Below are 72,089 nucleotides of genomic sequence, written 5' to 3'. Positions count from 1 at the left end.
GCTGCGAGTGAATCGAGGAGCAATAATTCTTCCTTGTCACAAAGTCGACAGCCGATCATGCGGGTCGATATTGCGTGTGGCGTCAAAATGACGTCACGTTTGCAGGAACTGTTGTAAAAAGAGCCTTCCCCATGAGTCTACTCCGGGGAAGCGGAACGTTATTTTCATAGTCAGTTGCGTATTCTAAGGTCCCAGTCGTGATTTTTATGCAGGGATGTTAATGTCTCAGGGGATTTTTATCTTAGACCCATAAAAGTGGTAGTCTGCCAGAAAAAACTTCCATCTTCAAATTGTAGCTCGGATTATAAGCCTTATTCCAAACTTATTGAAAAAGGAAGCCACTACAAACGCAGAGGGATTCTTAAATAAAAATTATTAGTCATTTCTGTAGAAAAAAAAACTGTAAATGACCAGTACGTAGCCACATTAATATTTTTTTTCAAAGTTGTAAATTATTCCAAAAGGTGTTACCTTCGGTTCATGTCGGGACCGAAGCAGGCTGGTCCATTCCAGGAATGTTATTATCCACAAACCATTGCCTCACAGATGTTGCTTTACGACAGGATGCATTGTCGTGGCGGCACCTCTAGTGTACACAGAGCACAATGCTGTAAAATTTGTTCACATTCTACCACACTTAGCGTTTTCTTCAGTGCAATGAGGGAAACAAGTCTCTACCATAATATTACCTTCTTCATGCTTCACTGTTGGCACTCCAAACAATGGCAAGCAAAGTTCTCCAGGTATTCTCCTAACTCCAACTGTTCCATCGGATTTTCACAGTATACAGGGTGGTCCATTGATCGTGACCGGGCCAAATATCTCACGAAATAAGCGTCAAACGAAAAAACTACAAAGAACGAAACATGTCTACCTAGAAGGGGGAAACCAGATGGCGCTATGGTTGGCCCGCTAGATGGCGCTGCCATAGGTCAAACGGATATCAACTGTTTTTTTTTTTTTAAACAGGAACCCCCATTTTTATCACATATTCGTGTAGTACCTAAAGAAATATGAATGTTTTCGTTGGACCACTTTTTTCGCTTTGTGACAGATGGCGCTTTAATAGTCACAAGCATATGGCTCTCAATTTTAGACGAACAGTTGGTGACAATAAGGTTTTTAAATCAAAATACAGAACGTAGGTACGTTTGAACATTTTATTTCGGTTGTTCCAATGTGATACATGTACCTTTGTGAACTTATCACTTCTGAGAACGCATGCTGTTACAGCGTGATTACCTGTAAATACCACATTAATGCAATAAATGCTCAAAATGACGTACGTCAACCTCAATGCATTTGGCAATACGTGTAACGACATTCCTCTCAACAGCGAGTAGTTCGCCTTCCGTAATGTTCGCACATGCTTTGACAATGCGCTGACACATGTTGTCAGGCGTTGTTGGTGGATCACGATAGCAAATATCCTTCAACTTTCCCCACAGAAAGAATTCCGTGGACGTCAGAACCGGTGAACGTGCGGGTCATGGTATGGTGCTTTGACGACCAATCCACCTGTCATGAAATATGCTATTCAATACCGCTTCAACTGCACGCAAACTATGTGCCGGACATCTGTCATGTTGGAAGTACATCGCCATTCTGTCATGCAGTGAAACATCTTGTAGTAACATCGGTAGAACATTATGTAGGAAATCAGCATACATTGCACCATTTAGATTGCTATCGATAAAATGGGGGCCAATTATCCTTCCTCCCATAATGCCGCACCATACATTAACCCGCCAAGGTCGCTGTTGGTGAATGACGCTTCGTCGCTAAATAGAACGCGTGCAAAAAATCTGTCATCGTCCCGTAATTTCTCTTGTGCCCAGTGGCAGAACTGTACACGACGTTCAAAGTCGTCGCCATGCAATTCCTGGTGCACAGAAATGTGGTACGGGTGCAATCGATGTTGATGTAGCATTCTCAACACTGAGATTCCCGATTCTCGCGCAATTTGTCTGGTACAGCAGCTAAAATACATACTTGGGCATCATTATTTGTTGCAGGTCGTGGCTTGAACACTTCCTGTTTCGTTAAATAACGTAACTATCCGGCGAACGGTCCGGACACTTGAATGATGTCGTCCAGGATACCGAGCAGCATACATAGCACACGTCCATTGTGCATTTTGATCACATAGCCATACATCAACACGATATCGACCTTTTTCGCAATTGGTAAACGGTCCATTTTAACATGGGTAATGTATCACGAAGCAAATACCGTCCGCACTGGCGGAATGTTACGTGATACCACGTACTTATACGTTTGTGACTATTACAGCGCCATCTATCATAAAGCGAAACAAGTGGTCCAACTAAAACATTCATATTTCTTTACGTACTACACGAATATGTAATAAAAAATGGGGGTTCCTATTTAAAAAAAAAACGCAGTTGATATCCGTTTGAGCTATGGCAGCGCCATCTAGCGGGCCACCCATTGCGCCATCTGGTTTCCCCCTTCAAGCTAGACGAGTTTCGGTCTTTGTAGTTTTTTCGTTTGATGGTTATTTCGTGAGATATTTGGCCCGGTCACTATCAATGGACCACCCTGTATAATGTGATTCATCCTTCCAAATCACTCGTTTCCAGTCATCCAGTTTCTAGTGGTGGAGCTCTTTATACCACCTCAAGCGTTGCTTAGGACTGGCTAGAGAAATGTTGACTTACAAACAGTTGCTCTACCGTTGCCACCCAATCTTCCTTTCTATGAACAGTCATTGTACCATCCGCACTGCAGTTAGCACGTATGTGACGTACAGTATGACTGGTAAGCATTTCCACCCGGAATTTGCGAGTGTAAGTCGGACCTTCCTTGATCCGCCTTGGTGGGTCGTGTCGTCGGATTTCCTCCTACCTGTGCGCGGTGCAGCTCTCGTAAATGTCGTCCCGTGCCGATTCTTCATTGGCGCATTGGATGTCTTTTCCAGATTTCATGTGATTTTTTTACAACCACCCTCCTCAATGTTCAACGGTCCCTGTGCTTCACTACATGAGGTCTGTTGGACTCGGTTTAGCTGTGGCTGTTCCTTTGCGTTTCCACTTCATAATGATGTCACCAACACTCGACTTCAGCAGCTTTTCAAGAGTTGAAATATACTTGGATTTGTTACTCACGTAAGATCCAATGAGTAGTCACTGAGCTCTGCTGACCAACCCAACTGCTTCTCCGTTGGTTATGTGTCTCATAGAAGCACTACTTGCCTTTGCCAGCCACACTTCTAGCATGGATGAATGATAATTGAAAATGACGTTTTTTTTGTTTATCTGGATGATTGTTTGCATGTATGACTGTGCCTGTAATCTGTTATGCCTTAAATTGTCTGGTTAGCATGGAGATCGGTCTTTTCTTTGAAGTGCCTGGGTATCTTGTGCCTAACTGATGAATAAGATCTTCTGATTTCTTTTTGATGCACGAGGTGTGATTGGAAAGTTTTAAGAATGGATCCGCTACTGCTTACTGGTTTGGTGGGCAGGTACACGGAGGGCGGGGGGGGGGGGGGGGTGTGAGTCGTTGCCTTGTCCTTGAACGCCCTCTGACAGGAAATTGCGTTTCCTTTATCCAGTTTGTTGTGGCAGCTGGTCGAGTGCAGGTCTGTTAGGGCTTGTTGCCGGATTCTGTCTGCGTGAAAATGGACATAAAAACGAAGCAACGAGTTTGTGTGAAAAGTTGTTTTAAAACCGGGAAATCAGCGTCTGAGACTTACGAGATAATTGTATGAGCCAGTCAAATTTTTTTGTCTGTTTCAGCAGATTTAAAAATGGCTGCTAATCATTTGAAGATGAACCACAGTCCGGCTTGCAAGATCCCCTCGCTTCTAAACTGATGCTGTTATTACTCAGCTTAGCCGCGAGTCCGTAGGGGTGGTGTATGTGACGTACAGTATGACTGGTAAGCATTTCCACCCGGAATTTGCGAGTGTAAGTCGGACCTTCCTTGATCCGCCTTGGTGGGTCGTGTCGTCGGATTTCCTCCTACCTGTGCGCGGTGCAGCTCTCGTAAATGTCGTCCCGTGCAGATTCTTCATTGGCGCATTGGATGTCTCTGTCGGTGGAAACTAATTATCTGAAATTGCTGTCGATCAACTCTGGGGTATCTATTTACTCGAAATTAACATTCAGAATGCCGTAATATCACTTAAATTCCTATTAGATCAATAATGAAACACTCATGTCACCAACTACTCGTAACCGAGGGCTTGGCTACCATCGAACAAGACAGGAAGAGCTCTTAACGCCGACTACCGACTTTGGCGCACAGTCCGTATCTCTTACTAGTTTCGTCACAGTTCGTGGATTTCCGATCAAGTTCGTACTTACTAAGATATGCATTTGTTAATGAACGGGTGTGAATTTTAACGAGGCAAAATTACGATAAATAGTTTTACACATCCAGAGGATCTTCTTAGTATTCATGTTGTCATAAATGACTTTAATTATTAAATATAAATAAACAAAATCGGTGACTTTGGCGCCAAGATGGCGGTACTTCCCGTCATGTATATTTCCCAGGCTGACGCTTGTTACTACGGTGCAGTGCCGAGCCCCACCCCACTACGCTTCGTCACCTAGCCAGCCTGCGCGGGAAATGCTCTCCGATTCATGGCCGGCTACGGACTACAGCGCTTCCTAACTATCGTGAATACGTTAATGAGAGACAATAATTTATTAAAACTGGTAAAAATGTCTTCCTCGCGTAAGAGGCACCTTACAAGCTGTCCTTCCACCTCAAAAATGTATGAAAATGTTGCGAAAGTTTGCGACTTAGTGCACCCTGATCGTAGACTTACAATTAGGGAGATGGCTGATGAACTTAATTTAAGATTCTATGCAGTTCAGTCAGTTTTAACTGAAGATTTGAACATGCGTCGAGTGTGCACAAAATTCATTCCAAAGTGTTGTCGAGTGACCAGAGACAGTACCGACTTGAAGTGTGTCAAGATCTGATTAATCGGACTAAAAATGATCCAGATTTGTTAAATAGGGTAATTACAGGTGACGAATCGTGGGCATATGGATATGATCATGAAACCAAAGTGCAGTCTTCACAGTGGAAGACGCCAGGTTCACCAAAACCGAAAAAAGCATGCCAAAGTCGGTCGAAGGTGAAAACAATGATCGTGATTTTTTTCGAATCTACCGTTATTGTGCATCATGAATTTACTTCTGAAGGACAGACAATTAACTAGGAATACTACAAATGTGTCCTTGAGCGTTTGCGCGAAAAGGTGCGGAAGAAAAGGCCGGCATTGTGGAAAGACAGGAGTTGGCTGCTACACCATGACACTGCTCTGGCTCATCATGCCTTCTCCATAATTGAATTTTTGACCTAATTTAAAATTCCTGTGTTTCCACAACCGCCATATTCCCCTGATTTGGCCCCTGTGGACTTCTACCTGTTTCCTAAACGGAAATTTCACTGAAAGAGAAGTGATTTGACTCGATTGAAGACATCCAGGCAAATATGGCGAGCGTCCTTAACACACTTCTGGAAAAAAATTTCCAGGAATGTTTCCAAAAATGGAAACACTGTTGGAGTCGGTGTGTTCAGTCAGAAGGGGACTATTTTGAAGGAGATGCATCAGAGTAGCATGTAAGTACCACCGTTGTACAATTACAAGCCAATTCTTAAAACTTTTCAATCACACTTCGTATGTGAGAACTGATGGACCGCCTAAAACGTTCTTAATATGTGCGTTGGATGAGTCCCGGTCTGCGTCGGCCATGATGCGGAGTACCCAGCTGTTTATTGTTAGTTCAGGTGACAGTCTGCTGTCGTGGACTATACCTCGGATCCATATAGTAGACTGTTCACCAGGTGCAAGTCTTTCGATTTGACGCCACTTCGGCGACTTGCGCGTCGATGAAGATGAAATGATGATGATTAGGACAACACAACATTCAGTCCCGGAGCGGAGAAAATCTCCGACCCAGCCGGGAATCTAACCTGGGCTCTTAGGATTGACATTCTGTCGCGCTGACCACACAGCTACCGGGGTCGGACATCCATATAGCATCGTCGCAAGGTTAACTGTTTTGTACAGTCATATCCTGGCTTCTATCGACAGTCCACCATCCTTGAGGAGTCGGTAAAGTTGGTTTTTGCCCTTGTGTTTGGGTTGAAACCACTAGCGTCCATTCAAAACCACTCGACGAAATTGGAACCTGATTCGAAACTTGGTGCCAATGTGAGATTATTAACCAACTTTAAACGTCACCTGAACTTCTGAGCTGTGGCCTTTTTTTTTTTTTTTGTGCATGCTTCAATATGTTGCTGTCTGAAGTGCTGTCGGGTCCGAGGGTGATGTTGCGTAGATCCATGCTTTTGCATCGTTACAGAGGGAACCTGTAGGCACCTTTGACCCAAAATTTTGGAGCCAGGTTATCTTTATGGCAACACCTTTCAAACTATAATTATTGGTGGTCACTGTTAGAGGAGATTCTTGGTTTGAAGAAGGACGACAGAGGCGCAGGGATGCATTTCTTGGAGGTAGTTGACGGTTCGAATCAGCCAGGTAATGGCAACCTAACAAATGTGGTGAGTTCCTTGCGAATGCTCGAAAGACAGACATAACTTTCTGTAGGAACGGCCGTTAAGGGTGGCAAAAGAAAACGAAGGTCCGACTGCTGTTTTCCTGCTGGGATCGAGTTTTTAAATAGGGCCCAGCAAGGTCACCCAGCCACGCCGTTGTCGGTGTCTTGGAGCGGTCAACACGCTGCGCCCGTGTCCACCACTGAAGACCTCTCTGGCAACCGACAGCTGCCGTCGGCACAAAACGGCGAGATGCTACGGCCTACAGACTAGGAACCGCACCACCGTTGTCCAGTCCCAAGAAAAAAAAATTAATAATTGCTTAATATAAGCAATACTTGTCAGCTGAAATGATCGGAGAACAATTGTCAAAAAAAAAAAAATGGTTCAAATGGCTCTGAGCACTATGGGACTTAACATCTATGGTCATCAGTCCCCTAGAACTTAGAACTACTTAAACCTTAGTAACCTAAGGACATCACACAACACCCAGTCATCACGAGGCGGAGAAAATCCCTGACCCCGCCGGGAATCGAACCCGGGTGCGGGAAGCGATAACGCTACCGCACGACCACAAGCTGCGGACAACAATCGTCACTTCAAGAAGTTAGGGGCCTCAGAGTTTAAGCACTGAGAAACCCTAGTGGAGGATATTTGTGAAGGGGAGAGAGATAAGATGCATACGATCAAAACACGCACATTAAGACATTATTTGAACCACAGTCGGACGACAACAGAAGTTTTACATATGTTATGTAAAGTAGGGACCTCCAGAAGCCCGTCAGATCATGGACTAAATACGTGATGGAACTATTGGAGACTGCATGAAGGGATACAAGCCCTGACGTCAACAGAAGCTTTCCAGTATACGTAAGTGGTAACATCGAGCGGAAATCTCTAGGAAAAATCCGAAAGTATTTACGTGTCAAGGGAGCTAGCTAATGGAAATATCCCGAAAGGCTATTATCGAGGGTCAGCCGCAACTTAGACGGTATATAAGCAAGAGGTAAAATGAGAAGAGTCAGTCTGACGGAGAAGTGTGATGCAGAATTCTGATGGAGTAGTCTGACGAAGGAGTCCAAGAGCAGTAATGCGCCAGTCCTCCGCAACCTGAGTATGCAGAAGTAATGTTCGCAGCGATAAGTCGGTGATGAGAACTGGAGACACACACAGCAACTGCAAAATAAGTAATCATTATTCTGGGGAATAGCTTTGAACAGAGACGATCTGTCTTTGTCTCAAGGAGCAGCTAGCACTTGTAGCTTCGTACTTCACAAGAACAATTTACGGAATAGTAATTGTCTCTTGTAAGCTTAGGCGAGTGGCCTGCTGATAAGAGTAAATTGAGTCTGACAAGTAGTACAGAAAGGGGCTACGAACTGGCACCTCTTTTATTATAAGTTATCAAAGAGAGTAAAGATATTACTTAAATAAATACTGAATTCTTCAGCATACCCATCCTGCCATTAATCCTAAAAGATTGCCACTGCAACCAATAACCACCCAGTTCTACCTCGGAGAGCTTTCTCCCTCTCATCTCCGACAATAAAGGTGGTCACTCAAACAACCCTCACATTGCCGTCAATGTTCCGATCGCTCTACACAACTGTGCTGAGACGCGATACCGTGCTCCAAGATTGCTTCTCACTGCTCTCTCTCTCTCTCGTCTTCTCAACATTATAGAGGTTTCGTTGATTACATTTTCGTAACTGTTAGTTTATCTGAAGCTCGATAACCTGTGAACTTGGTGTTGAACGCTAGTGCATTCTTTCCTTCCATTTCAGTCCTTAATATTCGTTCTGTGTTCCTTTATAAATACTGAATGCAGAATACACTTTAACACTAAGAAAACCAAGAAGCACCACGAACGAATTATGCGAATGCCAAAAAATGGTTCAAACGGCTCTGAGCACTATGGGACTTAACATCTGAGGTCATCAGTCCCCTAGAACTTAGAACTACTTAAACCTGACTAAGGACATCACACACATCCATGCCCGAGGCAGGATTCGAACCTGCGGCCGTAGCGGTCACGCGGTTCCAGACTGAGCGCCTAGAACCGCTCGGCCTCATCGGCCGGCTATCCGAATGCCACGGAAATTGGTACATGTTTTGAACATGTACAGACTAACATATGATTACAGTTTCAGAAAAATTGGATGATTTATTCAAGAGAAAGTGCTTCACAAACTGAGCAAATCAATAACTTGTTGGTCCACCTCTGGTCCTTACGCAAGCAATTACTCAGCCGTGTGCGGGAGGGCATTATATTGCTGAAATGTAAGCCCAGGATAGCTTGCCATGAAGGACAACAAAACGGGACGTAGAATAACATCGACGTACCGCTGTGCTGTAAGGGTGCCGTGAATAACAACGAAAGGGATCCTGTTGTGAAAAGAAATGGCACCACACACCATCACTGCTGGTTGTCGGGCAGTATGGCGGTTGACAGTCAGGTTGGCATGCAACCGTTGTCGGGGGGACTGTTACAGACCTATCTTCGCTAGTAATCGGGATTCATTCCGAAGTGGGACTCATCAGTGAAGTCAGTCAATGAGATTCCGCTCCGAATACCTATCTGGAGACGCTCCAGACAGCAGAGGGATACCAGCTAGACTGTCGCCCGTTAGATGGCCCTTACAACCAGGAGTGATGTTCTGGGGCCACGTTTCTGTTCATAGCAGAACCTCTTTGGTTGTCATTTGCTGAACCCTTAGATCACAACGGTAGTTGACGATATTCTACGCCCCGTTTCTGTTGCCCTTCGTGGCAAACCATACTGGGATTACATTCCAAGAAGATAATGCCCTTCATAACATGGTGAGAGTTTCTACTGCTTCTCTTTCTGCTTGCCAAACCGTACCTTGGCCAGCAAGGTCGCTGGATATTTCCCCAATTAAGAGAGTTTGGAGCATTATGGGTGGGGCCCTCCAACCATCTCTGGATTTAGACGATCTAATGCGCCAATTGGACAGTATCCCTCAGGAGGACATCCAGAAAATATGTCAAACAGTACCAACTCGAATAACTGCTTCCATAAGAGCCAGAGGTGGACCAACACGTTGCTGACTTGCTCAATTAGTGAAGCTCGTTCTCTTGAATAAATCATCCAATTTACTAAAACCGAAATAATTTGTTTGTCTGTGCTTGTACGAGGGCTGGAACTTAAATAGTGGCAACCATTTATTGACAACCGATACAAAAGAGTTTCATGTTTGCACCTGTTACTGTCCTTTAAAGTAGTCACCAGCGTTGTGTAGAATCCGTTGCCAGCGATGTGGAAGGCGTATTATACCTTTAGCAGAGCCTGTTCTGTTGATGGTGCTAATGGAGCGGTCTAAAGTTATGGTGATTCTCGTGTACGACTGTGATGGTGTTATAAAACAAAATGTTCAAATGTGTGTGAAATCTTATGGGACTTAACTGCTAAGGTCATCAGTCCCTAACCTTACACACTACTTAACCTAAATTATCCTAAGGACAAACACACACACCCATGCCCGAGGGAGGACTCGAACTTCCGCCGGGATCAGCCGCACAGGATGGTGGTGGTGGTTAGTGTTTTAACGTCCCGTCGACAACGAGGTCATTAGAGACGGAGCGCAAGCTCGGGTTAGGGAAGGATTGGGAAGGAAATCGGCCGTGCCCTTTCAAAGGAACCATCCCGGCATTTGCCTGAGACGATTTAGGGAAATCACGGAAAACCTAAATCAGGATGGCCGGAGACGGGATTGAACCGTCGTCCTCCCGAATGCGAGTCCAGTGTGCTAACCACTGCGCCACCTCGCTCGGTGCACAGGATGGTGTTATCCTAACGTATTACGTTCCTCCACGGCAGACAGTCAGTGCACAGTATTACTGTTCATTTTTGGAGCATCACCTGCGACCAGCTTTGTGAAAGAAGCGACGACACTTTCTGCGCAACGCACCCTTCATTTTTCACGACAATGCCCGGGCCCATATATTCGCAAGCTGTGGCTGCTCTGTTCGGTCGATGGGACTGGGAAGTACTGTACCATCCACCATACTCCTCGGACTTAAGTCCTTGTGACTGATTTGATTTCGAAGATGAAGGAACCACTTCATGGCATTCTCTTCAGAACTGTTCCAGGGATTCGACAGGCACTAGACCGCTCCATTCGCACCTTCAACAGAACAGGCTCTGCAAACGGTATACTACGCCTTCCACATCGCTGACTATGGGTTCTACACAACGCTGCTGAATGCTTTGAAGGACAGTAACAGGTGCGAACATGTAACTCTTTTGTATCGGGTGTGAATAAATAGTTTGTAAGAGGTCCGAGCAGATGTAATACAGATGTAATTTTATGTAAGAGGTCCGAGCAGATGTAATTTCGATGTATTGCTCATGCGCTGCCTGCGATATGCAAGGTATAAGAGAATCGCTGACCAGAGAGCAGTGTTGACTGTACGAACTGTGTAGCAGTAGCAGTAAGCTGTCGCTAGTCTGCGCTAGTCTTCGCTAGTGTGTGTCTGGTCTGGAGTCTAGTCTAGTCTGGTGTATCATGTTGGCTGGGCCGGTCGCGGTGCAGCGATGCCGGAGCCTGAGTATTATTGTATAAGGTAAAAAAAAAAGCAGCCTCGCGCATATCTAGTAATATTATGTAAACTCCCATGTATATCTTTTAAAAATGTCCTAATAATAACAAGCATTCATTTCAATTTAAAAAAAAATTCTTACCTCAATAAAAACGCCGAATATATCTGCTCTTACCTAAAATCTTTTCGGCACAGCACTGTGCAATTCTGGCCTATACATTTGTTATTTATGAAAGGAAGTGAATGATTTTTCTTTTGCAACAATCGGAATGATCATGCATTGAAAAAAAATTAAATTCTTTAAATTGAAATGAATGCTTGTTATTATTAGGACATTTTTAAAAGATATATATGGGAGTTTACATAATATTATTAGATATGCGCGAGGCTGCTTTTTTTTACCTTATACAATAATACTCAGGCTCCGGCATCGCATACGCAGAAAAATTAATGAATAATGAATGTGATTCTAATTCAGTGTAACTTCACAACAAAACTGTAACGTCAGAACAAAACTGTAATCTCAGAACAAAACTGTAACCTCAGAACAAAACTGGTTCCCATTTAATGTACCCACAAAATTCTTTTCTCATTTAATGTAAGCGCGAAACGGAAAAATTCCTAGACCCCGAAATAAAAAAAATAACTTCAGTAACCTGGTAAATTTTAAGACGACAGCAGTGCTGCGTCATGGCCCTGTAAGATCATTCTGAATAAAAAAAAAAAAATTCTTACCTCAATAAAAACGGCGAATATATCTGCTCTTACCTAAAATCTTTTCGGCACAGCCGGCCGGAGTGGCGGAGCGGTTAAAGGCGCTACAGTCTGGAACCGCACGCCCGCTACGGTCGCAGGTTCGAATCCTGCCTCGGGCATGGATGTGTGTGATGTCCTTAGGTTAGTTAGGTTTAAGTAGTTCTAAGTTCTAGGGGACTTATGACCACAGCAGTTGAGTCCCATAGTGCTCAGAGCCATTTTTTTTTTTTTTTCGGCACAGCACTGTGCAATGCTGGCCTATACATTTGTTATTTATGAAAGGAAGTGAATGATTTTTCTTTTGCAACAATCGGAATGATCATGCGTTGAAAAAAAATTAAATTCTTTAAATTGAAATGAATGCTTGTTATTATTAGGACATTTTTAAAAGATATACATGGGAGTTTACATAATATTACTAGATATGCGCGAGGCTGCTTTTTTTTACCTTATAAAATAATACTCAGGCTCCGGCATCGCTGCACCGCGACCGGCCCAGCCAACATGATACACCAGACTAGACTAGACTCCAGACCAGACACACACTAGCGAAGACTAGCGCAGACTAGCGACAACTTACTGCTACTGCTACACAGTTCGTACAGTCAACACTGCTCTCTGGTCAGCGATTCTCTTATACCTTGCATATCGCAGGCAGCGCATGAGCAATACATCGAAATTACATCTGCTCGGACCTCTTACATAAAATTACATCTGTATTACATCTGCTCGGACCTCTTACAAGTTGCCACTATTTAAGTTCCAAACCTCATACATCACATCTTCCGATTTCCATCTCGTTCTTATAATTCCTTCGTGCTGCATCGTTCTCTGTTTTCTTTTTTTAGAGAGTGTATCACAACTAAGGAGTCGAATTAGGATTCTCCCATTATTATGATTGTGGTATTGCCCTTCTTGTTCACATACATTCCGACGGTTAGCTTCCCTTAATCGATGTTAAAAATTAACTGCCTGATTCACACCAGTAGCGTATCTACTGAAACATGACAACATGGATTTGCATACACAGTGACAAGTTTAACTGCTCTCAAATGAGGTATGTTGTTGTTGTTGTGGTCTTCAGTCCTGAGACTGGTTTGATGCAGCTCTCCATGCTACTCTATCCAGTGCAACCTTCTTCATCTCCCAGTACCTACTGTAGCCTACATCCTTCTGAATCTGCTTAGTGTATTCATCTCTTGGTCTCCCTCTACGATTTTTACCCTCCACGCTGCCCTCCAGTACTAAAGTGATGATCCCTTGATGCCTCAGAACATGTCCTACCAACCGGTCCCTTCTTCTAGTCAAGTTGTGCCACAAACTCCTCCCCAATCCTATTCGATACCTCCTCATTAGTTGTGTGATCTACCCTTCTAATCTTCAGCATTCTTCTGTAGCACCACATTTCGAAAGCTTCTATTCTCTTCTTGTCCAAACTATTTATCGTCCATGTTTCACTTCCATACATGGCTACACTCCATACAAATACTTTCAGAAACGACTTCCTGACACTTAAATCTATACTCGATGTTAACAAATTTCTCTTGTTCAGAAATGCTTTCCTTGGCATTGTCAGTCTACATTTTATATCCTCTCTACTTCGAACATTATCAGTTATTTTGCTCCCCAAATAGCAAACCTCCTTTACTGCTTTAAGTGTCTCATTTCCTAATCTAATTCCCTCAGCATCACCCGACGTAATTTGACTACATTCCATTATCCTCGTTTTGCTTTTGTTGATGTTCATCTTATATACTCCCTTCAAGACACTGTCCATTCCGTTCAACTGCTCTTCCAAGTCCTTTGCTGTCTCTGACAGAATTACAATGTCATCGGCGAACCTCAAAGTTTTTACTTCTTCTCCATGGATTTTAATACCTACTCCAATTTTTTCTTTTGTTTCCTTTACTGCTTGCTCAATATACAGATTGAATAACATCGGGGAGAGGCTACAACCCTGTCTCACTCACTTCCAAACCACTGCTTCCCTTTCAAGTCCCTCGACTCTTATAACTGCAATCTGGTTTCTGTACAAATTGTAAATAGCCTTTCGCTCCCGGTATTTTACCCCTGCCACCTTCAGAATTTGAAAGAGAGTATTCTAGTCAACATTGTCAAAAGCTTTCTCCAAGTCTACAAATGCTACAAACGTAGGTTTGCCTTTTCTTAATCTATTTTCTAAGATAAGTCGTAGGGTCAGTATTGCCTCACGTGTTCGAACATTTGTACGGAATCCAAACTGATCTTCCTCGAGTTCGGCTTCTTCTTGGTATTACTGTCAGAGAGGGCAGTTTAAGTGCTACCGTCTTGTATGTTGGGAACAACGTCTGTAAACGTTTAGTATATCTTACGCTTACGGAGGAAGAATGATAATTAACAGCGAAAATCTGGCGTAAGTGAAAGCATAGAGCACAAAGAAAAAAGAAAAAAAGCGTTTCAAGTAAACATGCGTCGGTAAAAAGGTGGGATGACTGTGGACTCTTGGTTCAGAGTCAACACCGACTTAAAGACTGCGCAATTTGCGCACGCCCGGCGGCAGCTTTCAAACGAGAGAGCTGACGAAACAGCTGCAGCTTAGATTCTGTGAGATAATCATGCCACTACGCTGCGCAGCTGACACGCAGTAACCCAGCCTGTCACGCTCTAAAGAATGTTGTGTGGTGTCCAGAATTACCCATCCGATTTGATCATTGCTTAAATTGGCAATATGTAGAAAAGTTTTCCGAATGATTTGTTGCGTGGTTTAGTAACGCTCATTTGTTTATCGTAATAAACAATCACGCTATGAACGTAGGATGATTACATAATGTGTTCAAGGTCATTTCCCTCGCCCCCCTGATTTTTTCTACGTGATAGTTAAGAAAGTTAAGAACATTTGGACGAACAACATTTTGACGAGGTGTACCAGTTAAGAACTCACAACTGCGGGGACTGGCAATTGACCAACGACATAAATGTAACGTATTGCGAATAGATAGACAAAAATATCCTTTACTGCATGATTACACGACTGCAGAACAATCACTGGAAGCGGTTACTTCCATCGAATACTTAGGAAGATAACCAAAGGTCGAAATTGGCCAATCGTATAGATAATAAAAAATAATGCAACCTACCTGGACCATATTTTGATTCATAAAACACTTTGAGGCTTTGGACCCCCACAAAAATAAAAATAAAAATTTGGTTACGTAGGAGTGTGCGTGAGGAGTGATTTGAAATGGAACAACCACGGTTAATTAATAGTGAGTAAGTCTTGATGCTAGTCTGAGACTCATTCGAAGAACACTCAGGAAATGTAGTATATCAGCAAAGGAAATAGCTTACGTAACAGTCGATCCACGAATCTATCTTGCAGATAGAACTCAACACGTCGCTCTTATGGAACAAAATTGACAGATGTAAAGGTAATATCCGCAGTACCACAGCGAAGTGTGATAGGACTGTTGCTGTTTACAATATATATAAATGATCTAGTAGAAAGCGTCGGATGTTCTTTAAGGCTATTTGCAGATGATGTAGTTGTCTACACCGAAGTGGTAACGACAGAAGATAGAATTTGCAGAACGACCTGCACAAAATTGATGAATGGTGTAGGCTCTGGCAGCTGACCTGAACGTAAATAAATGCAGCATATTGCGCATTGATAGGAAAAGAAATCCACTACACTATTGATGACAAACAGCTGGAGACATCGTCTGCCGTAAAATATCTAGGCGTAACTATCCAGAGCGACCTTAAGTGGAAAGACCACATGAAACAGATAGTGGAAAAAAGCAGATACCAGACTCAAAATGGTTCAAATGGCTCTGAGCACTATGGGACTTAACTGCTGAGGTCATCAGTCCCCTAGAACTTAGAACTAATTAAACCTAACTAACCTAAGGACATCACACACATCCATGCCCGAGGCAGGATTCGAACGTGCGACCGTAGCGGTCGCGCGGTTCCAGACTGTAGCGCTTAGAACCTCTCGGCCACTCCAGCCGGCAGATACCAGACTCAGATTCATCGGAAGAATCTTAAGGAAATGTAACTCACCCATGAAAGAAGTGGCTTATAGGGCGCTTGTTCGCCCGATTCTTGAGTATTGTTCATCTATGTGGGATACCTATCAAGTAGGTCTGATTGAGGAGATAGAAAACATCCAACGAAGAGCGGCGCGTTTCGTCACGGAATCGTTTAGCTGGCGAGAGAGCGTTACGGAGGTGCTAAACAAACTCCACTGGCAAACGTTACAAAAGAGGCGTTGTGAATCACGGAGAGATTTACTATTGAAATTTCGGGACAGCACTTTTCAGGAGGAGTCGGACAATATATTACTCCCTCCCCCCTCCCCCCTCTCCTCCCCCACATACATCTCGCGTATTGACCACAAGGAGAAAATTCGAGAAATTAGAGCCAATACAGAGGCTTACTGAAATCGCTCTTTCCATGCACTATTCGCGAGTGGAACAGGGTTGGAGGGATCAGATAGTGGTGCCGAAGGTATCCTCAGCCGCACACCATTAGGTGGCTGGTGGAGTATGATGTAGATGTAGACCAATACTTGGATATTGCTCGTCAGTATGGGATCCGTACCACACCGAGAGAGGAAACAGGGACGATCCGAAGAAGGATTTCGTTACAGGTTGATTTAGTAAGAACCAAAGCGTCAAAAGCGTCACAGAGTACCTCAACCAAATCCAGTGACAGACGGTGGGACCACGTCATCACTGGCGACGGCAGTTTATTCTCTCTCTAGTTGAAAAGCGAAACGTAGTTAGTTCGAGAAAGTAGTTCTCAAGTGAACACGTGCAAAGATTTCAATAGTGATCAGAGGAGTGAAAAATAATTTCGTAAGAATCTCAAATTCTACGAATACTGAATATATTATTCAGAAAATGATTACGAGAGCTCATACAAGTGCTCTTTAACAGACAGCACGACCATACATACAAAAATTCACTAAAATCAGATAAGTTGGTATTAACGCCCATTATATTATTTACTGAGTGGAAAAGCAACGAGTTAATCAATTTGCAAGCCCGGATGACTGAATAGCCCACCCTGACGTTACCACGCGGATGTGCAGTTCGTGTTCGCAGTAGAAAGTGTGCGTCGTTTTGTTCACTGGCCACCCAAGCCGCCATCGATAACCAGCTCCCCCCGCCAAGCAATTTTGTAGGCCTGCTCATCTCAGATTTTAGGCCACTTGCTTAAGGCCGGCATTACAAAATCAGATTTCTTTGACAAATAAATTTGATCAAATAGCCATCATATTTCTTTGACAAACATCTTTGGCGTGGTTCAAAAAGGGATATCACACTGTCATCAAAAATTTCGTTATAGTTCCTTCAGAATGGCTGGCATGTAGAAACAGAAGAACCGCATGGTATCAACTGTGAAATTACTATTTTTATGCTGTTACTTTGATGGTTCCCAGTCACTAAGTGAGGCAGTGATTTTTCCAAGACGAATACGAAATGTAATTAATCTAATGTACCTCCTCCTGTTAATGTTAAACGTATAGTAAGAAACCCTGAGTGCAGTGTAATATATACACTTCACAATAGCCGAGTCGTAATTGTATCATCGAAAATGCTTTAATATGACAAATGACTTGTGACCTGATGTGTTAAAGTTGAAAACGAACTGATTATGAGTATATCAAAGTGCTCGCCAAGTAATTCCTGATGCTTTGCGCCGATTATAGTCCGTTTCGCGAATTTCTTTACGGATTTCAGACCCACTTTAATACATTCAAAACTAGGCACAATTTTTACGTTCTGGTACATTAGCTACTACTTATTCTTATAAAAGACCTATTGGCCTTGTACTTGCTTCTATGCCTTGAATGCTGCTATCAAGTTTCGCTGTTCTGGCTGCAATATTTAGTCCTCTAACATGTCTGACTGTGACGCTTTCTTTTTTTGCGTGCATATCTTAACCTACAGCTAAAACATGTCACATTTCATTTAGCACAAAACTAAATTCTATTCAATTTCAGGTACCACTGCTGCATCCTCAGTGAATCCTGTTGTGCTAATTTACTGTTCTTTAATTCCCTTTTCAAAGATCAAAAAACATTAGTGCTGACATTGAACTTTCCTTTCATTTTTCCTGATTTTGACGTCTTATGCAAATCTGTCAGTGCAGGTTATTCTAATTCGCTTTGAAGAAAGAGAGTGGATTTCCATTTCACTGCCTAAAAAAGGAAAAAGATTTTATTTCATCCCAGATTACAAAATACCTTTCCATATTTATAGCGCCACGGTAAGCTCCTCTTTGCATTTTGAGTGTGCTTCCCCACTCCAAATATACAACACATAATGGTTTCACGGGATATTTGTACATACCAACCGCTTGCACTAAACAGAAGACGATCACTTTCTTTGATCAAATATTAGGCGAGGCGCTACACTTGATCAAATAAATTTGAGCAAAGGCAATATTTGACAAAAGTTCAAATATATTTGACACCACGACAAACCTTGCAGTTCCTAGCACTCTTAACAGATGGATAGAGATCTCTATACTGCAAACGGTTTAATGACTGTAGCTTCTTTGAGACAGACAAGTGCTTATCGTTGCGCTCATGAATACGTTGCATAAAAGTGTGAGCAGCAGTCTACTTCCGAGAGTTACTATTGTTTTCCAATATTTATGTTTTTGGTATTTCTGAATGTGGTGTCCCATACTGTGTATAAAATTTCTTATATGTGGCGTGATTAACACAGCGTAAAATTATCATAATGGAATTTTAAGCTCTGCTCCCATGCATGCAGTAAGTAATAATGAACTGAAGAGGATTCACCATTTTGCAACAACACAATTTTGTTTTGTTTATTAAAACGATACTATCTCCCGTTCATTGTTGTCTCCTGGATATTATTACACTACTGGCCATTAAAATCGCTACACCAAGAAGAAATGCAGATGATAAACAGGTATTAATTAGACAAATATATTATACTAGAACTGACATGTGATTACATTTTCACGCAATTTGGGTGCATAGATCCTGAGAAATCAGTACCGGGAACAACCGCCTCTGGCCGTAATAACCGCCTTAATACGCCTGGGCATTGAGTCAAACAGAGCTTGGATGGCGTGTACAGGTTCAGCTGCCCACGCAGCTTCAACACGATACCACAGTTCGTCAAGAGTAGTGGCTGGCGTATTGTGACGAGCCAGTTGCTCGGTCACCATTGACCACACGTTTTCAATTGGTGAGAGATCTGCAGAATGTGCTGGCCAGGGCAGCAGTCGAACATTTTCTGTATCCATAAAGGCCTACCACATGCGGTCGTGTATCATTCTGCTGAAATGTAGGGTTTCGCAGGGATCGAATGAAGGGTAAAGCCACGGGTCGTAACACATCTGAAATGTAACGTCCACTGTTCAAAGTGCCGTCAGCGCGAACAAGAGGTGACCGAGACGTGTAACCAATGGCACCCCATACCATCACGCCGGGTGATACTCCAGTATGGTGATGACGAATACACGCTTCGAATGTGCGTTCACAGCGATGTCGCCAAACACGGATGCAACCATCATGATGCTGTACACAGAACCTGGATTCATCCCAAAAAATGACGTTTTGCCATTCGTGCATCCAGGTTCGCCGTTCAGTACACCATCGCAGGCGCTCCTGTCTGTGAAGCAGCGTCAAGGGTAGCCGCAGCCATGGCTCCGAGCTGATAGTCCATGTTGCTGCAAACGTCGTCGAACTGTTCGTGCAGAAAGTTGTTGTCTTGCAAACGTCCTCATCTGTTGACTCAGGGATCGAGACGTGGCCGCACGATCCGTTAGAGCCATGCGGATAAGATGCCTGTCATCTCGACTGCTAGTGATACGAGGCCGTTGGGATCCAGCACGGCGTTCCGTATTACCCTCCTGAAACCACCGATTGCATATTCTGCTAACAGTCATTGGATCTCGACCAACGCGAGCAGCAATGTCGCGATACGATAAACCGCAATCGCGATAGGCTACAATCCGACCTTTATCAAAGCCGGAAACCTGATGGTACGCATTTCTCCTCCTTACACGAGGCATCACAACAACGTTTCACCGGGCAACGCCGGTCAACTGTTTGTGTATGAGAAATCGGTTGGAAACTTTCCTCTTGTCAGCACGTTGTAGGTGTCGCCACCGGCGCCAACCTTGTGTGAATGCTCTGAAAAGCTAATCATTTGCATATCACAGCATCTTCTTCCTGTCGGTGAAATTTCGCCTCTGTAGCACGTCATCTTCGTGGTGCAGCAATTTTAATGGCCAGTAGTGTATGTTGCTGTGGCTGAGACACATGTTTCGCTACACAGTTTACTTTTCAGACGCTGACAGTCGTCTCCTCACACAACACTTCATGCACTCGTGACAAGGTTATCAGTGACGTGTGTGTCCTGCTACTTCGTCTTGCTGAGAATGTGTCATTCAGCTTCTGTGAATTGATCCACATGTGAATTGAACAGTTTCTGGACTCACCAGTTAGCTTTACCGGTTTGGTGAAAGAATCGCGTTACTCTGCGGACACCAGACATTGCACGCCAAACACCACCAGTCTTCAGATTATGCAACGGTTCTTCAAAGTGCTGACGGGGATTTCTTGGAGGATAATGGCGCCTTTTCCGTGAGTTCACATACCGTGACAGGCTGAACCAGCCGTCATCTGAAGAAATGAAAAACTAAGGATCCAAAAGCCCTGATTCTACTTGACTCGCAAACCGCCATCAGAACCCTAAACGTGGAAGCTCGTCTGGACACTTTAACTCAAGCAGAACACTAACTTTGTAAAGGATACAGAGGCAGATCCTTCTTGTTAATGTTTCAGCACGACCATCTATGAATTTCCACTTGCACAGAAAACCGCATTGAGATTCCGCCGAACTTTGTTCCAGGCTTTTCGTCATTCGAGCAAAGATTTTCTGGTGTTCGAGCTCTTTTCGGCTGGTTACGTTTTTTATTTGTTATAGAGCCGCTTGGCGTCATTTTGCTACTAAGGTCTGCACTGCCGACTTTGCTGGACGTTTTACCGTAACACTTCCAGTCTTTAGCTCTTGCGCAAGCAATTCCGCACACATTAACCACGAACTGTGTTTCGCACAACTCTCGTCAATGAGTACACGCTGTTTTATCGTGAGCACCATTCTGTGTCGCTTTCAACTGGTCACTAAACGTGTCTGCTCCTCTCACACAATCAAACGTAATGTCACAGCCAAGTGTTCGGGACAGAGCACTGCAGGAAATGTGCACATGCAAACATGTGATAGCACTGAAATCATTGTCTCCAGCATTTTGTGTGATGGGCAGTTGTTCTATTAACTAACCCTAACGATACGTATTTTTCATAATGCGCATTACAAAGGGTGGATAGGGGGTAGGTACCTTACGGCCCGCCCTAAAGAAAATTAAAACAATAAAATTCGTTAGTTGTTGTTAACTTAAATTAACATCACATTTTTTTTCAAGAGGTACTGATATATAAATAGGAACCAGAACCTGAAATATCTTGTAGCACCGTTTTAGCAATATCAGTGCATTTTCAATAACGTGTACTTGGTAATCAACGGGTCCTTTATGATCCCACAAAAAAATTGAAAAAATGCAAATCTGATAAATTGTTGTTGACTTTTACTCACAACCTCCTTTTTAAAGAGATATTGATGTGTAAGTAGTCTTGAACGTGAAAATATTGAATATCCCGAAACTGAAAATATTGAATATGACAGTCATTCTGGGAAGTGACACCTACCACTAACAGTTAAATTTTTCGGATAAGTTTAACTGAAAAATTTAAAACATTTGTGGAATCTGGCAGAAGGATTCATTATAAACAGTAAATATTTTTTCAGAACTTTAAAATGTTAAGTTTTTTTTACATTTTAAAATTCTCAAAAAATATTTACTATATATAATGAATCCTTCTACCAGAAAGATGAAAATTGTGAAGTCTTATACAAAGAGGGAAAGAAAATTAAGAAAGTCAATACTTTCTGTTATTTGGGATCCATTTTAGAGTTGCAGGGAAAGTCAGAGGTAAAAATTTAGAAAAGAATTAGCAGTGGAAGGAAGGTCATTGGGATGCTCAACTCAATCTTATGGAGCAGAAATGTAATAAACCAAACCACAACAATCATACATAAGCCGATACTAGAGATCATAGTTATGTATGGAGTGGAGACATGGACTACAAATCTGAAACACCTAAAAAAACTGCAAGCAGTAGAAATGGACTTCTGGAGAAGATCTGCAAGAATTTCTAGAAAAGAGAAAGTAAGGAACGACGAAATAATGAGAATGGAAGTAGGAGAAAGAACACATGATGTGATGGATGGAAGGAAGTTACAGTGGTACGGGCACGTAAGAACAACAGAGGAAGCCAGAATCCCGAAAATGAACATGGAATTGGAACCAGAGGGGAAGAAGAGAAGAGGACGCGCTATGACCACCGGGCTCCAAAATGTAGGATTAACAATGAGAAGACTTGGCGCTGAGGAAGGAAATATATAAGATCTAAAAATGTGGAGGGACATCCTGATGAGATAATTTAAGATGTTATGTAAAAGATGTAATAATTTCCGGGTATTTGTTATGTTCAAGAAAATACTTTGCATAGAGGAAAATTTCAAAATAAAAAATAAATAAAAAATGTAAAGTAACTGACAAGATTGCAATATTTTTAAAAGGTGGGCATAAAGTACTCGTACCCCGTTCCTTTGATCTTCCGAATGTCAACAAGGGGACAATTCTGGATAAGTCTGCTTTTGATGTAATTTTATTTTCCCCACTCTGTGTGTGGACGTATATGTATAGGTTCTTAGCTACATAACGGAAAGATTCGGTTGCCTTATTCTTTCTTAATTAAGATGTACACGACCAGACGGCGCACTACTAAATAAAACAATAGTCATCCTCTTTACTGAATGCAGGAAGACAAAGATGCCAAGCAGTTATCCTGAAACCCATACAGGGGCCAGAAAGCTCTGCATCTTTCCTTGGTTCAACCCCCAACGGACTGCGAAGTGTTGGCGCTCGTGGTCCAAAGGGAGCTGACCTGTAGCTTCCACAGACGTCTGCTTCGCTTACTGCGTATTGATTACCGCGGCGAGTGGCCCTGCGCTGTTGCATGCAGGCCGGAAACTGGGAAAGGGAGCGAGGGGGGGGGAGGGATAGGCGCGAAGAGAGAGTTTTGGCATTAGGGACAGCAGAAGGAGAATAAGTCACCTCAAAGCAATTTCTCTCGAGGAAAAACTATGTAAATAAACCTATGTATGGTGCAGTTTATGTCAACATTTACTTAGACAGGGATGAACCTGTAGCTTCCACAGACGTCCACTCCGCTTACTGCGGCGTGAGATTAGTACTGTAGTCATATCGAACGGCAGGTATACAAATTGTAACAGTGGTATCAGTTGGCACGTGTACTTAACCCTTTCACTGCGCATTTACTCCCAGCGGCTCCCGCCCTGTGCGCGTTATTTTCACCCGGTGCGTATATACGACTGTAGCAGTCTACCGTTATTATTGAGATAAAAATCAGACGCGAAATCCAGTAATGTGGGAGTAAATCGTTTCCTTTTTTTAAATCTTTGTTCAGAAAGTCTTATTTTGTTCAAAAAAGGTACTTTATTAGGAGAAAAAAATACAAAACATATTACATTAGTAATACTTCAAAGTGTGATATCTCTCGAAACAAAACTTCAAACATAAAGGCACATTACATTTTACACAAATGTGTCTAGTGTCACTTCGTTTATGATGTTTTGCACATACAATACACCTTCTCTGGGTGGCCTTCTTCTTTGAAGTTCCTGGGATTAGCGAGATAAAGTGGCGCTCGGTTAGGCGTAAGGGATTGTCAACATCGGCCGATCTCCTTCCACGACGTTCCTCTGTTTGCGGTTGGTGATGAATCTCTAGGATCTCCTTGATAAGTTTCTGTTGAAAATCATATACTGAAATATTTCGTCCCGTTTGAATTTTATATAATGCATGCGCATTGAGCAGAGTCAGATCCACCAAATGAAAAAATACTTTTTTATACAATTTTACAGTTTTTCGTACACATTCTACTGAACTTACAAGGGAACCTCCCCATCGCACCCCCCTCAGATTTTGTTATAAGTTGGCACAGTGAATAGGCCTTGAAAAACTGGACACAGATCAATCGAGAAAACAGGAAGAAATTGTGTGGAACTACGAAAAAAATAAGCAAAATATACGAACTGAGTAGTCCATGCGCAACATAAGCAACATTAAGGAGATTATGAGCTCAGGAGCGCCGTGGTCCCGTTGTTGGCGTGAGCAGCTGCGGTATGAGTGGTCCTTGGTTCAAGTCTTCCGTCGAGTGAAAATTTTACTTTCTTTATTCTCGCAAAGTTATGATCCGTCCGTTCGTTCACTGACGTCTCTGTTCACTGTAATAAGTATAGTGTGTGTGTTTTGCCACCGCACCGCAAAACCGTGCGATTAGTAGACGAAAAGACGTGCCTCTCCAATGAGCACCGAAAACATTTGCTCGCAAGGTCATAGGTCAACCGATTCCTTCACAGGACAACACGTCTGATATATTCTATACGACACTGGTGACGGCATGTGCGTCACCTGACAGGAATATGTAGTCGACCCATCTAACTTGTACACTTGGCGAATGGGTAAAAAGATTCTTCTACCTTGCCGATTTAGGTTTTCTTGTGGATGTGATAATCACTCCCAAAAAAGTGATGAAAACATAAGAGTTTGTCACATGAACTGCAACAAATGAATGCAACAGTTTCACAGTCGCACAGTTTTCCCTGTGCTCTGTCAAAACATATGTTTTTAACGTTTTCAAATTTTTGCATGTGTAGACCGTCAAATCCTGCATGTGTCCAAGCAAATCTGAACATGTCCTGGAATTTTGGAGAGCGAAGTTGATTATGTTTGAGTGCCTTAACTTTGATAATAGTCTGAAAATAAAAAATTTTGCACTCGAGAGACGCTTGAACCAAAGACCTTTCGTTTCGTAGCTGCTCACGCTAACCACAGGACCACGGCGCTTCGGAGTTTAGAGTGTCCTTGATGCTGCCTATCTTCCGCATGGACTACTCAGTTTGTATGTTTTGCTTATTTTTTTCATAGTTCCACACAACTTCTTCCTGTTTTCTCGATTGATCTGTGTTCAGTTTTTCAAGGCCTATCCACTGTGCCAACTAGTAATCAAATCTGAGGGGGGTGCGATGGGGAGGTTCCCTTGTTGGCATCATGTCGCTCCTGTCGACGGCCCCCATATTTTCAGTGTAGCTTACGATGCAAGCTGGTTTTGTTTTTGGTTCATTCGTAGTTCTGTCAATTTTGTCAGTCGCTGTAATTTCGTTTGTATGAAGAGTTGAAAGCATCCTCACTTCCCGCTTGTCCTGCCACTTCAGAGCAGGAAGTTGATCTGTTAACGTAAACTCGATCTCGCCTTTTCTAAGTTTTTTTGATAAAGCAGGCATGCCTTTGCGGTTTGTTCTTACAGTTCCACAAGCATTAGTCACTCTGTCATGCAAATAAGAAAATAACGTTAGACTAGTGTACCAATTGTCAACATATAATGTGGGACCTTTACCAGGGTGAACGTTCAAGTAAAGTTCACAATGCTTCCAGGTATTCCAACATTTACACCAAAGTCAGTTTCTTTTTTTACGTCTGTTGCTGCACCCACATAAATAATAAAGCCAAGAATATAACCAGTTTCACAATCACATAACACAAAAATTTTTACACCAAATCTGTGGCGTTTGGAAGGAATGTACTGCTTGAAGAAGACACGACCTCTGAAGAGAATTAAACTTTCGTCAATGCACAAATTTTTAAAAGGATTGAAAGCACCTGGAAATACTTTTCTTAAGTGATCCACAATTCGACGTAATTTCCAGATTTTGTCATCTCCAGGGTCCTTACCGTTATGAGCAAAATGTAACATTCTAAGTAACAGAAGTTATCTATCTCTCGGCATGATTTGCGCAAACATTGGAGTAGACAGTAAGTGATCATTGGTCCAATAACTGTATATTTCATTTTTTCTCACTTGAGCCATCAGAAAATTTACAGCCAGGAAACAGTAAACTCCGTCACTGTGTTTTTCCAACGTCGCAGTCTTGATTTTTCACTGGCATCATTGCAAAGGTGTTCATAATATAAATTACATTGCTCAGCTATGTGTCTCACAATTTATTGGCTAAAAAAACTTGGAAGCAGTCGTATACAGTACATAAATCATGTAAGTTGACGATTTTGCAACCGGAACCACTGTTATCGAAATTATACACTGGCTCAACGTTTGTTGGTTCACAAATATTTTTTATATTTGTGGTGACAGATTTATCTGCCAGCTCGTCGTCGTCATTATTTGTCCACCCATAATCAGCTGGATTGGGCATGATGATGTCCTCGTCGTCAATTTGGTGTAGAATACTCAGCAGCTCATCGTCTGTAAACGGACGGTAACGTCGCGTTATTTTATTCGGTAACGCGGAAACGGCCGCACACAAACTAGGTAATATAGCGATACGAATGAACTCAGCAGAAAGAGAATTCAGCATTCAATAGTCGTTCAGGTATTTCCTAGTATTCCATCAATTAAACTGCATACTTGCGCAAAAATTACCTCCGACTCGCTGGCCTGATTGTCGGTGGTATACGTAACTATACGACTGTAGCAGGGAACCGTTGTAAGTATTTTTTATAGCAAATAGTATATATACGTCTGGAGCACTGAAACGATTAGCGTGTATTTACGTCTGGAGCAGTGAAATGGTTAAAAAAAATACTGAAACTTCTTCTTCTCGGGATTTCAATGTCAGCTGGAAGACGGAAACAGATTTACTCAAACAGAGAAGCAAAAACCAAGTACCCTCAAGTGCCGCAAAGTAAAAAATTATCTTTTTTTAATGAAATTTACGCTATTTTACTGTATGTTTTAGCGTTCATTTATTTCACATTATCACGATTTCAGCTTTATGGTTCAAATGGTTCAAATGGCTCTGAGCACTATGGGACTCAACTGCTGAGGTCATTAGTCCCCTAGAACTTAGAACTAGTTAAACCTAACTAACCTAAGGACAGCACAAACATCCATGCCCGAGGCAGGATTCGAACCTGCGACCGTAACGGTCTTGCGGTTCCAGACTGCAGCGCCTTTAACCGCACGGCCACTTCGGCCGGCGATTTCAGCTTTATATCCATTATCAAGTACAAAGCTGAAAGGCAACAAAATTTCCGAGATGTTTAAAAGATACGTCATAAAGTACAGATGTACTTCCAGGTGCTCTGCCAAGTTATTTTTTCCATTGTATACATACGAATTATGCAGAAAAGCTGATAAATGTGTCATCGCCGAAATATTGCAAAATATGCCTGGTCGTGATGAGTGGATGCCACAGCACTGTTTCTGCCATTACGAACACAAAACATGGGTGGCCGAGCGGTTCTAGGCGCTACCGTCTGGAACCGCGCGACCGCTACGGTCGCAGGTTCGAATCCTGCCTCGGGCATGGATGTTTCAAATGGTTCAAATGGCTCTGAGCACTATGGGACTTAACTACTGAGGTCATCAGTCCCCTGGAACTTAGAACTACTTAAACCTAACTAACCTAAGGACATCACACACATCCATGCCCGAGGCAGGATTCGAACCTGCGACCGTAGCGGTCACGCGGCTCCAAACTGACGCGCTTAGAACCGCACGGCCACACCGGCCGGCCATGGATGTTTGTGATGTCCTTAGGTTAGTTAGGTTTAAGTAGTTCTAGGGAACTGATGACCTCAGAAGTTGAGTCCCATAGTGCTCAGAGCCAACACAATACAGTGTGGTAAACTGTTCCTGTGTTCCTGCTTTGCACATTATAAGCCGCACTATCTCGTTTCAGTTCGTAATCACATCCTGTATATGAGCAGATATACACGGTCCAGTTACAGTAACGTGACCACGGCCTTTGTTCGGGGTCAGCTTGCAATAACTACTCACAGACAGCAGATGGCAGTGCTAGCGGTGGAGGGTATGTAAAGCATGTTGGGGGATGTGGAGAACAGTGCAGTCGTTGTCGTAATGCGGAAATGGAGCGATTTATCTGGTGCCCGAAAGGAAAGGACATTATCACTGGCTTTCAGGCCAGAGGTGGAACCATTGCTGAAACGGCCAACTTTGTAAATTATTCGTGTGCCGCCGTGGACAAAAGTATGCCGTGCATGGCAAAATGGCGCTATGCAAAACCGGCGCCGACGCAGGTGTGGTGCACCATGTGTCATAGCTGACTATCGAGCAACTGACTGCCCAGGTGAACCAAGGTGCTACCAGCAGTATCTTCTCAACGACCGTTCAGCGAACATTGCTGCGTGTCGGCTTCCATAGCATGTGCCTCGTTCTAAGTGGCGGCAAGTGGATCTTTTAAGACGCGTGTCCACTAGCAAGTAAACTTGCAGAAGCTACTTCTGCACAGCAAGTTGACTTCCGCAAGTTTCGTCAACTTGGAGAAGTAGCTTCCGCAAGCTAGTGTAAACGGTTATCCGTAGCTTGCTACAATTACTTGCTGAACTTGCCAGTTGCGGGAAGTTTTTTCGGGACTTGCAGAAGTGTATACAGTACGAAATGTCAGTCTTGAAGTTCGTGTGGACGAGTGAAAAAAACACAATGGCTTATTCAGCGAGAGGAGTGTTTTCCCGTGTTGTGGGACACACAACACATAGACTTTAAAAATCGGTTAAAAAAACAAGACGCACTGGAAATTATTGCGTCAGAATTCGACACTATAGAATCATAAATACGGAAAAAATCCACAATTTGCGTACGCATTATAATGAAGAACTAAATAAATCGAAGATAAGAAAAAGTGGACAAAGTTCAGACGACTTACATAAAAGTAAATGGGAATTCTTTGATTCCATGAGATTTATATTACGTTCCTACACACCAAAAGAAACCAAGGGATCACCAATTTAGTATTGGAGGGTAGCGTGGAGGGTAAAAATAGTAGAGGGAGAGCAATAGATGAATACACTAAACAGATTCAGAAGGATGTAGGTTGCAGTAAGTACTGGGAGATGAAGAAGCTTGCACAGGATAGAGTAGCATGGAGAGCTGTATCAAACCAGTCTCTCGACAGAAGACCACAACAACAACTCACAACCCAGCGATTTCAGAAAGTTACAAATTATTGATTTAATAACTGACTCGATTCTGCGCAGCATAGGATCCGTCAAATGTTGAAGCACTTTGAACCGTGAAATGCCGATAGCCGAATCATCTCCCTATTGTTACTGGGCTTCCGTCGCGAAGCCATAATTTTCAGCCGTGACCACAAGTTCTCAAACGGGTTGTGGCCGGGACTGTGGTCATGCCATGTTGTCACATTTATAGGATGGTCAGTGAAACATACCTTATTGATTAGAGCGCCATGACACGGCATACTGTCTTGCTGAAATGTGCACCGATCGTTGTTACATTGAAACAAATTACGGACAGAGGGTAGCAGTTTCGGCACTAAGAATTCTTCTTGGTACTTGTTGGCGTCAATGTTGCCTGGTAAGACTTGCATATGCCAATGCCTGCCTTGTCATGCAGCCGCATACCAAAGCACTGTCCGCCTCCGTAGCGTAGCGGTAACGTTTCCGCTTATCACGCAGGGGGCCCGGGTTCGATTCCCGGCAGGGGACTGGGTGTTGTGTGTCGTTCATCATCATTTTCATCACCATTGACCCGCAAGTCGCCCAAGTGGCGTCAACTAAAAAGGACCTGGAATCCGGCGGCCGAACTTCCCCACATGGGGCCTCCCGGGCAACAATGCCATACGCTCATTTCATTTCATACCAAGGCACTGAGGGAATGCTTTATAGTGGCAGTGGTGCTCTCAGACAAGTCTTCGCCCGCTTGACAACGAACGAACCTAATTCCATTGCTTCCGAAGATAGTGCTCTTAGTAAGTGAGTCCAACCCAGTTTTCTTGCGTCCGCTCTCTGTGTGCCAAAGGCCACTGCATTGTTCCTGCCTCTGCATTTTGTTCAGATACGGCTTTTTTCCCGGATTCCTCACCCTCAAAGCATTTTCGCAAAGTTTTTGTCTGACCGTTCATAAGAACTTCAGCGCCTGAAGCCTTGAACGTGGAATTTACATCTTTTAGCGCAGACCGACGATGCAGCAGAGAAAAATGGCAATCTACGACTGGTCGGTCTGTACCCGTTTTCTGACGGTTCTTGTATCAGTTTTGGATGACCCAGGTTCTCCATAACCCTTGTACACTTTCCTCAAACACGAATTTGTAGCATCTCGACCCAATCTTTTCACTATTTCTGTAACCTTTTTCACAGAGTGGTATTTCCTTACTCCTTTTACTTGGTGACCAATCAGCGCGTTTCGGTACAGGTGACATTGTTTTCAATACTGCCTTACTGTTTCTACTCAGCTCACTTTAAACAAATCTTATACTGCAACGCTACAATACATTGCTGAACTATAGAGTAACAACAATGATGAGATCGCTCATTCTCACTGTTGGAGCAATAAAATGGGTTCATTGTTTGATTTTTAGCAACAGAACAAATGAAAAGTTTGCTTTGAAGCTGCACAAGCATGTAGAATAGTGCAGTTTTTAATCGTACTCAGTTATGTATATCTTTTATTTTTAATAAAAATGCGACTGGATTCGTGATTTCCTGTCAGGAAGGTCGCAGTTCGTAGTAATAGACGGCAAATCATCGAGTAAAACTGAAGTGATATCAGGTGTTCCCCAGGGAAGCGTCCTGGGACCTCTGCTGTTCCTGATCTATATAAATGACCTGGGTGACAATCTGAGTAGTTCTCTTAGTTTGTTCGCATATGATGCTGTAATTTACCGTCTAGTAAGGTCATCCTAAGACCAGTATCAGTTGCAAAGCGATTTAGAAAAGATTGGTGTATGGTGTGGCAGGTGGCAGTTGACGCAAAATAACGAAAAGTATGAGGTGATCCACATGAGTTCCGAAAGAAATCCGTTGGAATTCGATTGCTCGATAAATAGTACAATTCTCAAGGCTGTCAATTCAACTAAGTACCTGGGTGTTAAAATTACGAACAACTTCAGTAGGAAAGACCACATAGATAATATTGTGGGGAAGGCGAGCCAAAGGTTGCGTTTCATTGGCAGGACACTTAGAAGATGCAACAAGTCCACTAAAGAGACAGCTTACACTACATTCGTTCGTCCTCTGTTAGAATATTGGTCCGCGGTGTGGGGTCCTTATCAGGTGGGATTGACGGAGGACATCGAAAGGGTGCAAAAAAGGGCAGCTCGTTTTGTATTATCAAGACGTTTTTCGTCGCGGCGAGATCTATTTACGAAATTTCAGTCACCAACTTTCTCTTCTGAATGTGAAAATATTTTGTTGAGCCCAACCTACATGGGTAGGAATGATCATCAAAATAAAATAAGAGAAATCAGAGCTCGAACAGAAAGGTTTAGGTGTTCGTTTTTCCCGCGCGCTGTTCGGGAGTGGAATGGTAGAGAGATGGTATGATTGTGGTTCGACGAACCCTCTGCCAAGCACTTAAAATGTGAATTGTAGAGTAATCATGTAGATGTAGATGTAAATGTCTCACCCCCTAAAAAACTGTAAATATTTAGTATACATATCGTAAACAAAAAAATAGAATCGTAATTGATTGATATAGTCTACCACAACTTACGTATATGTAGTAGTGTTTAAAGTGACCAAACTAATGTCGCTACTGCAGCTCTCTCGGTCCGTTCGCAGCTGTGCTGCGAGGCCACGTGAGTGCAGCCGATAACGATTGGTGGGACAGGTTATATAAATACCGCTCCAGAAGCGACCGCCACGTCTCCACGCACCTGTCCCAGCGTCGCAGCTCGTACCGCGACTCAGAACTCCAGAAAACCTCCTTCCACTGTTCTCCGATTCCAGTGGAGGCGGTTGCTTGTATCACTCAGAGCCACTAAACCTATCTCAGACCACTAGCCCTGAGTGCAATTACTTATTAGCTATCTGATTTTCTCCATTATAAATGGCTTTGTGAAAACCTGCAACTGTGAAAACAATGCGTTTCTTTATAAATAGCTTTTCTGCTACTAGTCACGGTTTTCTTTCATTCATATTTTACACGACGCGTTTCGGGGAAATGATCCCCATTTTCTAGTTCGTTTTCTCTGCATATTATGCCATTTTAACGTAATGCTTTTGATGTATGAGGTTCTGCTTTGTTTTGTTGACTTTCCTGCAATATATAAAAAAGACACAACTTTTTAGTTAGCTACAGATTTTTATATGTAGTTACTTGCGAGATATGGAAAAACTCTACGGTCGTAGGTTCGAATCCTGCCTCGGGCATGGGTGTGTGTGATGTCCTTAGATTAGTTAGGTTTAAGTAGTTCTAAGTTCTAGGGGACTGATGACCTCAGAAGTTAAGTCCCATAGTGCTCAGAGCCATTTTTATGGAACAACTTGTACTTACAGTTTTCTTATTGCCATTTGTGCAGTCTCACACATGTTAAATACCACACACCATTTTCTATGTACAGAGTGTATGTACCTTAAAAATGTGGCTCATAATTTTCTTATATCTATTTTACAATAGTACTTGTCACTATGTGTTACTCTTCTTATTTCAGTAGACTCATAATTTCCTTATATCTATTTTACAATAGTACTTGTCTCTATGTGTTACTCTTCTTATTTCAGAAGCAGCTGAAGAAATTCACTGAATCACTTTCAAGTTTTTCGTTTCACATTTTATCTTCATATTTTCTATAAAGTGAATATATTTCCAGTTCTTCTAACAAAACCATTTTATGCCCTTTATTTAGTCGGTGGACTATTGTGACATTTTGCTCTACTTTTCCAAGTGTGTATTTTATGTGTGTGTGTGTGTGTGTGTGTGTGTGTGTGTGTGTGTGTGTGTGTGTGTGTGTGTGCCGGCCGGAGTGGCCGAGCGGTTCTAGGCGCTTCAGTCTGCAACCGCGCGATCGCTACGATTGCAGGTTGGAATCCTGCCTCGGGCATGGATGTGTGTGATGTCCGTAGGTTAGTTAGGTTTAAGTAGTTCTATGTTCTAGGGGACTGATGACCTCAGATGTTAAGTCCCATAGTGCTCAGAGCCATTTTTGTGTGTGTGTGTGTGTGTGTGTGTGTGTGTGTGTGTGTGGTTTTGTTGATGTGTGTCTGTTGTTTGTGTCCGCTTTAACGTGCTCTGTGAACCTGGTCTTGAAATTTCGGCCTCTTTGTCCTAGGTAGAACATGGGGCATTCCTGGCATGTTATTCTGTATAGTCAAAAGTCTGAGTACAGGCCATCATTACAATTTATATTAAGTATTAGTTTTTTGTTGTGGTTTATTAGAGGTAGAAAACCCAACTTTTACTTTGCGGTTTTTGAAAATATGCGTAATCTTTCGTGATATATTGGCAATGTATGGGAAACAAGATACACATTTGTTTTTGTCTTTTTCTTCTATGATGCACTTTGTGTTTGGGTCTTTCTTCACTTTTTTAGGACTGTGTCAACCATGGAAGCAGTTTAATCAATGGCAACTGCAATCTGTTTCACTCTGTTTATTTCTTGTTGCATGTGTTCTTGGTTCAAAGGTATTTTTGTTACTCTATGTAGGTTTGACATGTGTGCTGCCTGTTTATGCCTGTGATTGTGGTTTTGGTCATTGTATTTTTCCTATGAATTTTGAATATGCATTTGTAGTTGTGTCTTGTAATATTTAGGTCCAGGTAATTGATGCTTTTGCCTTTTCATGTTCCACTGTAAATGTAGTTTTCTCATGTAGCTTACTGAAGCAATTTAGAATGTCTATTATGTCTTTGTCATCCCCTTTCACTATCAATATTGTGTCGTATACACACCTCCTGTAAAATTCAATTTTCTTTAGGTAGGGTTCTTAGCTGCTTAATAACTTTTGTTCCAAGTGATTTATGTCTTTATCTCCTATGGTACCTGTTGCACATAATCTCACCGCTAGGCCATTTTGTTGCTTACAAATGTTGCCATTAAAGGTAAAGTAGTTGTAACTTAGAGTTAGCTGAAGGAGTCCTATAAATTCAATAATCTCTGTGTATGCGAGTTTCTTATGTCTCATGTGGTTCTTTTGGATTACTGTTGCAGGTTCTTGTATGGTTATGTTTGAGTAATGGTTGGTAATGTCAAGTGATAAGACAGAGCATATCGGGGGAGTTTATTGCCTTTTACTTCTTTAGCTAACATCATGCTGTTTTTATACAATACGTCGTTTCATATGTATAATTTTTCATCAGTATGTTATTCAGCTTCTGTGACAGTTTGTATGCTGGGCTATTTATAGTGTTTACCATGAGACATATCGGATTACTTTGTATATTTCTGGCTGTGCTCTTATGCAGTACCCCCTCCCAGCCCCCCCCCCCTTCCCGCTCCCACCATCATCTACATTATCGTCTAACTAAATTTTAGAATGAAAAAGAATTTTCATTGAATACTATCGTTTTTAAAATGACGAAAGATAAATAAAATTTAGTTTCTGCAGGTGTTGTATTAAACCACGAACTAATGAGTTTGTGAAACAGTTGGTACTGCTTATTTCTAATAATCTTTTTTATAGAATGACGAAGAAATTCTAACTTTTTTGTGAGATGTCACTTGTTAACAAAACATACTTCCTTCCTGCGGACCACTCCCCTCCCTAGCGACACTAGCTTCACTCACACCCTGCTCCCACATTTAAAATCAAACAAATTAAATCGTGTGCAATATACTTGGGCCTGCTGTCTGTAAATAGCTTGAGTGCTGGACTTCTTACTTCTGATATGGCAGTAGTCAGAAGACTTTAGGCTTACAAAGCTTTGTGTCTGGCCATTGTCACTAATCTCTACATAAAGAAGACCATGTCCCGACCGACTGACTCACTCACTCACTGTCCCGTCATCGCCCAGCCCAAACCCCAAAGGACAGAAACATGAAATTTGCGGAAGGTATTGATCTTATACTGTAGGCGTCGTTAGAGAGAGGATTTTTCGATATTCCATCCATAAGGGTGTGAAATGTGCGTTGAAGAGGTTTCTAAAAATAATGTCGCTCTTAAGGCAATTTTGAAGCTAGACCTACAAAAACTGGTATCTGGTTTCTCGGTTAGAAATAAAGAAACTGTGTGTGAGCATTTCTGGAAAATTAAGCCCCTATGGGGGTGAAATAGTGGGTGAAATTTTTTGAAAAGAAATCATTATTAAAGAACTAATAAAGTATTTTCAAAGTTACATATATGAATTCTCGGTTGCAAATAAAAAAATATGTTTCTCTGTTTTTGGAAATTCAACCCCTAAGGGGATGTTTCATGAAATATTTCATTATGAAAGCATTTTTAAAGCTAAATCTACGAAAATTTGAATTTTGCTTGTTGGCTGGAAATAAAAAAAAATACGTGTTTCACTGTTTTTGGAATTTGAACTGTTTGGAGGTGAAATATGGGATGGAAGTTTTTATGGAAATATTATGCAAGCATTTTTAAGATAGATCTATGAAAATTTGTATGTAGCTTCTCTATTAGAAATTTAAAAAAAAAAACGCGTTACACTGTTTTTGGATATTCAACCCCCAAGGGGGTGAAATAGCGGGGTGAAATATTTTCTGAAGATATTTAATTGTGAAAGCCTTTTTAAAGCTATATCTATAATAATTGGTATTTGACTTCTCAGTTAGAAATAAAAGACTATGTGTTCTACTGCTTTTGGAAATTCAACCCCTAAAGGGGTGAATTAGGGGATCAAAATTATTAAGAAAATATTTCGATATATTAAAAAAATTTAAAGGTAAGTCTATGAAAACTGGTAAGTCGCTTCTCGGTTAGATGTAAGGAGATACGTGTTAGGAGACGATAGAGTTTCTATAGAAATATCACCACAAGAACGCAAGAGGCATGCTTAACAAAAACCTTGGACACCAGCTACCATAATCGCTTTTTGGTCAGAAGTAAATTCGGCAAAGACTGCTTCGACGACCTTATTTAGCACGAAAAGTTTACAAGATGTTGCATTTTGTGAAAAAGATAAAAATTCAGTTAAGAAAAACAAAAACAAAAATTCGTGCAGACCATACAGTCTACGGGAGAGAAACTGCGGGCGTTAAGCTAGTAGTAATAATAATAATAATAATAATAATAATAATAATGATAAAACTGTTGTTTTGTCAGTTAGTCCGTTTATTGATGCGAAGAGAATTATGAGGTAATCTCTGGTCTTTTGAGGGAACTACCCACAACTCGCAGAAGGCACTTCCCTGAGACATTTAAGCATTTATGGCGGCATATGTCTCAATTTTTCGGTTATAGATGTGTGATACAAAGCACGGACGCACGTGTGTAGTGGGTGGATTATAGGGGCAAAATGTTCGTACATTCGGTGGGTTCTTGCGATCGGTGGCTTCCGGGCCGCTGCATGATAAAGGAAACAAAGTCCCACCGCCGCTACGTGGGTCCTTCAAGCCACACGGAATGCTTTATAGTGTCTTCATTCTACATTTAGTGACTGCCTTTTGAGAGTCATACCTGATCGTAGGAAGTCACAGATCATTCTGTCACATCGAAAGTTGATCTGTGAACAGTTTAATGAAACAATTTCTCTTATACTCCTTGATGGTGTCCAAATAAGAATAGTAAAATACCTCGTAATAATCTCAGATGAGCATTTAGATTGAGAAGAACAAACTGTTACAGCATGTTGGAAATCTCTGTCTTGTTACATGCTATCAAAAAATTTAGAAAAATATTTCAGACTAAAATTTAAACAAAATCTATCTTCTGCTCTGTGAAATCTTTGCCACTGTGACATAGTTCAACACGGCAGTTACAGTGAAAACTTCACAGGACTCGAGCTAGCTACGAAAGCTTTTTTAAGATACGTGTGTTACGTACCGTTGTTTGATCACATCAGTCGCTCTTACGCACTGGTGCCCTTAGTGCTTCCCCTTGCATTTCAAATACCTTTCGTTATCCCAAACTGCAATACAACAACGTCCAGCATCTTCCCTATACAGATGCACAAGACAAAATCTTTCTCCTTCTGCTTCCTCCTCTTAGCTGCACACTCTGGAACAAACAAGCTGGCAGTCTGACATCTATCCGAAACCAGTTTAGGTTAAAGACGAGGTGAATCTTTCCTATTATCTCCGACATAGCCTCTCCTTTGGAATAACTCTGCTTTGTTCCTTCCGTCCAACAGTTTTTGCGCCACTTTGTCAAATTGTAAATGCTTTCCTCAACCCCTACCTACTGCTATTTCTTTCCCTCCGTATCGTCTGCTAACCTTACCGTATTGTTTGTAGCATTTCTCCTGACTGGGCAACGACACACTCAGATTTGATTCATTTTACATTGGTTCCAAACGTGACGAGAAAAAAATCGCAACGCCAAGAAGGAGTTGTGTGACACCGACTAAAGTTGGTAGGCGTGTTTCTGCATCTGAAAGGTGATGTCTGTTCAAATTCCGCGCCAGTAGCATAAGAGGATGCAAATTAGGTTTGTATTTACAGGTAGGTATTTACACATTGCAACGGTCGTGAGCGTTAGCTATCTTTGAGATTGGACCTGGTGAATTGATGATAATGTAGAATGCCTTTAAGGCAACAAAGACGCCATTACGAACAGCTCAGTGAGTTTGAACGAAGTCGTATAATAGGGCTACGAGAAGCTGGATGTTCCTTCTGCTATATTGCAGAAAGACTTGGCAGGAATGTAGTCACTGTACATGACTGCTGGCACAGGTGATGAGTGGTCTGTACGGTCGCAAGAACACGGGACTCCGGACGGCTACATTGCGCTACAGGGAAGGAAGACGACCGTGTTCGGCGTACGGCTCTGGCGCATCGTACTCCATCTGCAGCAGCAATTTGTCAACAGTTGGCACCACAGTGGCACAACGAGCTGTTACAAATCAGTTACTTAGAGGACAGCTTCGAGTCAGATGCCCTGTAGCGTGCAGTGCATTCCATTGACCCCAAAACATTTCAAAGCTTACTGGCAGACAGGGTGGAGATCTGTTGTTTTTTCTGAAGAAAGCTAGTTTTGTCTCGGTGCAAGTGATGGCGGTGTGTTGGTTGGAATGACTGTTCAGGGCTGCAACCAAACTGTCTACGCGATAGACAAACTGGACCTACACCTAGAGTTGTGGTCTGGTATGCGATTTGGTATGAGAGTAGGAGCATTCTCGTGGTTATCCCACGCACCCTGACTGCAAATTTGTGCGCCAGTTTGGTGATTTGACCTATTGAGCTCACATTCATGAACGGCATTCCAGGGTTTTTTTTCCAGTCGGATAACGCTCGCCCACATACCGCTTTTGTAGCCCAACATGCTCTACAGAGTGTCGACATTTTGCCCTGGCCTGATCGATCCCCATATCTGCCTCTGATCGAGCACATACGGCATATCATCAGAGTTCAACTCCAGCGTCACCTGCTGCCAGCATTAGCCCTCCTGTATTGACCGACTAGGTGCGACAGGAAAGGAAATACACTCCACAAACTGACATCCGGCACCTGTACAAGACAATACATGAACGTTAACATACTTGCATAAAATATTCTCTGATTACACCAGTTATTAATGTACTAGCATTTCACATTTGCCATGGCTTATCTCGCGACTGCATTAACCTGTGATCTTGCAATGTTAATCACTTAAATATGTTAGATAGACAAATGTACTCCCGAAATTTTGTTACCCTACATTAATTATTGTTTGATGTTTGATATCTTTTCATCAGTGTAGTTTGGCATGGTATTGACTAGCCTGACTTTTCTGAAACATCATTCATTCATTACTACACTACTTCGTCAGAAGCACCCGGACACCTCTGTGCAATGCGGAATTGACAGCTAGGTGTTACTAGAGGCGGAGCTGCCAGTATAAAAGGAGGCTGGCAGTACTGTGTTGTCGATACAAAAGCAGAAACAGTGGAATAGCTGGTCAGAAGAGCTAAATGACTTCGCGCTTGAAGTAGTCGTTGGACCTTAGGCCGGTATTACACTATCAAATTTCTTTGTCAAATATCGTTGTCAAAGATATTTGATGGTGTAATAGGGAACTATGTCAAATGTCGTCCAATATTTGATCAAATCTAGGGCCTCGCTTTAGAATTGATCAAAGAAGTCGCTTGTCTTCTGTTCACTGCAATGTGACATGTTACCACATGGAGCGCTAGCATCGCTGCAGCGTTCTGTCGTCTGTAGTGTTTTTATAAACATTGCGGGTAAATACAATAGGTGTGTGCTGACAACTACAAATTAATAGAGATGTATGAAGCTGACGAGGCGCTTTACAACGTGGGGCACCCTGAATACAAAAATAGATTAAGAAAATTGGAGACCTGACCTGACCTGACCTACCTAACCTAACCTAACCTAACCCTCTCCTATAGCAAGGAATCGCAGTGCTACAGTGAGCCTGTCTTCTGCAGATGTAGCAGTTCTTAAGTGAATATTGTGCTTTGTGGTATGAGGATACACTTCACTGAGCACATACAGGAATGTATGCTCATCCATTCTTAAGAAATTGACGTACGACTTGACGTCCTCCACTATAAGCTCACGTAACAAGTTTTGTTGAATGCTTTTATCGTGTCGTCGTAAAACCCACGGCTTCACCCAGGTATGTTTCCATTTTTTCCCTCGCTTCTCTTCCGCATGTGCACACAGTGCAATTGTGGTACAATTTTTTTTTTTTTTTTTTGCCCTGCTAAAGTTGCTCAATTCGACTGTTGGTGATGTCATTGTGAAGCGGAAACGCGGGGGAACAACCGCAGCTAAGCGTAGACCAATCAGAGTTCAAGCACTGAATGAAAGGAACCGTCGAGCACTGTGGAGGGTCACTGTAGGAAATTACATGAAGTCAGCGGAACGTTTCGCTCGTGAGTTCCAAAGTGCTGCCAGCAGTCTGGCCAGGAAACGGCAGCGCGTAAGAAGTTAAAAACAATGGGGTACAATGGTCGAAGATCACGTGGCCGTTTTAATCAAACTGTCCAGTAACTTGTGTTAAAACCTTACGGGAGAGTCGAATTATTAAACTGGTGCATAAGTTCGTAGAGGTTTTGTTTTGCATGCAGGTAATCAGGCTGCTTACCTATCGAGTTGACTGGAATACTCTCAAATTCTAAAGGTGGCAGGAGTAAAATACAGGGAGCGAAAGGCCATTTACAATTTGTACAGAAACCAGATGGCAGTTATAAGAGTCGAGGGACATGAAAGGGAAGCAGTGGTTGGGAAGTGAGTGAGACAGGGTTGTAGCCTCTCCCTGATGTTATTCAATCTGTATATTGAGCAAGCAGTAAAGGAAACAAAAGAAAAATTCGGAGTGGGTATTAAAATCCATGGAGAAGAAATAAAAACTTTGAGGTTCGCCGATGACATTGTAATTCTGTCAGAGACAGCAAAGGACTTGGAAGAGCCGTTGAACGGAATGGACAGTGTCTTCAAAGGAGGATATAAGATGAACATCAACAAAAGCAAAACGAGGATAATGGAATGTAGCCGAATTAAGTCGGGTGATGCTGAGGGAATTAGATTAGGAAATGAGACACTTAAAGCAGTAAATGAGTTATGCTATTTGGGGAGCAAAATAACTGATGATGGTCGAAGTAGAGAGGATATAAAATGTAGACTGGCAGTGGCAAGGAAAGCGTTTCTGAAGAAGAGAAATTTGTTAACATCGAGTATAGATTTAAGTGTCAGGAAGTCGTTTCTGGAAGTATTTGTATGGAGTGTAGCCATGTATGGAAGTGAAACATGGACGATAAATAGTTTAGACAAGAAGAGAATAGAAGCTTTCGAAATGTGGTGCTACAGAAGAATGCTGAAGATTAGATGGGTAGATCACATAACTAATGAGGAGGTATTGAGTAGAATTGGGGAGAAGAGGAGTTTGTGGTACAACTTGACCATAAGAAGGGATCGGTTGGTAGGACGTGTTCTGAGGCATCAAGGGATCACAAATTTGGCATTGGAGGGCAGCGTGGAGGGTAAAATTCGTAGAGGGAGACCAAGAGATGAATACACTAAGCAGATTCAGAAGGATGTAGGTTGCAGTAAGTACTGGGAGATGAAGAAGCTTGCACAGGATAGAGTAGCATGGAGAGCTGCATCAAACCAGTCTCAGGACTGAAGACCACAACAACAACAACATCTATCGAGTGTCATTTTTCATTTGTAGTTCACTGTTGCTATTTGAGTTAACATGTTGTCACTTCGTCATTTGGAGATAGTGAGTGGGGCTGTGGACGCTAGAAAATGGAGTGCCATATGGAAAAATCGGAACATTTCCCGCATATTCTTCTGTTTGAGTTCAGTAGACGCGTGGCAGCAGCGGAGGAAGCCACAAACATTTGCGCCGTGTATGGGGATGATGCCATGGGACAGAGCACGCAAGAAAATGGCTTTCTCGTTTCAAGGAGGATCAGTTTGATATTAGTGGCTCTCCATATTCAGGAAGACATTAGGAGTTTGATGAAGATCGTTTAAACGCATTAATCCACAGCGATCCACGCCGGTGCACTCGAGAACTGGCAAATGTGGTGAACTGTGATCATGCCAACATCGCGTGACATTTGCATGTGATAGCAAAGGTATAAACCAAAATCACAAAACTCAGCGGGTTGCCATATGTGCATCTCTGCTTGCTCGTCATCAACTACCATTCCTATCCCGTATCACCGAGCGAGGTGACGTAGTGGCTAGCACACTGGACTCGCATTCGGGAGGACGACGGTTCAACCCCGCGTCCGGCCATCCTGATTTAGGTTTTCCGTGATTTCCCTAAATCTCTCCAGGCAAATGCCTGGATGGTTCCTTTGCAACGCCACTTCGCTGTCTGGTGTCCTCCCCCATAACAACCCAACCCAATCCTATTATGTATCGTTACTGGTAACGAGAAATGGCGTCTTTACGCTAAGATAAGGAAAAGAAAGGAATGGTTCAAATGGCTCTGAGCATTATGGGACTTAACTTCAGAGGTCATCAGTCCCCTAGAACTTAGAACTACTTAAACCTAACTAACCTAAGGACGTCACACACATCCAAGCCCGAGGCGGGATTCGAACCTGCGACCGTAGCAGTCGCGCGGTTCCAGACTGAAGTGCCTAGAACCGCTCGGTCACCCCGGCCGGCCAAGAAACGAATGGCGTAGCCGAAATAGAGCAGCAACTCTCTATACGAAGACCTGCGCGCATGCATAGAAGGTAATGTTATGCATCTGGTGGAATAGCGACGGCGTGGTGTCCTATAAATTGCTTCTCCGAGTTGTAACCATCACTGCTGACATTTATTGTTAACAACTGAGACGTCTTGCAGACGCAGTCCAGGAATAACGACCAGGAGGACTGTGTGAAGTGACGCTACTCCACGATATTGCCAGCCCGCATTCTGCCAGACTGACAGAAAACACTCTAGAGGAGTTGGGTTAGGAAGTAATTCCGTACCCACCTTGTAATCTGATATTTCGCCCCCAGATTTTCACCGTTCCGCTCCATAGCGAACAACTCTCAAGGAATTTCCTTTCTGGATGAAAATGCGCTCCCAACACGACTCGACGAGTTCTACAGTCCCGGTATCGAATAGTTACCCTTCCGTTGGCGACTCAAGTAAACAGCGAAGGAGAGTATATTACTAATGACTAAAGTCTCTCTTATGTGTATCTATTGTGGTTATGAAACTAATGAGAAAACGTTACGAACTTGTGCACCGACACAATAAATTGGAATAAATTATTCCCCACCAAATAACGAAATACGAATTTGTACTGCCAACACGTAACTGCTAACATTTTGATTTCATACGTTAAACTGCATGAGTAGCGCAATGAAAAGATTGAGGTTGAACGCCGTTGGCGATGAGGGATGCGCTGTAAGCTGTAAACCCTGGGGAGTCCGCTCTCAGCGCTGCTAACACAATAGCCACTTGCACCCCTGTGTGACGGGAAATACGAGACAGGTAAAATCGGCAACAGCTGTCTTTTGTTGAGTGGGAGTAAGAAAACAAAGCTGTACTGGTGCCGGGCTTCTGGAGTCAGACGATGCAGAATACATCTGCGGGGAGAGCAGGAGAACAGAGTTTCAGCGCACATTCTGCCGCAGAGGGAAACAATTTCGTTCTGGAAACATCCCCCACGCTGCAGCTAAGCCACGTCTTCGCAATATCCTTTCTTCCAGGAGAACTAGTCCCACAAGTTTCGCAGGAGAGGCTTCTATGGAGTGTGGGAGGTAGGAGACGAGGTACTGGCGGTAGTAAAGCAGTGAGTTTTAATCTGCCAGGAAGTTCCATATCAGCACACTGCAGAGTGAAGATTTCAATCTGGAAACAGAATTCATCTTTAACAAGCTGTTTAAATGGAGTCCTGGTTCTAGGCGCGCAGTCCGGAACCGTGCGACCGCTACGGTCGCAGGTTCGAATCCTGCCTCGGGCATGGATGTGTGTGATGTCCTTAGGTTAGTTAGGTTTAAGTAGTTCTAAGTTCTAGGGGACTGATAACCACAGCAGTTGAGTCCCATAGTGCTCAGAGCCATTTGAACCATTTTTAAATGGAGTCCTCGTTGCATAACAGCCCGAGTCCCAGAAAAATTTCTGTGAAGCCAAACTGAATGTTGAAACAAATGCCCTCCGAGTAGTTCATATAAGTAACTCAGGGGCTGAGTAACTAGTGTGACTGTGCATACAGAGATCCAATCACAATATGGCAGCGCACGAAGGCAGGCAGACAGAGGGAGCAAACTGTACGCATTTCGGGGCACCAAGACTAAGGTGGCTATAATTTCGCACCTTACAAGTACTCATCCACATACTTTGCGATGAACTACAACCACAATTAGGTATCATTTGATAGGTTGTACGTCGTATATATGAATATTTAAAGGAGACTGACATTGTCATGTACGCCTTGTAAATAATTGTTAAGGGGCTCCGGAAAGGCTCAAAATCATGAAAAGTCCAATTTTTACTTTTTTGCGTTTTCTGAATCTGCAGACTATTACCTTTTAATAGATATATAATTTATTCAATTCCGAAGACTACAACTATTTTTAAATTTTTTTTGAAATGTGTTCTACATAGGCGTGACCCACTGTGGCGCTGTTAAACTGCTGTCAAATGGTGTTATTATTAACGTCCGTGTTCATCAGGTACATTTTAGTGATGTGAGATAAAGTATGTGTTGTGGCTAACCTGTGATGGTTCAATATATATCGCTGGTGTGATTGTCGATTGTTTCATGTTTATTTACTCTGTCGTTATCTCGAAAATATTCGTAATTAATTCTGTTTCTTGAGTCTCTGTTTTGTTGAAGTATAATAATGAGTAAAAGTAAAGTTATTAGAAATCCTCTGAAGGCTTTTAAGAAAAGGAGAAATGTTGGAAAGCCAAAGGTATGTGTTATTACTGTAAACAATAAAGACGATGAAAATCCCCAACGTAGCTTGTGTCCCAAAGAAGAAGACAGTTGGTGTAAATATAACAAAGGATTGCTAACTGGTGAAGTGTACACTCATAAGCATAGTCTGCCTCATGCAATAATGGAGGTGATAAAACCTATTTTCAGAGACTTAGCAGCACCTGAACTGTTGAAAAAGTGTATTCACGGAAAAACTCAAAACCCCAATGAAAGTGTAAATAGTGTTATATGATCGAGAATCCCCAAGACTGTATTTGTTGGAATAGAAACCACTTTGGCGTGTATGATGCTGTTGCGACTTTCAATGATGGCAACATTGTAAGGTGCAAGGTATTTAGAAATATGGGAATGAAGATAGGTTCTAACATGGTACGAGCGATGCTTGCTTTAGACAAGGAACGCCTTCGGGCTGCAGACAGGGCTGTAAAGAGTCTAGAAATACAAGCAAGAGTAAACAGGAGGAGGAACAAGAGGAAGCTGGAGGAGGAGTTTGCAGAGGATGAAGATAATCCATCCTATGGACCTGGAATGCACTAAAAATTTAATCCAATCTTTGTTGCTCGATTCCCAAAACTTTTATTTTCTCATACTAATTACATGTTTTCTAAGGATCTTCCAAACATATTTGTTTCAAACTTTCAGTAAATGTTACACAGTACCTTCTGCATAATTTAACACAGCCTTTTTCAAAAAAAACTGTATATTTTTGAATATATAAATAAAAAATTGCAAAAAAATGTTGTGAATTTTCATTACAATTGAAAAAAAAATCATCTTTAATAACTGAACTAAAATTTTGTAAAATCCCTGTGTTAAGTTGTAGCCCATATTCCAATAAATAATATGTAAAAAGTTAAACTTCCTACCTCAAATACTTTGTGAGGAAAGATGTAATTTATAAGCGTTATTTTAACATTGCAAGTATAGGGCGTTCCGGAGCCCCTTAATGCTTATTGCATGAAAGGTGACGGAGTGTGTTTATTAACAGAACGGTGTAATGAATGGTTGCATATACTACTAGAGGTTGGAACGCCAGTGGGGTTGAAACGGCAGGCAGAACTGGATGGAAGGCCCGCACAGGTGTTGGTCCTGCTTAAAAAAAGTAGCTAGACGGACGTCGTGGCACCTGAGCTCTGGAGCACAGTAGGGTGACGGCCGACCGCTATTGTAGCAGGACCAGAAGGATAACCGGGAACTCTGCAAATCTTGGACGCAGGTGAGAGGAACGAAGAAGCGGCACCTCGGAAACCGTGCAGGCTGGGTTATTTCCAACGATTTTTGCTCAGAAGCGTACCATTGTACGAGTATAGGTTTTTCCTCGCAAACTTTCCGCGCTGGACGACAAAAGACTAAAATATGGTTGGTCGGCGTTCGGAAGGATCTGAAGAGAGGGAGAATATTCCGTGGTTTCGGGAATATGATTCGTTTTCGGAATTACGAGAGTGGGAAGGCGAGCCTTGCTGGGAAGCCAGTGGTGGAGAGACGAGGTCTTCCATTGTCAGCGCCCATGTATCAGCTTTGTTGGTAAGGACGGACTTGCTGTCTTTGCTCTCAGGAGAGTTCATAGTTAGAACAGATAGGCACTGTACTGTTGCGAACCTATACGATTCTGGACTTCACCTCCGGGTTGGAAGTCGTCGTTGAGAACGCAGCGTTCAGTAATTGATAGCACTTCTTCTGCCTATGCTTATGTTGAGACGTTATCTGAACTCCATCCTTGTGGTTGGGACTTCGCGTTCCTTGTCTGTAGAACATAGAGAGGAGAAGACAGTATCAGAGTATATTAGTCAGAGGATCACCTTCTGCCGTCCTAGTGTTTGAAAGAGTTAATTTGTGGCTGGAGTTCTTCCATCGTCGCAGACGAGTACGAGAACCATCACTTCGACGCACCGGACGCAGTACATACGGTGATATCGCAAATTGCTTCGGCTTATTAGGGCTATCAAAGCTAAACAGCTGTGATCACGTTAGTTTATTTCCACTGAGGTTCCACACCACCGTAGATCATCTTTACAAGTAGTGTCTTCTAGTGTTTGGTACGTAGATGACGTCAGTCATTTCGCGTTATTGATATTAGACCGCACAGTCATAATAAGGGGCAGAGTTGGGCAATTAATAAATAATTTTAGTTAGGAAATATAGAAAATTGTACTTAAAGGGTTGATTTTAATCTATAATAAATATATATTGAACAACAACGTTTATCATTTAGTAGTATTAGTTGCCTTCATCATTCATTTATGTTTAGACTGTAATTTATTTGTAAAAAAAAGTATTAATAGATCCTAAGATCTGCTTCAGGGGGTAGTCAGACAGGGCCAAATAATCATTTTAGCGTTTATTATTTTCCGTTGCGCACATTCATTTTTACACCCGCCCGGAGTAGCATCTTAGAACTAACAAGCGTTTAGTTGGTTAACCACCAGAAACTCGAGTAGGAATGGGAGGCCAGCATCTTCTAAGACAATATCTTGCTGGTCGTCATTCACAAGAATTAGTGTTCAAAAATGAAAATCAAGCAACGCCGAAAAACGCAGAGCTCACAGTTGTCCTTTTGGGAAGCGTTCTCACTTTTTCACTCCTGCAGTTTCAGACCTTCACATCCAGTCTTCCTCAAAACTTCTGCTCCTCGTGGGGGAGAGATTCTCATCTGGTTAAGTCATACTTAGGCGCAGGCGGAGGCGAGTTCTGGGTACTGAGCCAGTAAGTGATTTCGCAATCACTTCAGCTGCCATTTTCAGTTTCCAAGAATGGTGAGACAGATACAACAGCGAAGCGAACTGTAGGGAAAGGCGAAGTTTTCGTGACGATATTCAGTATTTCCGAACTTCATATTGAAGACGCGTTAACATTTATTAGTTCAACATGCTTTCAACTCTGGCAATAGACGCACACACATATGCTTCCGTAGCACTTCCTGTATCTATGTATTACGCTACGGCAATAACGGTAAGACATTCAGATACGCGTTTACTTTGAATTACCATCGCAGATCCTTATCCAAGGTTGCCAAGACATTAGCGTGCTGATTACAGTTATTGTGAAATTCGTTTCTTATGAAATTTGATTACATGCGAGTAATAAACTGAGTTCACTGAGATCATTGCTAGATACGGATGCATTCCTTAGTCTTTGGTTTGATGAGTTGTAAGTAGGCTGTTTAGGGTTTTTTATTGGTAACGCCACCTCTGTATGAAAATCACTGGCTGTGCTGTGTGCAGTCTGTGGCTGCTTTGCATTGTTGTAATACTCGCCATTGTAGTGTTAGGCAGCTGGCTGTGAACAGCGTGTAGCGTTGGCAGTTGGAGGTGAGCCGCCAGCAGTGGTGGATGTGGGGAGAGAGATGGCGGAGTTTTGTAATTCGTCATGAACTGATATATATATGATGATATCAAGGTAAATACATTGTTTGTTCTCTATTAATATCTTTCATTTGCTAACTATCCCTATCAGTAGTTAGTGCCTTCCATAGTTTGAATCTTTTATTTAGCTGGCAGTAGTGGCGCTGGCTGTATTGCAGTAGTGGGAGTAACCAAGATTTTTGTGAGGTAAGTGATTTGTGAAAAGTACAGGTTAATGTTAGTCAGGGCCATTCTCTTGTAGAGATTATTGAAAGTCAGATTGCGTTGCGCTAAAAAATATTGTGTGTCAGTTTAAGCACAGTCCTGTATAATTGTTCAAAGGGGACGTTTCATATGGCGACCCTGCCAGGATACCTCACTGGAATCTTCTGATTTTTTCCTTGTAGTTTGTGTAATTAGTGTAGCTTTTGTTTATTGCTAGTGCGTAATCATAGAGAGAATTTCCTTTGTAATTGTAGTTTTTCATTGTTGTACAGTAAAACAGTTGTGACATGCTTGTAGATTTGCACCAAGTATTTCGCAGCTGCAATTAACTAGATATTATTTTCAGTGCTATGTTAATGTGTTCCCCTATTTTTGCTCTTCAAATTGTGTTTTTCTGTGTTGTCGTGTGAAATATTGTGACAATAATGGCGTGTGAAAAACGTAACACTAGGCTCCAAAGTAAATTGAGAAATGACAGTGAAGACGAAAGCAGTGTGTTAGCGCCACCGTGTAATGAATTAACTAATATTCAAAGTAGTAATTTCGTAATTGTGAATAGGGAAATGGGGCGGGCGGCAAACAATGGTGTAGACAGTGAAACAATTAGAGAACAGGGAAGCATTATCGATCGATCGGTCGGCAACAGCTCGCCTCAGGAATCCGAAATGACAGGAAACAATCTCGCAAATACTGTAGATTCAGGATTTGGGGCCTCACCGTTTTCTCAAATAAGTCAAGACACATTTTCTGCTTGTCAAAATGTGAATGTTGCCGGTGCAACTTCACTGCCGAAAAGCACTGAGGAACGTGTTTCAGACACCAGTGCATTGTTATTACAGGTAATGCAACAAATGGGACAAAGGCTACAAAAGTTAGACACAACGCTTGAACAAAATCAGAAACAAATGAAACAAAATCAGAGACAAACACAGCAACAGTTAGACACAATGGAACAAAATCTTCACACCACGCTTGAACAAACACCTGAAGATTTGACTACTGAGTTACATAAAATCGAATCGAAATGTCAAACAGTCTGTAACGACGTAAAAACACAAATTTGTGAGCATTTTCAACCTATTTTTTCGCGGCACGAAAATGCATTACAGAATCACGAAGCAGCCATAAAAGAACTGCAAACTATTGTTCATGAAAATCATGAGACCTTGCAAGCTAAATATGACTCAGTTGCATCTACCGATGCGGTTACGCAACTTGCAAAATCTCAGGAAAACTTAAAGGACACAGTAGATACTCTGAAACTTGGTTCAGAAAAACACACTGAGGAAATAAGTACACTATCGGAGAAAGTAGCCGAACTTTCGGATCAGTTCACTAATTTATCTACGAAGGTAGATGATAATCTGAATGACACAAAACCGGTAGTCTTTAATGACACAGAAGAGAGCGAACAAATTAGGAAACAAACAAAATCTGAATCAACACCAAAGAGAAATCCGGGAAGTACAAGATCAGCTGACACAGGTAATACAAGAATTACGTATTTCAGATGACACTCGCGCTCCAACACGGGAAGAGGGACTTAGAAATACGGAAATGACGCAAAATAATAACACAGGGCACATCGGAAGTTATGAAAGAAATTGGCAATGTGCACCGAATTTTGAGATGGAACGGCCGACACGACCTAACAATGACCGATATGCGACTCGCCGACATGATGATTTTGACTATAAGCTGTTCATTACTACACGTAAATTTAAAACATTTAAGAATTCTGCCAACGACATTCATCCACAAGCCTGGCTCCATCAATTCTCTCATTGTTTTCCTCCCAACTGGTCGTTAGAACACAGATTAGAATTTATGTGTGGCTACTTAGAGAATGAACCAGCTGTAAGAATGCGATCGGTCATTCACGATTGCCACAGTGAAGGAGAATTTTACCATGCCTTCCTCTCAGCATATTGGTCTCAAGCCACACAAGACCGAGTAAAACATGGCTTCATAATGATGAAACATTTCGAACAATCTGAATTCTCCAGTCTTGTGAAATATTTTGAAGACATGTTGCACAAAAATCAGTACCTGTCAAACCCATACAGCCCCTCAGAACTCATCCGCATTTGCTTAATCAAATTACCTGAACATTTACGACATATTATTTTAGCAGGACGTTGCAAAGACGACATTGAAGCTTTTCAGGGACTGTTACAAGAACTGGAAATTGACACTGACAATCGTGGAACGCGAGAACAGGAACACAACAATTACAGGTCACATCTGTCACAATTCCGCGATGACAGAAATAATACACGACAAGGCTATTCTTATAACGTAAATCGTGACCAAAACAGACACCACCCGTATGACCACCGTTGGCAGAGTAGTAATAATTACAGGGAAAGATCACCTCTCCGCGGTAATGACTATTACAGAGACAATCAGAGAAACAGACAATATGGGAACCAAAATAATTAATATTACGGGAGACAGAATAACTTCAGACGCAACGGTCCAGCGCACAGTTACGATTCAGGGAGAAATTCTCCACCACTTAACCGACAAGAAAGAAACTACAGGAACTACCAACATGACGACAGACGATGTGATCGTAACGACAGACCTGAATTGCATCAGAACTGGCGGGATTTAAACAGGGCAGGGCCCTCTCGTCACGGTGAATTTGTAGAAGTTAGGTCTCCTAATCCCAATAATGGCGCGCGCCAATAAAGAGACAGACAATGACTCGCACAAGCAGGCAGCCGCGTGCGCCCGCTGGCTCCGAGAAAAATAACATAGACGCTAACCTTGAGAAAAATTCCAGTATTCTTTACCGACGTATACCACATGATAATTGCGTTAAAGTTGAAACTCTGCGTACTAGGAAGAGTAAAGGTTTACACCACATTTCACATGTAAAACCGTTTGTTGGGAAATAATCTGCTTTTTAACTTTGTCTTTGCCATATAACTTTTCACTTTACATTGCTAGTAGGCTTTGTCAGACTTAAGAATCTGTTAACATACAACAATTTTTGAAGTCAAATATCCAGTCTAGAACCTAGGGAACATTTTTAAACAGAAATTACGAATGCATTGTTATTGTGAACAGACGACACAGTGTTATTGTGTGTGTGCATTCTTGCTTGTTTGTTGCACGATTACGTAACGACTATAAGGCTCACATAGTTAGAACATTTACCAGTACTGTTAATGAGATTTTAATGCTACATTTTGGTTTATTTGAAAATACATTCTGAAATTAAAGTGCTTTCTGAGAGATACCAGATGACACAGTGGTTAGTTTATGTGACAGCTACACGACTATATCACGACGCTACTAATGAGTGACAATTTACAATGTTGCTTTTGCGGTGTATCTGTTTTATATCTGCACAGTTTTCTGAATTCTTCTGGAAAGAAAAACTTGTTTTAGTAGTAACTTTTGTGGTATAGCAACAATGAGACAGCCTTTTTCGTGGCACAACAATACGTTACTGTACAGTACTTTCTTAATCACGCCAATAAGCGTAATAACTACGATATCTATACACAAAGCATTTCACTTTTGTTTATCATGAGGTAAGTACATTGACTTCTGCAGAACTTAGCTTTCGGAGGACGATAACTACGACACTTCCACAGAATTATCTTACAGAAAGACGCACATTTAGCGCTACAGGACACGCATTTGAGAAATTAATTTTGTACTTATGCCATTTATTTTTCAAGATTTTTGAATTACAAAGAAAGTTTTCCATGATACATTTCATTCCATTGCTGTAATCTGTAACACCTGAGGGTATAATTACATTAATCCTCAGGGGGGTACACGCTTACTTTGTGTACCATGTGTGTGGCAACCACAAGGAACCCTAGCTAATGTGGTATTTGCTTATACAACTTTACACATCGGTACCATATTTCTCTAACACACAAATTACACAGCTATCTGATTATTTACCTGAGAGAAACAAACATTTTTTTTACTATATTAGTGACAGATGGTTACGTAATTACACAGTTGAATAATTTCACACTTATGAAATTGTATTTTGTCAGTACTTTGTGAACTCTTCATATTTTTTCGGAGCCATTGTGGTACTATGAGAGCTTTGAATGATGTATTTGGTATGGGATCATGATTTTAAAGTACATTTGAGGTAGATGACACTTTTGACATGAGCAGAGAATTTTTTTTTGGTTTTGAAATTATTGGAGGAAGCTACGACGATTTTGAGATTTGACTGAGGTGTTATGATGTTATTTTTACGACGACGATGTGTATTATGCTGTTGCGGTATGTTTATGATCAATAAGATGATGCTATATAAGGAATGTGATTACGTGTTTATATGTATATGAATAATGAATAGAAGGTAGGGACTCTGACTGGTGAAAAAGGATGTTGTAAACCGAGAATCGTACTTTAAGAGTTATGAAATGTGTGTAAATGCGTGAATGTATCACAATGCCGGCGAAAATTTTTTGGACACTGTTATATTCATACGATTTTGTTTCTACAGATTTGTAACGCAAATTCTTGACCTATGAAATTTTTATATGAGACTGTCGCTGTAGCGAAAACTGCTGTCGTAAATATTTCGTTAAGAAAGGTAAGTGACCGTGAAGTAATTCGTTGTGAGCGGCCAGGTGTGTCAGACGCCTGGAGAAAAGGCCATTATTGCGAGCCCTTTTCAGCGGCACAGGTAGAAAAAAAAAAGGGAGGCCATTATCCTCGCTATTGACATTCCTTTGTAGAGAGCATCGCAAAAACGACACGGTCGAACTTGAAAACATATGTTGACACTGTGGAGCTCTTAATTTATGATATTTACAGAAATGCCTAATGAAATGACGAGAAATATTTTTACATCTGCACACCTGATTATGACAAGCGTCTTTCTACGAGAGTTGAGAGATTTTCTGTACTACCTTATGAAATGCCCTATGGCTAATGAATGATGTTTCATGCCTTCCTTTGTACATATTTACTCATTTTGTTTAATATCTAGTTTCTAGCTGCATTGCAGCATTGGTTAAAACAAAATTTTATAGATGTACTAATATAAATATGTTCTGTCTACAGATCGAGTAAATAATAATTTTTTCGAAAAAAAATGAGGGAGCACAAAAAGACATTTACCTTCACAGGAACTGCAATCATAGTTTTCTTTTCAAGTAATTGTTAATTTCTTTTGTAGAATAAATTGTGATGCATCACTCTAGTGTTAAGATGTGACATAGGTATTAGACATGGCCATTTTTAGTGTAATACTTTTTCTGCTTGAACTTTGTCATGTTTAGGTATAAGTTATGCTGTTTGCCAGGCATAGTGCTACTGAATTTTAATTTGTGTTACTCTGCTAAGCCAGATTTATTTTTCTTGTTTGCTGCACATTGCCTTATATTAGTCGTAATATTGCAATTGCTTCGCTAATTTCTAAAATGCTGCTTCCTTTGCAAATCTGCACCTTTTTGTCATTGCTGTTTGCGTTAGTTGTTTTATGTGCTGCTGCATTGCCTCGTCCCTTAGTTTAGCATCTGAGCTCAGTAGATTTAAGTTAGCTTAAGAGGGGGTAGACTATATAAGTAACAAGTTGTGATGAATAGGGAAAGAATGCTTTGAAAGTTATATGAAAACGATTTGGGCCTAAATGAGTATTGTACAATGAGCCATATTTATTTTGAAAGAAATATGGTTAGAATACAGAAAAGAGGTACAGATAGGACTTTTTGGGAATAATGATGAACGAAGGGAGATCTCCAAGAACAAAAAAGGTTTTGTTCGCAAAATACTGCAGTACCAAAAGTTACACTGAAAACGAACCCTGTCCTTTCCATTGTGTTATCCCCCTATGTGTTTGTGTACCCTTGTGTATTTGTTTTCTTCCTGTCTCTGTGTACTGTTTCATAGAATTTTTTTCTCTTCTAATACTAAGCTACATTCACTATGATGAGGAATACTGTTATCATCAAATATAATTTGCATTAATAATATGTTATTTTCTTTGTAAAGATGTTTAGACATTATTTATTCTGTTTTGTTTTAATGCTCATGTGTAAAGTTGATGTTTCAAAAGTTATTCTGATCTTTTTTGTAAAGCCTGTATTACAAATGTTCTCTGTATTGTTATGATCTTTAATGATGTATTGCGTACCTTTGTAATTGTATTCTTATGTTATATAATTGTATAGACACCAGTTCGTCAAATTAAGTATCATTTTACTGCACACGTTTTTGTTGGTCATAGTATATGGACAATATGTGAGAAGTAGGGACTGTTAGTGTTTGCACGTGTGTTAATAATTCAGCAAGGGACTGGATAACAGCATTGCTGGTTCTAAGGACATTTAAAAAAAAAATTTGTGAGTGCACGAGTGGTGGTTTATGGACTTGCTATATTGTCCGCAAGACTCTTCAATGGTGATTGTGCACCTGCACAGTCACAACAGATGGCTGCTGGCCATTTCTACAAGGACTACAGTGGGTCTACACCTTTGATGACTCACCAGTACCATTATTTCTACAAGGACTGCAGTGGGTCTGCGCCTCTGGTGGCCCACCAATACCGTAATCTCTACCAGGACTACAGTGGGTCTGCTCTGTGATGACCTAACTACCAATATTCTTCAAAACGTCGACTGACTCTGCTGTGGGTTTACTCTGTTGTGGCCCATTACCTGTCAGCATGTCAAAAGTCAGCACTGTCTTTCCGTTGGAAGGACAACACTACTTCTTCAAGACTGCATGGAAATCCACTACTTCTGTGTGCAATTTCTTTTACTAATGAGACTGTGAAAAAAAAACTGTAATTACTATTATGATGAATGATCAGGACTGTCTTTATTGACTGTGAGAAAATTTTAGCTTTTGACCAACATTGTATCAATAAGTGTGTGCATTTATTTCTTTGTTATTGTAATTACGATTATGAAAAATTTTAACAAATATGTATTGGCCAGTGCCCAAAAAAATTTGTAAAATTTTTTGTGGGTAGCATGGGGGCTATGTAAGTAGGCTGTTTAGGTTTTTTTATTGGTAACGCCACCTCTGTATGAAAATCACTGGCTGTGCTGTGTGCAGTCTGTGGCTGCTTTGCATTGTTGTAATACTCGCCATTGTAGTGTTAGGCAGCTGGCTGTAACAGCGCGTAGCGTTGGCAGTTGGAGGTGAGCCGCCAGCAGTGGTGGATGTGGGGAGAGAGATGGCGGAGTTTTGTAATTTGTCATGAACTGATATATATATATGATGATATCAAGGTAAATACATTGTTTGTTCTCTATTAATATCTTTCATTTGCTAACTATCCCTATCAGTAGTTAGTGCCTTCCATAGTTTGAATCTTTTATTTAGCTGGCAGTAGTGGCGCTGGCTGTATTGCAGTAGTGGGAGTAACCAAGATTTTTGTGTGGTAAGTGATTTGTGAAAAGTACAGGTTAATGTTAGTCAGGGCCATTCTCTTGTAGAGATTATTGAAAGTCAGATTGCGTTGCGCTAAAAAATATTGTGTGTCAGTTTAAGCACAGTCCTGTATAATTGTTCAAAGGGGACGTTTCAGAGTGATGATTTCCTGCTATCAAATATTACAGGGCGGAATTAATCTATTTAATTAAAGTACCCATTTAAAAAAATCTACCAAATCGACAGGTAAGGGCTACGAACGGGATACGCTTACACGAGCGGCTTCTCGTAAGCCACAGATTTCTGAATTTCTGTAGTAAACGCTAAGCGACGCCTGAAATGGTGTAAAAAGTCACCGGACAGTCGATGACTGGAAAAGAGTGATCTGCAGTGAGAAATTCGCGCCATACCCTGTGGCAATTCGATGGAGAGGTTTGGCTGTCACATGCGTGGAGGGTGTTTCCTGCCATCGTGTACATGCCAAGAGTGAAATACGGAGGAAACGGTGTTACGGTACAGGGGTGTTTCTCGTGGTTAGGGCGTGGTCCCATTACCGCGCTTAAAAAAACGCTAAATGTGGAAGGATATGAATACATTTTACAGAACTGTGCAACTACATAAGATAGAATAACAGATAAGAAATGATGATTGTATCAGCATGATAAGGCACCCGATTATAAAGCAGCATCTTTGAGGCAATGGTTTGTGGAAGTAATGTTTCTGAAACGAACTGACGTACCCAAACTCCCGATCTCTGGGTTGAGTTAGAACGTTGATTTCGCTCCAGATCTCGGCGTTCATCATTCCCTTTATCTGGTTTCGCTTCCTGAGACAGAATGGGCTACCACTCCTGCACAGACGGTCAGATACTACAGTGAAAGTGTTCCTAGCAGAGCTGAAGCTGTCATAATGGCGAAGGACGCACAGATCCCATCTTAATGTCCATTGATAGGCGTCCAGATAATTCCGAACAGATAGTGTATATATTACTATGTACTATTCATGTGCCACATATGTTGTTATCAGCGGAAAAATGGTGCTGTCGGAGTACAAAGAGTGCTTATTTAGAAGACTCTGACTGAAAAGTGGGGTACTACTGTCTCATTCTATCTCTCTCAAGACTCCTTTTAAAATTTTCACTAAAATTTTGACATGAGAACACATTCGCGCTTTTTTTAAACATGCAACTCACCTCTAACTCCTGCAAGCTTACCTGACTTAATTCACTCACACTCACTAGTCCATCACGTACGTCGCTCATACCCACCCATTCCTAGCTGCCCCTTTCTCACTCTCATTCAGCCCAACTCTTCGACATTATCTATTTTTGTCTCTCTGTCTTGTCTTCTGTGTCACAACCACAGTCCCCTTCGTTCTGTCCTGCTAACACTGTTTGCTCTCACTGTCACTATTTCCCTCTCCTCTTGCTCTCACTTACTGCCACTGTCTCATTCGTCCCCCCCCCCCCCCCCTCCCCCGCTCCCACAACCACTGTCACTCTGTCTCTCTCTCTCTCTCTCTATTCTTCGTTGTCATTGTCATAAAGTATGTCTCTCATTATCACTGGCTCTCACCACTTCTATATTCTCCTTCTCTTTATTCCTCCCACCATGGCTGCCTCCTTTACTCTTTTTCTAGTGTTCTGTCACTCTCAACTGTTCCACTGTCACTGCGTCCCCCCTCTTTCTCTCACATTGCTTTGTCTCCTTTGCTCTGGCTATAGCACAAGAACTGTCTACTACCTCCCAGGAATTGTTACTTTTCCGTCTCTTTCCCACTGCCAGTGTCTTCTTCTCTATCAGCATAAGAAAGCGCGGATATGTTCGCATGTCAAAATGTTTGAGAAATTTGTTAAAGGTGCTGAGGAAGGCATAATGAGGCCGCTGGCAGCCCACTTTTCAGCCAAAGTTTTTTTTAAATAAACAGGAACATATTCGCATTTTTTGTGCACCGATAGCAGCATTTTTCCATTGGTTCCCTTCTTTTTCCTGCTGCAGCAGGACATGGAACTCACACGAAAAGAAATGTATTGATCAGTAAAATTTAGATAGTCTACTTATGTGAAATTTAAATAACGCAAAACTAATTTTACACCTCAGACCGAATTTTATGCGCAAAAAAAAGCATGTGCTTCAGTACTATAATACGGAGATCGCATATGATAACGGAGAAACTCTACAGCATATTTCTCCGTGCTACGTCACTTTATAAACTACAACTTTGAACTTCTGTGCCTTGGAAACGGATGAAGATATGAAGAAAATTTTCAAGATTATTCGAGATCGGTATCATAGGAATATGTCGTAAAAATTACACGCATTCGCTGTCTCGGAATCCGCGGCTGAGTTTTGGTACCCAAAAACAAGTTTTCGAGATGTTTCTGTATAGTGGATAAGCATTTTTGAAAACTGTGAGATGGCTCTTCTAGGTAAATGACTAGAGAATATACCGTTAAAATTTGAGCAATTTCCTGCGGTTATTTACTATTTCGATTTCGCTTCATACCGGATTTTACGTGGAAAAGTAGAAAAAAATGGTTCAAATGGCTCTGAGCACTATGGGACTTAACTTCTGAGGTCATCAGTTCCCTAGAACTTAGAACTACTTAAACCTAACTAACCTAGGACATCACACATATCCATATCCGAGGCAGGATTCGAACCTGCGACCGTAGAGGTCGCGCGGTTCCACACTGTAGCGCCTAGAACCGCTCGGCCACTCCGGCCGGCCTGAAAAGTAGAGTGACTTTGAACTTCTGAATCTTAGAAACGGACAAATACATCAAGAAAAGTTTCAACATTATTAGAGATCGTGGCCTTAGGAATCTAGCATGAAAATTTCAGCCATTTTCTGTGCATAGACACTTAGAATCCTCAGCTGGGTTTTGCACCTCTGGTGACCGCGAAAATATAGTAAACAAAATCCTTTTTGTAGGGTTTTCGAAGGAACCGCCCATGAATTAATGGTTCCTCCATCAGTCATATCAAGTCCACCATAAACCACATTAATTCAAAAAGAGGCAACTGATTTGGTCCATTTGTCTAGGCAGCAAGAAGTGATTAGTATTCGTACTTTGACCCTGTACTGCAGGATAGTGACACTAAGACGATCCTTCTATTGGGTGTACAAATGGTTCCTAGCCCAAGGGCCATCCAAAATAAGTGATAGTATCTTCTTATCACCAACAGAACCTGAGGTATGAGCACTGGAAATTCCCGTTTCCATGCGCGGCGTTTTGGAACATATTAGTTACGTATGCTGTCGCATGTATATCGATGATTACTAAACCCCTTAGCATTTTATTACTCCTATTATTACTTGACCACGCATTACCAGTACTGTATTGTTAACTCAATAAGGAGGTCTCGTTAGATGTAAGATATGACACAAAGACCACTTAAAACAAATACGCTAATAAAGAAAATAATTAATATTCCAGTAACCACATCATTACATAGTGCTACATACGATGATCATAACAAATTGTGAAAGGACATACAGAGCACATAGTAGCTGGTATCAAATCATAGCAATAAATCGTAATAATTTGCAACAAACATTATTCTTTTAGATTATCGAGAAAACAAAAGGTAAAGATTTGCAGAAGTACAGTACATTAACTTGTGCTTAAGTGAGATTAGGACATAATTCTCTTATGGCTATACGCTAGTTTCCACAGGGCAACACTACACCTGACAGCCCAAGGGATGTTATAGAAGCTCTCTCCGCGGGAGTACATTCAACTGTAAATGCAGGTAACAATCTCCTAAAGAGTGGTAAAAATCTCCGAAAGGGCCTATGACACTTCCGTAGCTTGCCATATTTTCTGATGCTAAGACACTGATGATGTTAGAGTGGAGCTTATTTGGCATCTTGCTTACTATTTTGCACTCTATGCCTGTTGATAGCTCACACCTTCTGGAATAGAAGAAAGAGGAAGATTAAGGTTTTACGTCCTGTCGATGAATAGGTCATTACAGATGCAGCAAAAGCTCGGATGGGGAAAGATGAGGAAGGAAATTGTGGGAGTGTGCTACTCTAAGGTACAAGCCCAAAATTTACCAAATTCGATTTATGGGAATCAGGTGAAGCCTGAATCAGGATTAGAACCACCATTCTTTGAATACTAGTCCAGTGTCTTAGCCACTGTCCCACCCCCATCGATTTGAACGCTATTTAGCATGAACAAGTTGAAATGTCTGACGGATGTCTTGTGGACGCGACTTTGGAAGATTTCATTATACACTGCTGGCCATTAAAATTGCTACACGAAGAAGAAATTAAGATGATAAACGAGTATTCATTGGACAAATATATTATACTAGAACTGACATGTGATTACATTTTCACGCAATTTGGGCGCATAGTTCCTGAGAAATCACTACCCAGAACAACCACCTCCTGCCGTAATAACGGCCTTGATGCGCCTGGGCATTGAGTCAAATGGATGGCGTGTACAGGTACAGCTGCCCATGCAGCTTCAACACGATACCACAGTTCATCAAGAGTAGTGACTGGCGTATTGTGACGAGCCAGTTGCTCGGCCACCATTGACCAGACGTTTCCAACTGGTGAGAGATCTGGAGAATGTGCTGGCCAGGGGAGCAGTCGAACATTTTCTGTATCCAGAAAGACCCGTACAGGACCTGCAACATGTGGTCGTGCATTATCCTGCTGAAATGTAGGGTTTCGCAGGGATCGAATGAAGGGTAGAGCCACGGGTGGTAACACATTTGATATGTAACTTCCACTTTTCAAAGTGCCGTCAATGCGAACAAGAGGTGACTGAGACGTGTAACCAATGGCACCCCATACCATCACGCCGGGTGATACGCCAATATGCCGATGACGAATACATGCTTCCAATGTGCGCTCAGCGCGATGTCGCCCAACACGGATGCGACCATCATGATGCTGTAAACAGAACCTGGATTCATCAGAAAAAATGATGTTTTGCACATTCGTGCACCCAGGTTCGTCGTTGAGTATACCATCGCTGGCGCACCTGTCTGTGATGTAGCGTCAAGGGTAACTGCAGCCATGGTCTCCTAGCTCTTATCTTTTATGTTGCAAACTAACATGTCAAGCTCTTGACGCTGGTGTTATCAGTGACCAGACGTTTTCAATTGATGAGAGATCTGGAGAATCTGCTGGCCAGGGCAGCAATCGAACATTTTCTCTATGCAGAAAGTCTCGTACAGGACCTGCAACATGCGGTCGTGCATTATCCTGTTGTAATGTAGGGTTTCGCAGGGATCGAGTGAAGGGTAGAGGCACGGGTCGTAACACATCTGAAATGTAACGTCCACTGTTCAAAGTGCCGTCAATGCGAACAAGAGGTGACTGAGACGTGTAACCATGGCACCCCATACCATCACGCCGGCTGATACGCCAGTATCGCGATGACGAATACCAGTGTGCGTTCACCGCGATGTCGCCAAACACGGATGCGACCAACATGATGTTGTAAACAGAACTTGGGGTCATCCGAAAAAATGACGTTTTGCCATTCGTGCACCAAGGTTCGTCGTTGAGTACACCATCGCAGGCGCTCCCGTCTGTAATCCAGCGTCAAGGGTAACCGCAGCCATGGTCTCCGAGCTGATAGTCCATGCTGCTGCTAACGTCGTCGAACTGTTCGTGCAGATGGTTGCTGTTTTGCAAACGTCTCCATCTGTTGACTCAGGGATCGAGACGTGGCTGCACGATCCGTTCGAGCCATGCTGATAAGAAGCCTTCATCTCGACTGCTAGTGATACCAGGCCGTTGGGATCCAGCATGGCCTCCTGAACCCACCGATTCCATATTCTGCTAACAGTCATTGCATCTCGACCAACGCGAGCAGCAATGTCGCGATACGATAAACCGCAATCGCGGTAGGCTACAAGCAATCGCGATAGGCTACAATCCGACCTTTATCAAAGTCGGAAACGTGATGTTACAGATTTCTCCTCCTTACACGAGGCATCTCAACAACGTTTCACCAGGCAACGCAGGTCAACTGCTGTGTGTGTATGAGAAATCGGTTGGAAACTTTCCGCATGGTGAAAGGTGGCTACACTGAGCCACAGCGCCAGAGATCGCTAGAGAGCATTGTTCCGCCGCCTCCACGGGCAGTCATTATTGAGATGTCGTAGTAGTCACTGCTTGGGGAGAGCTCGTAGTAGTCAGTTGGTGTTCAGATGTGCTAGTAGGGAGTGCTTGCTGAGATGTGATACTGAAAGGTTCTTGTTCAGATGTGGTAATAGCGAGGCGGTGTGGAGATATATTGTAATTATGAGAGTGATTTTGGTCAATATATGAAGGTAACGAAACTTGATTTATTTTTCATTATTTCCATGTTTTAAATAATGTGTCATTACAGGTTCAGTCAACAAAGCATCTGGCTTGGGTTCTTGGATTAGAGTGTAATTGTGGTTCTCTTGAGTAATTATGGTATTTGTATTTTCTTTAATTAATTCAGTATAATGTTATTTAAAAATTGTTGTGTTGTTGAAGAAGAACCGTGCCAGATGCGTACGTTGAGTCACACTCCCACACACAGAACAGTTACTCTTGTGCTTGTTGTTGCGTTGGTTTTATAGTTGCTGGGGGCTTAATTAATTAACTGTGTTAATGAAAATTTCCATTTCATTCTTTGTTATTGTTCTAAGCAGTCAGATTGCGTAACAATAACAGTGAGGGCCAACCGTTACGAGACTTCGTAATCGGACAGACAGCTACTAAAGCAAAAAAAAAAAAAAAAAAAATTAAAATTATTTGCATTAATATTTTTATTAAGCCCCCATGCACGTGGCGTCCACTGCTTCGGATCGTCCCTTGGAATTCTTCTGATTGTAGAAATAGTAGACAGTAGGATTGTTGTAGTAATTTGTAGTTAGTAATTGTAGTCTATATTGCATGTGTAGATTTGGTAATTAGCATTCTTCTAATGGTATTTTTCAAAATTTAATTTTTATTGCCTTGTATACGCGTTTGACAATTTAATGCAATTATTTCAATTGTTCGTTAATCGTGTTTGAGGGAAGCATTTCGTGTGAAGGGTATTGTTGGAGATAAAGAGTCATTGTGTGTAATTTTCATATAGTGACGAGTTTTGTATATTTTGTAAATGATTACGCGATCAATGAAAAAGGCAAAAATGATGAATAGTGAGAATGACGAAATTGTTGACATGGCGAACTCGCCAACACAGGAGAACAGTATGTTGAATAATGAAGTGGAAATCAATTTAATAAGTCGGGAAAGTAGTCCGGAACCATTTCAAAATTTTTCTCAATCAGAAAATTCACAGAATACGAGATTAACGATAGAAAATTCTGGAATAGCATCAAACACAGATAGCTTTACAGCTATGACGAATGAAACTGGTTTTGCGGGAAATGTTAGGGGCGAAAGGAATTGCGAACAAGCTAATATGGAGCAGTTGATGGGTGCAATATTAAATTTGGGATCACAAATAGGAACAATTAAAACACAGATGGGAACAATGGAAACACGGTTAGACTCACTGGGATCACAGTTACGGTCTGAATTAAAAACAGATAGGGGAACAATGGAAACACGGTTAGACTCACTGGGATCACAGTTGGGATCACAAATAGGCACAATTAAAACAGAGATGGAAACAATGGAAACACGGTTAGATTCACGAATAGGGACATGTTTCAAAAATATGAAAGATGAATTAAAGAAAGAAATCAGAGAAGAAGTACAACCGATTTTGAATGCTCACAATAATAGATTAATTGCAGTAGAGATTAGACAAAGGGAACAGGATAGAGAACAGGAGGAGAGAGATCGCGTGATAGTACAGAAATTTTCAGAGTTAAATTTACAACGTGCACACGATAAGGAAGAAATATTTGAGAGAATCGAGGAATCCGTACCAAATGACAGAATAAATAAACTAACACAACAATATGAACAGTTAACTACCAAATGTGTTAATACTGAAACCCGAGTCGCGACACTTACGGAAGACGTAAATAGACAGAAAGAACAAATAGGTGATTTATCGGAAAGAGTTGAGGAGATTTCAGATAAATTGACAAGTCTTAGTTTAAATGGGGATAGAGATTCAGATGATACAGCTCCATTACCATTTGCAGAAACCGAAGAGTACCAGAACATAAATAAGCATGTTGAAAATCAGGGAAAATTTAATGAACGCGTTAAAAGGGAATTTGAGGCATTACAAAAGCAAGACAAATATATTGAAAGCGAAATCGTAGGAAAAGACAGCAGACGAATTTTAGTATCACAGATAGCAGAGGGCTTTGAAGAAAGTAATTTGTTTCATTTACGGGATGCAACAAGAGAGCGCCAGGCGCGGGAACTTGACAATAAGCGACATTGGGACTGGGACAGACGCGGTAGGTCTTTGTCGCCACGAGGCGGAAGCTTTGACTGTAAACACTTCTTGACTGTTCGGAAATTTAAGATCTTTTGCAATTCTAGAAATGACATACGTCCATGTTCATGGTTGGATCGATTTACGTGCGCACTTCCGCCAAATTTGCCATTAAGTCACAAACTGAAATTTATGTGCAGCTATTAAAGTCCTCAGGGGATTCACTATACTAAGTGAATATGTGCCGTAGCGCTCACAAGGCCCCGAGCTGTAGTGGTGCTATTTCCCTTTTAGTTTTCTGCACCGCTACCTACTCTTTCACTATTCTTTGCATCTATAAAAACAATTCTTCTACTATCCATCTATTTAGACAGTAGGTAAAGAATAACCGGATTTGACTGTTTTACCCAAAAGTGACTTTGGAAATTATTATTTGGACTTACTGTATCTTCAGCAGCATTCATTCGTAGCTTAAATGAAATTTTACCTGTTTATCTTCGTGACAATATTACTTCATATGTTGACGATATTCTTATTGCTAAACGTTCTTGGAGTGAGCACAACAAAATTTTGGATTCATTATTACGTATTCTTGCAAGAGTTGGCATTACAGAGAACTTGAAAAAATCTGAATTTGGTCGTTCTCAGGTAAAATTTCTCGGTCACATTATTTCTACAGACGGTATTCTTCCTGATCCAGAGAAACTAGACGCTATTCGTAATTATGCTGTTCCTACCACAAAACGTGCTGTTCGTAGTTTCCTTGGTGTCTGTAATTTTCTTAGACGCTTTGTTAGATTGGATGATTGGGCCACACCTCGTTTACATATTTCAGTTATGCGCACTTTGGTCCCAGAAAATGCTTTCATAAATTACGAGAAAATTGCTACTTCAGTAATATGGAAAAACGTATTCGATCTGTTCTTGCCAAATGCAAATTATGTCAAAAGGCTAAGCCGCCAACAGTTTCTCACAGAGCACCGTTGTTTCCTATCATTCCAGCGAAATTAAAGGAGATGGCTGCAGTCGATTTGTTCGGTCCAGTGGTTCGTTCTACTAATGGTTTTGCGTATATTTTCGTAGCAGTGGAATTAACATCAAAATATGTGTGTTTTACACCTTTACGCAAAGCAACAGCTCGTTCAGTATCTAATGCTTTCATCAAACATTTTCTTAAGGAAGTTGGTCATGTTGATAAGGTTATATCAGATAATGGATCACAGTTTCGCTCTAAAATTTGGCTTCGTACTCTACGGCGTCGGAAGATTAAACCAATTTTCATTTCACTTTTTCACCCTCAATCTAATGCTTCAGAGAGATGGATGAAGGAAATCAATAAATTGTGTCGTCTTTATTGTCATCAGAATCACAGAACGTGGGATCAGTATCTTCATCTTTTTCAAAACATTCTGAATGAACTTCCTAATGATTCAACTTCTTTACCGCCTACACTGATATTAAAGAATAAAGCACCGACAAATCGCATTTCTGAAATCGTTCCTTTTCCGCCTTCACGGAAACTGCGGCATTCTGAAGTTGTCAACCTGGCTCTACAAAATATTGCATCGGCGGCTGCTAGAAGAGAGAAATCAGCGAAACGTCCTGGTCGTTTAAAAATCTTGTCAGTTGGCCAGAAGGTGTTAATTAAGTCCCACCGTTTGTCTCATAAAGGAAAAGGCTTGTGTCGCAAATTTTTTCTGCTTTATAACGGTCCATATAGAGTTCGCAAAATTATACATGATAACACTGTTGAAGTAGAAACTCTTAAATCTCGACGCTCTAAGGGAATACATCACATATCTAACGTAAAAATTTTTGTGGAATGACATACTTGTGAGAAACCAACAGTTTACGTAAACATGGAGAGAGTACAAGGATACCGCGCTGTGTTTGGCGGCGGCACATACTCAAAGCAACAGTCAGTCTGCGCGCCGCACAAGGCAGTCGTTGACCGCAAACAATTACCTTCCTACGTCACGCGCCTACAGCTGATCGAGCGCTCAGTGCGAATGCACTGACAGACGTAAACAAATACACAGTCTAATTTCTCCGACTAAATTCTGTATAAAGCTATAAGGACTTCATAAATTATGTTATTAACGTTCAGTATTTTTCAGGATACGGTTGTATAAAGTATTTAAGACCTTCAGGTAAATTCTGTGCGTGTCCGACGTTAAGACGACTTGCTTTGGAGAAAATTTTCAGGAAGAAGGTCATTTCGAAGATGAAACTAATAAACTAAAAAGGGTAACTATTAATTGAGTTTATTTTTCAGGTAACATAATTTCACTTAGGTACGTACTTTAGACGTAATTTGCTGCTCGCGATTACGTGACTCATACTTTGTGCTAAATTTTATGTTCTATGAAATTACTTGTGAAGCGACGTGCTTGTGTACATTTACTGATTTTGACAATTATTGATTAATGAACAGTGTTATTACTTGCGTATATTATGCATCGCTTGGCTGCTATGCTTTTTCACTGACGTCATATTTTTTTTATTATGTGCCTGCTGTGCTTAGTTATTTAAATTATAATTGTCACCTGATTAATTGTGCTGATGTGGTTAGATATGTAAGTTATACTTTGTGATTTATCTGCTTGCGCCTTCATGTTTACTTATTAAGATTACATATGAAGATTTATTTGCTTATGGCGATGTGATTCTAATGACCTGTTTAGTAAGGCATGTTTGCTGCTGTGCGTATGGATTGCATATTTACACATTTCTGTTTTGTTGTCATAACTACTCTTCAATCTAGTATATAGAAATGCTGATATACTGTGTACAAATATAGAGTTTAGGTTACACTGTGGTATTAATTATAGATTGTTCACTTGGCAGAGCCTCGTTGTAGGGATTGTGCTGCATCCACTTGTTGACATTCTGTTCTCTACTGGTATATTTACTCGCTATTGCATGTTTTGCTTACGCTCAGTGCCTTATATATTTAAGATAAGAAACTGAACTGCTATAATTCGACGAACGACATTGGTACAAGAAAGTCATAGAAGTCACATGAGCTGAGGTTTTATGGAATCTGTATGAATTTATGCTACTAGGAAGGAAGCTAACGACATGACAGACCAAAACTAGGTTTAGACCATTGACAGTATTACACTGCATTTTTCGTGAGCAATTGAAATAGGAAGTGACACTTGACACAAGGAATACTCCACATGATTGCTTCTGCCATGATTCTTGAAGTGGTGTACACACTGTGAAATATTATGATTATTCACACTCCGTAATCGTACTTAATTACTGAGAGTTATTCGAACTAAGTCTGTTAGAGGTCATGTATGCATTTCTTTTATTTAATGATGGACAAGGAACCAAAATGTATCTTATAATTTATAATGAGTAGAAAATTTGGGTCAGATGGAATACACAGAGGTTGTGTGTGGACAATGTGTCTTCGGATTGTATGGGATGCTGAATTGAAGTTGCACTAGGATTTTATCTGTACTTGTTCGAGGAGACTGACTAGAGGAAAGAGTTGTTATGGAAGTGAAATGATATTGGTGCTGAGGTTTATATGTATCGACGTATTATTGAGGTATTGAGATTAGGTGAAGTAGATGATTATTGGAGTTTTCGTGGACAAAAGGTAAGATAAATGATATTGATGATCGACGTATTGAAAAGGTATTAGTGAAGTATTGAGATTAAGTTGATGATTATTGGAGTTTTGGTGGATAAGAGGTATAGTAAATGAGGAGCATATTTTTTTTTTGTTGGTCCATATGGAACAAGGAGGATAAAGATGGCAGACTAGAACACTCAAGTAGAAGGAAGATTGTCTACACACACACTTTGTCAAATCACTAAGCAGTATACATGAAGACAGGAAGTATTTGCATATCTTGGCTCACTGACAGTTGTTCAGCAACAGTACAATTTGATCTGGCTTGGCAAACATTGGTCTAGACATGATGACTATGACGTTGACTAACTATTATTGACTGTTATACATTGCTGCCACTACTACTTGATACACATAATGAACATAAAATTTCGACAGAATTGCATTTACACAGTTAACACTATTCAATTACACAGTAGCACTAATGTGGATGAAAGATGAGTGAGTGTGTTTTGTGTGTTTTCCTTTTATAATCCCAGAGAAGTGATCCCAACCTATCTCCTAAATATTATTTCACTTGTTTGTTGTGGCTTGCACTGACACCCATAAATATTATAGGTTAACTGTTATTGTGTACTGTAATAGTTAATGTGACAATTACCTGATATCATTTGTGTGTTTATTATGATTTGTATGTTTAGTGTAAGAGCATTGATAATAATTTGTTAAAGAAATTGTATGTGCATTCAAACTATTGTTCATGACTGAACTGTCTCAGTAGTTATGGTGAATAGTATGGACTGTTACTTGCACTTTTTCTACATGATTGGTGCCACAAGGACAGTTTAATTTCTGCTGATGAACTGTGTGATCAGTGATTGTAAAAAAAATTATGGACTGTTACTTGTACCTTTTCTACATGATTGGTGCCACTAGGACATGTTTAATTTCTGCTTATAAACTCTGATGAACAGTGTGATCAGTGACAGTGTATTTTATTGAACTGCTTCTGCTGAGAAATGTGACTTGTTGCTGTGCGTACCTGCTCAACATTGCTGGGTACCACTGATGGACTGTTTCTACTGAAAAGATGTCACCTGTTGCTGTGTGTACCTGCTCAACATTGCTGGGTACCACTGATGGACTGCTTCTACTGAAATGGTGTTACTTGTTGATGTCTGCACCTGCTCAACATTGCGGGGTACCACTGATGGACTGCTTCTACTGAAAAGATGTCACCTGTTGATGTCTGCACCTGCTCAACATTGCTGGGTGCCACTGATGGATTGCTTCTACTGAAATGAAGTCACCTGTTGCTATGTGCACCTGCTCAACATTGCTGGGTGCCACTGATGGACTGCTTCTACTGAAATGAAGTCACCTGTCGCTGTGTGCACCTGATCAACATTGCTGGTGCCACTAATGGACTGCTTCTACTGAAATGGTGTTACTTGTTGGTGTCTGCACCTATTCAACAGTACTGGGTGCCACTGATGGACTGTTTCTATTGAAAAAATGTTACTTGTGGTATTTGCACCTGTTGACCATTGCTGGGTGCTACTGCTGGAACTGTCAACTGCTTATTCTTGGGCTATGGAAAGCGTTTATGTGAATATTTGTATAAACTGATTTATTGTGTATTACTGTTTGTGAAAAGCTATGAGACTCTTACCTGCACATATTCGTCATTGCTGACGCTATTGATTGAACTGTTTAACCACATAATACTTGTGTAAACTTATGTAAAGTCACATGTATGAAAGAATTTGTATTGCTTACTGTATTTTATATATTAGGTTATTGAAAGGTCAGTGCAAAGCCAAAATTTTATCTAGTTATATGATATTTACGTATTAATATTATCTTTTATTTTTGTCTGTATTTTTTTGACGAATTTGGTGGTATTTTCACCACCAATGCTGGCAAAAATACCATCAAATTCTAGCCGTGGAGGAAGGGCATATGAAAGGTGGCTACACTGAGCCACAGCGCCAGAGATCGCTAGAGAGCATTGTTCCGCCGCCTCCACGGGCTGTCATTATTGAGATGTGCTAGAGGTCAGTGCTTGTCCAGGACTCGTAGTAGTCAGTTCGTGTTCAGATGTGCTAGTAAGGAGTGCTTGCTGAGATGTGATACTGAAAAGTTCTTGTTGAGATGTGGTAATAGCGAGTCGGTGTGGAGATATATTGTAATGATTAGAGTGATTTTGGTCAATATATGAAGGTAACGAAACTTGATTTATTTTTCATTATTTCCATGTTTTAAATAATGCGTCATTACAGGTTCAGTCAACAAAGCATCTGGCTTGTGTTCTTGTATTAGAGTGTAATTCTGGTTTTCTTGAGTAATTATGGTATTTTTATTTTCTTTAATTAATTCAGTATAAATGATATTTAAAATTTCTTGTGTTATTGAAGAAGAACCGTGCCAGATGCGTACGTTGAGTCATACTTCCACACACAGAACAGTTATACTTGTGCTTTGGTTTCGTAGGTTTTATAGTTGCTGGGGACTTAATTAATTAATTAATTGTGTTAATGAACATTTCCATTTCATTCCTTGTTATTGTTCTAAGCAGTCAGATTGCGTAATAATAATAGTCAGGGCCAACCGTTTACGAGACTTCGTAATCGGACAGACAGCTACTAAAGCAAAAATTAAAATTATTTGCATTATACATTTTTAATTAAGCCCCCATGCAATGGCTGTAACGGATCGTGCAGCCACGTCTCCTGTACAGGCCTTTCTGGATACAGAAAATGTTCGACTGCTGCCCTGGCCAGCCACATTCTCCAGATCTCTCATCAATTGAAAACGTCTGGTCAATGGTGGCCGAGCAACTGGCTCGTCACAATACGTCAGTCACTACTCTTGATGAAATGTGTTATCGTGTTGAAGCTGCATGGGCAGCTGTACCTGTACACACCATCCAAGCTCTGTTTGACTCAATGCCCAGGCGTATCAAGGCCGTTATTACGGCTAGAGGTGGTTGTTCTGGGTACTGATTTCTCAGGATCTATGCACCCAAATTGCGTGAAAATGTAATCACATGTCAGTTCTCGTATAATATATTTGTCCAATGAGTACCCGTTTATCATCTGCATTTCTTCTTGGTGTATCAATTGTAATGGCCTGTAGTGTAGGTTCAGTTTCTCGAAAATCCTGAATAAACACATACACTGATTATAAAATAAGTGTACGTGTTACACGCCCAACTTGTTAGTTGGACATTTCACTGATAACACCAGCGTCAAGAGCTTGACATGTTAGTTTGCAACATAAAAGATAAGAGCGTGGTTTACAGATTATCAACTGATAACCACAGCAGGGACAAGCAGAAAGGGTCATCGTCTGACAACCTCCCTGAGTTATAGCAGAGTAGGTGATGTGTGTCCTTAAATGGAGAAACAAATTTCTAATAACGAGACGGCAACGGAACCACGTCCAAGAATAGCCTCACGAGAGTTTCGCCAAGCGGACCTTGGACTGCGGGGTCGTGTGGTGACGTAACACCGTCGATGCGGGAACGGATAAGATAGCTGCTGGTTTCCAAAACACCCAGTGACAGATCTGTGGTGAAGCTTGTTCCACTCACGTCAGGTACACTGACAGCTATCTTCCGATAGCGAAGATACGATCATGCAGAATGTCTCTCCCAGAAGCTCCCTGGTTCGAATAATTTCTAACTGGCGAGTGCACTACACTCGCCGGTGAATCTACCTCTGAAATTAAATTAATGTTCGCTGTGCACCAAATGAGCTGTGAAACCTGCTAGCGTTCTCAAAATCTGAGTACACAAAAGGTTTATAAGATAATATTAGCAGCAATTACACGTTATTAAATTTCGATGTTGTTGTTTGCAGGAAAGTAACGTTCCTGGCAGAAGCAATTACACACAATTTCCACTTATTGCACAGATTGGAAGTTCTCTTTAAATGTGTACAAATGCAAGATAATATCCACAAACTAGGGGAAAAAACGACAGCACCTCATTATAAGAGTAGTGGTTAATTTCCGAAGGCCATCATTTAAATACTTAGATATGATACTAAGAACCGATACCAAACGCAACGAGTACGGGAAGTTACCAGTAGTGGGGAAGTATAGAGGTTTGGGATTTCTTGAGAGGCATCTGTGGAAGGATAGAAAGACGTTAGTGCAACCTTCTCTACAGTTACGTTTTTTCGTGTGTAGCGCAACGTGTATCCATAATTTGTTCCCATTTTAGAGTGCTTTGACAGTTTATATAATTTTAGAATATTATGTTTGCGTGCTGTGCTCTCATTCCTGGAGTCGTGTTTTTATGTTCTTCAGGTATTGTGCCTCATCCATCGCACGGAAATAAACACACACACACACACACACACACACACACATACACACAGCGCTTCGTCCATAATGATTGTTGAAAAATTCGTAACTTGTGCAGAAACTTCGAATCAGTGTTGACACTGTTGTATCCTTTGCAACAACTTCGTTTATGACGGATGATATTAAGTATTCTAGACAACTGTTTCAGTTTTGGAGTCCATGTGGAGAAACCCGGCGGAAATCGTGCGAAAAATTCGCATACGAGCTGCTTGGATACTTAAAGCGTAAAACGGCCTCTGCGACAGTATAAAACAGGTACTCGGGGAACTTAAACAGGACTCTTTGGAAGAATTGTGACATTGCTTTCCAATAACATCGATTATGACGCATGATATTATTCTAGTGTACTATTTACGTGTTTGGAGCCTTATCAAAAAGCCTGAAGGAACTCGTGGAATAAATTCACAGAAATACTGCTTGAATTGTTATTTAGCCCATACGTAAGACTAATAAGGGGACCTAACAGAATATTTTGGATGAAAGTGACTGTTCTCCCTGAATCCAGTTCGGAAAAATGAAAATGAGAATACTGGAGCTCTAGGTAGACTGAGGAACAATTTTTCTTCTTCCATCGTATATCTGGAATAAA

Source organism: Schistocerca nitens, chromosome 9 (assembly GCF_023898315.1).
Source record: "Schistocerca nitens isolate TAMUIC-IGC-003100 chromosome 9, iqSchNite1.1, whole genome shotgun sequence".
NCBI lineage: Eukaryota > Metazoa > Arthropoda > Insecta > Orthoptera > Acrididae > Schistocerca > Schistocerca nitens.
The sequence above is the reverse complement of the archived record's forward strand: the minus strand, read 5'-3'. Positions refer to the sequence as shown.